This window comes from Physcomitrium patens, chromosome 11, assembly GCF_059467195.1.
Source record: "Physcomitrium patens ecotype Gransden chromosome 11, ASM5946719v1, whole genome shotgun sequence".
Lineage (NCBI taxonomy): Eukaryota > Viridiplantae > Streptophyta > Bryopsida > Funariales > Funariaceae > Physcomitrium > Physcomitrium patens.
In genome coordinates, this window is record NC_143420.1 from 17,150,677 (window position 1) to 17,211,624 (window position 60,948).

Here is a 60,948-nt window from a genome sequence, read left to right on the forward strand (position 1 = left end):
TTCCATGTCTTAGAAAAACCAAAACAAAAAGTCAAATAGAAAGAAAAGCAATACAAACATGAACCATTCCTACCTTGAAATTCCCAATGGGAAAAGGGTTTTCTGAACCATGGCTTTTACTTTTAGCTTTTTTTAAATAAGAAAAGAATCCAAGTTTTTTAATTGTTTTACAAATAAAAAGTTTTAAGAAAGGTAACCAACTTCTCTATCCTAGACATCCATCCCTCATGGCTTATCGTCCTAAAGAAGACAAAGCGCCATTCATCCAAAAAAGTAAGTTGATATTTTCATCGAAAAGGATGCTGATCCTTTTTCATCCAAAAGTATGCAAGTGTACGTTCGTTTCCTTACCCGAACGAACGTGTTCATCCACAAGCGGGGTTGTATTCACACGGTGCCCGGAGTAGAGGGTTCCAGGAAGAGAAGGGATTCGGCAACACGGCGGATGTGGGGTCGTGTTCACACTCAAATGAAAGAGGAGAGACCTGTTCGCCCCGAGAATGTGAAGGAAGGGTCTTCTCCCTATCCTTTGACAGCACATACTACGAAGCCCACAATCCTCTAATAATCAAACCCTACAAAACCCAACTAAAACCCAGAAACTCCCTAAAAACTCTTTGTTTTTTAAGAAAAATAGAGGGGGAGGGGTCTAATTTTTGCAAAATTGTGGGCTCCTTGGAAGGGGCTCCTTGGCGGGGGGTGGGGGGCGCCTCGGAAGCAGCTCCCTTCCCCTGCAAGCGCTCGATGGTCTCCATCTCCATTCGCTTGCTTCCTTCGCTTTTTCTTGGCTCGCTCACTCGCTGGCTCACTCTTTGCTTGCTGGCATTTTCACTGCGAGCACTCTGATCAAGGCCCCACCCTTGACAATATTCTACCCATTCGCGACCTGTGCGGAGCCCGAAAACATGCCGTGGCATGTTTATCCTTAAACGCAATGTCTAGTGGGGACAAAGTATACCCTGCAACAAACCAGTTTCCGACGTTGTTGTACGAGCCCTCTTTTTCTTCAGTCCTTCGTGTTAGTTTTTTTTTTATTATTTTTAATCGTTATTTCTTTGTTTGCTGGGTTTTATCTTTTCGCTTGCCGTGGATAGTGGCGGGGGTGTCTTAGCCACCAACGCTTCCAGTGCAGGGGCAGAAAGAAAGGTGATGCGCAAGCACACACAGTACAGGGGACGTGAATGAGTGAGACGAAAGGGTCCAGGCATCCAAGGCAGCAGAGTAGGCGGTAAAAAAGAGAGAAACAGGGAGAGAGAGAATAAGGAAAGGACCCCATGCCTGGCTGCGCTCAAGTTCTAGATCTGGACCTATCCCCCCCTCCCTCCCTTGCCAATAATTCTCGCAACCCCTGCCGTCTCAATCATGCCCCCACCCAACCATCTTGCGGCTCTGCTCGGCCCTTCTCGCTGTATCAATTCCACACTCGAATTCCAGACCCCCATTACGTGTCTTGTATTCACTATCCAACGCCAAATCATTATAAAAAATATATTTTTTGTTTTGGGTTTTTTTTAAGACGAAGTCATCGGGTCAGGGGTTAGACATTCTGACCGCTTTCGTACCACATCCCCCTGAATGCATTATTCTAATGCATATCTTAAACTTGCACTGTTTTGAAGACAGCTTTGTTCCTGCTTTGCCTCGAAACTCCTTCCCTACATGATTTTGCGTTAGGGAATATTGGGATGGTGGTCATGATTCTTGTGAAAGCGTCTAACCGCACATGCTGGCAACGGCATCGTTCGCGTTTGAGAGCATAGTCCTCGGCCTGAGCTGAACTCGCATATGCTCGGCCCTGCCTCTGCGAGAGATCCTTCCTCGCTAAATTCGATTACGGATGACGGTGCAGTAACTAGCACTGCGAAACTATGCGCTTCTCCCCGAGCCCCACCTGGTTCCTACCATTGTTGCTTGGCAAAGACCGTTGGGTTGTCGGGTTCGACGCGCTCTTTGTGCTGCTCCGCCTTCTCCACCCACTCGAGTTTTCACACCCGTTGTCGATGCTACACAACCGCCGTCAATTTTGATTGTTTCGCCCTCTCCAGACAAGAATGAGTTTTTAATGGACTGTGGCTCGGCGCATTTGTGTGAGAAGATCCGTAGCGTGCCCCAGTTTGAGGAGGAGCTTTGCGGGTTAGACTCTGGACTTGAGATTCACCGAAGACTGAGATAGCCTCTGGAGTGTAAATAGTGAAGATGTGTAATCATTCTTGTTAACAAATCCCTGGCGAAGTACTTCATGGTTTTCATTTTTGCCTTTCTGCATCAGTCTTTACTTTCAAGCACGAACGATTGATGGCAGTTCGGAAACGGGCCCCTTAATGCGATTTTGTTTCTTTCCAACACGGGGATTATTTTCTGAGCTTAAATTAAACCAGTGGTTACTTTGGGGTGGGTGTTTGCTTCATGTTCTTGACGGAATGATAATGTTGGTAGAATCTGTGATTTCCAAGTATATTTATCGGATGTGTTGATCCTGACTTTGAACATTTCAACACAGACCTTATTATGAGACGGTTGTTGAGCGTGTACGACACTTCTAGGAAGTGTGGAACCTCAACTTCCAACTCCTCCATTTAACGTGTAAGGTTCGTATTTCACCTCTTAAATCCAGACTTGAAGCCAGTTCTGCTGCAACTGGCATCGAAAACGGAGAAACCATGAAATGCAGATCCCTAATTATATACAAAAATTCGGGACACAAGATCAAAAGAGCCGAGCATATAGGTCGAGGTCGGATAAATGGAGGTGCGGGGAACGAGGAGATAACACTCTGGTGAAGGAGCCTACAACAGATCAGTTTCAGGTACTAAACGCTGGAGTCCAGGCATTCCTTAAGCAACATCACGCAGTTTCATGGAATAAGTTACAGCGTGAGCTGCGAAGTGAACGGCTTTCTTGGGGAGCAAGAAAAGATCCCGAGAGGCGGGACCCAGCAAGGGAATAACATCTGCCCTGTGCTCTATGTTCGAGGACTGTTTGCACATCTCGAAAAGTGAAAAATATTGCACAGGCCGTGGAACAGTGAACAATAATAATGATTAACCCGAAGTGGGGTAAGAGGAAATGCTTAATTCACAGATCTAGTATAGTCTTCCAAAACTACTTAACGCAATCTGGAGTTTGATTCTATAGTCAGTAACGTTCAACACATCCGCCGCTGTTCACATGTGTGACGAGGGAAACCAAAAGTCATCGAGTCAAGAAGCATAGGTGCTGCTGGAAGGCAAGACTCAGAACGACGAAGAGACTTTAGAACGATTTGATGATGACGACATCAAGGCCGGCGAAAAAAGTGGAGAAAGTTCGTATTTGCGAGAAACAAGGAGCATCATGCCTTACAAACAAATTCATCATCAAGAAGAATTAAGTGATTCTCTTGATCACACGATGGCTCTAAGCATAGTTTCACTCGAAAACACCTACCAAACTTCGTCACATACACCATCCCCACAACCACCACATTACCAGCAAAGACAACATACCAACAAGCGAGACACAAAGAGAGCATGACGCACACTAGCTTTGTGGTGAACATCCTATATAGAAAGAGGATTATCAATTGGTTTTCATATGGCCCTATCCTACCCTACATCTGTACACATGAAACGAGATGGCGCCAAAGTACGAAGCGAAATAAACTCTCCTTGCCAGCGCGCAGATTTCCCCTCCATCTCCTTGTAAACCTCACCTCTCAATAAAGAAAGTTAAGAACTATTCCATGCCTGAAGCCTACGTCGACATCAAAAAGGTCGAGCAGTCCCTCTTCAGAACTTAACAACCTTCTCGGCCACAACTAAAGGATTAGCCTTTGCAATAGCCTCCTGTCCAGCAGCCTTGTAATCATAAGTGCAACTATGTTTGTCAGAATACCGATGTAAAGCACAAAAAAGGTGCCCACAACGACACTGAAATCCTGTCAATCCCACGCGCTTCCTGCAAGATCCGCACCGGTTTGGTGCCGGTCTGGAGGGTGTGGCAACGGGGGCAACTACAACCTGGGGGGCTACTGTAACCGGAGCAACCTCAACTGGATGGTGGCTGGAAGATTGAGGCGGTTGTATCAACATGCTGTCGGCCTCAAATGAGCTCTTGTCCTCTTCCATAAGAACTGGAGGCTGAGCACTGGATGCAGCGGATGGCAGCACCTGAGCGGCTTGAGTGGCCTGCTCGGCCACGGCGGTCATCTTCGCTTGCATGACGGTCTCCCTGTAACACTTCGAGCAGAGACCCATAGTGGCTTGGCTGCCAAAGAAACCGCACACGTTCTTACACATCACAGGCCCCTCGGGGGTCTGGGAGGTTGTCTCCTGTGTGACACGCTCGGTGGCCATCTTCACGAGTTTTTCAGATATGTATCTTTCCTAACGAGGAGCACGAAGGCTCCACAGGATTAGACAGAAGAAAAACTCTGTGGGCTTTAACCCAACTTTTTTGGCAACCTGCAACGAAACACCAAAAAAAACACACACGCAAGGCCCGATCCGACCAAGAAGAGAGAATTGCTAGTCTACTTGAAGGCTCCGCTACAACTTATAGATACATACGCAAGCACGCACAGATGCAGACTCTTAAAAGAGTGGTCACGTAACAGCCCAACCCACCACGCAACAGGGGGCAGAGAAGCTGTGATCCGGAGAGAAGCGACAACGGGGCTCTGAAGAGGAATGATAGAGAGCAGGGGGGAGGCACCTTAAAACCAGAGAAGGACACGACTCAGCCGGCGCGACGCGGTGTAGGGGCTGCGAGATGAGGGTGACTGACTGAGGTGGTGGGGGGGGGGGGGGGGGAGGGAAAGGGGGGCCTGGTTAGGAAAGAAGCTTGACACTGCTCCCACTTGCTATGGTCGGCGCATGAGCCGAGGAGGAGGGGGATGATGCAGCAGTAGCGTAGTGGAAGTATATGATCGACATCTGCAGAAGAAGCTTCTGCCTGCTGCCTTTCTAATTAAAATGCTGCAGACTCAGCGGAGCTTTCCCTTCTACTTACCATTCAGTCAGCCAGGCTCTCTCTCGTATCTTCACGAGCGAGCGACCGAGCCAGCGAACTGGGCTCTCGCAATGGTGCGTGTGGGGCTCAAGAGTGGCCAACTGGGTCGTCGCTGCGTCGATCACTCTAACCGCTTTCCAGCCAATTTTCGTTCTTTCTGGCGTAATCTTCTGAATCAGTGCGCGCACATGGTGCCACGGCTCCGTAGAATCTCTGCCACCACCGCGTCTTCAAGCCCTCGCACAGTTAAACCAACCCCCCTCCCCAATACCAACCTCGTCCCGCACCCGCACCCCCTCGGCCCGGCCCGTCTGGTGGCTAGCTGCCGCGAGCCCCCTTCTACGCGATTCTGTCCACTTGCAAGGCTGCAATAGATGAATGCTCTACGAGTCAAATTGACGAAAACGTCGCAAGTGTTGGATGATATATGTAAATAATAGTACTCCGTCGGATGATATCTGTCCTTGCGAAGCTTGGTGCAACCTCGACTTGGCTTCCCGTCCCCGCTGGAGTTGCTCCTTTTCATCCCGGCCCCTGTATATTGGGCTTTCTCTCTCCCCGCCACCTTCTTCGTCAAGATTCTTCTCCCGTTTTTTCTCTCTCTCTTTCTCTCTTGCCATGTGCCTTCTTGGTATATGGTTCCATCAAGTACAAAATTGGGTTCTGGGTAACATGGTTGCCGATTCTAGTTCCAACCTAAAACAATGGATTAATGTCTTGTAACGTGAACACTAAGTGCAGATCAATTATATGTTGTGAAACGAACAATGTTGAATGGGATTTGAGAAAATTTCATGTGTGAAATTCAAAGTCAACCAGTCCAATTTTTCGTTAGGTTTTTGAATATTTAATAGCCATATCTTGTCATTCTCTTCAATGAGCATGTCAGCTTCATAATGAATTTATCAGTTTTGAAATTAAGTTCATTATAATTTCAAACATCGCTCCATCCATAGAATTCCAAACCAGTAATTCATCCAAATTCATATCCATCCATCCATCCAGTTTTGTACTTGTTCCTTTCGGGGCTGGCCTAATTCATCCCCACTGCCCTTGGCACTATCATCCTCAAATATGAATGAATGGATGTTGCTGACCTAGGAGGGAGTGACTAGTAGAGGAATCCTCCATTTGCCACCATGAATATAGCGTGTCATGAAGAAGAATAAGACCAAGCTTGGTGTATTTTAAGATATACATATGTATATATATATATATATATATATAATAATTAACATTATGGAGGTTCAAACTTTTTAACAAAAATTCCATGTGTTTTCTGGAGTGTCTGTTTTAGTATATGAAGAAAAATCATTGCTTAATGTGGAGAGTTTTTCACTGAGTTACTTGGAAGCTGTTCAAAGTAGTTGTATGAATTAAAACTTGATGTTACTAAGCAAATTATTTTGCTTTCTATCAAAACGACACAAGAGAAATCCAAGATAATTTCAGTAATCAAAGTAACACAAGTCACATGTGCTTTAATATTTTTTTGATGACCAAGGGGTGGACAATCAGTTATTATCCTTGTGTATACCTCAAAATTTAACAAGGTCGATTTTATTTTAGTTATATTTTAAATTAATAATATAATTTTCTATTACTTGTTCATGTTGTATAATGAGAATTGATTTTTATTATAAAGTATATAGTTTGATTTTTTATTAGTTACTCTCATGTAAAAATCAATGCTTTGAGATTTATAGATATAAAGTTACTTCTTTTTTTTCTTTTTAATTTATCATTTATACATAAAATAAAATCTTGAAAGTAATCTAGTTAGTAACAATGAAGTAGAAGACCTATCAAATGTGGTTAGGTCACATGATGAAATAATATCATTATAGAAACTTTTGGTTTAGACTATTGATCACACTTGTTTGTAGACATTGTAAGTATTGAGATTCTTTTGTTTAGGTGTAGTGGAATCTTCTGACTTTGAATATTGATCACTCTTAGTTGAAAATATTTTAATTGTTAAATTTATTCTCACTTTGTTATAATATTTGTTAGAGCTTACAAACTCATATAGTATAGACTTGTATTCATTTATCATGCTCCTTTTACAATTGTTTTATTTCATACATTCTAAAGTACACAAATACAACAATAATTTTTTATTTTATTTTATTTTTGGTTGTGAAGTTGAAGAAGGATTTGCAACTTGTTGCTACCCATCATATTAATTTGATGTGACATGTACTTTATTTCAACCTTTTATCAAATTGAATCAACACACATGATTATTTGCAAAGAATTGGATCCCAATGATATGAAAGTAAGCAATTGCTTTCAAAAAGTATCAAGTACTTGTGGGATAAGATTTTTTTAACTTATTAAGTAAGAAGGCAGGCGTTATATGTCCAAACAAGACCCTCGCATCACTGTAGTTATTTATTTAATTATTCATTTCTTCCCGTTTTGGATTTTAAAATCATGGAAAGTACAACTTGAGAACTTAAGAGGATGGACCAGGATGATAAATATAGTTACATTATAAGCCAACAACTGGTCTATGTACACACTCAATGCTTTATGCTCATAATTTATCACAACAGTCTATACTAATGAACAGTGTCAACAATTTGAAGCAATTGATAAAAACACCTTCATAAAGTTCAATAAAAAGAATCTACTGATGAATTTGAATTGGAAGTTTGGAAGCGAAGTACGTACTTGTGAAAGAAATTGAGGCCCTAAAGTCTTCATTTAAACTTAAGCAATCAAAAAACTACAATAATGTTGAATAGAACAAGAACAAAAATAAATAAAAAATAAACATTTTGTTTGGATTAATTGAAGTAAAAACAATCACAATAATTATCAACTTTACAAGTACCCAGAAAAAATTATATATATATGTGTGTGTGTGTATAACCACACACTAGTGTAATAATAGACAACACAAAAATTGACAGGAAACGTAAAAGTGCATTAAAAAACGACACTAAACAATCCGGGACGCTTCAGGGCGGGTGTCAGAATTACGTCAAAGGCGCTCGACAATCAAAAGTCTCACTAACAAACAAACAAACAAACGAATGAAGCTACTGTCTCGAGCAACAACATGAGCAGAAAAAAGGATTTTCATAGAAAGAAGCTGGAATTTACCTGAAGCAAAAATTAAAAAACAGGGGTGGGAAGGAATGAAGGAAGGAAGGGCCGAGTGGGTGGGTGTCTTGGAAAGGGGGTTGGCTGGCAGGCAGGCTGGCTTGTTTGAATCTCAAGGTTTAGAACGGAGAGAGAGTTTGAGGGGGTTCAGAGCGTTCGTGCGTGTGCCGAGGTGCGAGTCTCCGAGATTTAACCTCGTTTTCTATCCATGCGTTGTTTTTTGCGAGTTGCTAAATTGTGAGTTTTGAAGGGGGGGAGCTTCCAGGACCCCTTTGCAACGCTGACCTCGTTTGTAGCTCCAGTAGTGCCCACCGACAACTGGGTCTATCTGTTGTTGTATTGGCCAGTGGATCTGCGTGTCGATGTTGAATTCTCTCTCTCTCTCTCTCTCTCTCTCTCTATATATATATATATATATATCTGTCTATCACTCTCTCTCCCTCCCTCTCGTTGCTGGTCCTTTCTTCAGCTGCACAATCGACTGCCGCACGTCTTTGGGCGTGATAGCGGGACGGAAACGCTGGATGAGATTTTGACATGCCAAGTCGCACCGAAAAGGAGACAAGGATCACAGTTTTGTTCAGTTCTTTGCAGAGGTACTTTGCGTCTGGTTGCCTGTGGGAGTGTGGCGTTCAAATTAGAGCGAGGGACATACCTTGGGAGAGAGAGAGAGAAGTGCTTTGTTTGCCTGGTGGGGAATTACAAACCATCCACACTATCAAGCTAGGTAGCTTTTCCGTCTACTGTTTCGCTACTCTTGATAGTGGTCTACTTCATGCGCATCAATTTGTTCTGCTGTAATCCAATCTCGGTATGGTACGGGCACTAAAGATAGATCTTAGTCATGTTAACCCTGTAGGCGAGTCTAGGTCGAAGATGGAGACCTCGTGATCAAGAGCGAGCACAACGCACAGGCACAGGAGGATGGTAGCTACAACACGCACGTTACTCTGCCAGATAACGCTAAATATAAGGTAATTGAGGAAGAGCTCGAGATTGGTGTTGTGTGTGTGTGCTGTTTGTACCCAACTTCAAAGAAGACTTTGAGGATAATGTCATTGACATCACTGCCGAATGTTATCTTTTTCTCTTTTTTGTCTTCCTGTCCGCAGATGATGACCCAGTGATTACTTCTCTTCATCACAGGTATTTGTGAAACGCTTTTGTCAACTTCTGAAGCGATATACGCGTACTCTGTGAGCATTTTCAAAATTTGACCCATACAGACATAAAGGTTAAGTTAGAAGATGAAAAAAATGTAGTGCACTCAAATGAACTTCAGCGTAAATATTTTCAGCAGCAGTTGACTTGCTTCTTGCAAATGGTAAGTTTTCTGAAGACTGATGAAATACTGGAGAGAATTGATACGACCCAGTGAGGTCACGATAGAGTCTAAGTAATGCGGAACTCCAACTTTTTTCTCCTACGAATTGCCGGTATCGTGACTTCAAACACTTCTGGGGCCAGTATTATCCAACTTCTCAGGATCTAGACATTTCCATGTAGCAATTGACCAAACACCCTGCAAATCTCCATTCGGCCTGCACAACTGCCTCGAACCATATGGCTGAACTCTGGCAACGGGATATTGAAGTATGTCAACGCTGGCACGGGCTGGGACGTTGCCGGAGCTTCGTTCATGTCCGACAGTTGCTCCACCCATTTTCGAAGTTGCGTTCAATGCAACTTCGACAACTTAACGCGACTCTACACGGGTTTCTCTGATAAGATTGATTCGTTGAAGCATCTCACCCGAAGAGTTTTGAACACCGCCCTTCTCTCCATTAAGATACTGCGTCTCACTTATCCAACCATAACCTCTACTTATCTAGAGCTTAGGTGAAGCAATCGCCGCAGTCCACGAAGAATTCATCACATTTTTTTGTATTCTTTTTGGGAACCCACTGCTGCATGTTACTTGAACGGCGAAGTTTACAAACACCTGGATCCCATAACAACTATCAACGCACGGATTTTCTGTAGCTGAAAAGTGGTTCATGCCCTCGAAGTAAGACGTGACCGCCTCTCGAGACCAATCCCCTTGGTCATTGTTGCCAAGGACTGTAGCTCTCGAAATCACAGCCTCCGTCGCCTCGCCAAATGTCATGTCCACAGACGCAACTGGGTGCTTACAATCCTTCTACGTTCTCTCGTACTCACCGAAACCAACACCGAATTCACAATCCTCGCTGTTTCCAACCCGAGATCATGAGTTGAGAGGGTTTCCCTACTCGCTAGAATCACCACAACCAAGTTCAGAACCAGGTTCAGTAGCACCGACAAGCTACTTGTAGTTCCCCCATCTTGGGCTACAAATCGCAGGCAGGTTGTAACTTTGATGAATCAATCACGAAGACAGTCCGTGTTTCTAATCGTAGATTTCAAAGCGGCCGATCTCTCGAGGACCTAGCGCAGAATTTGCATGGATTTTCTAGTCCATGCAACTGGTGTGTCGGTGTAGCAGCAGCAGCTTGCGAGTCTTCACGGTGAACGCAATTAGCAGCAGTTGAGACTTCGGTGAGAGGGATTAATGAAGCTTCAACGTGACGAGGAACTTCAACTCTCACTCCGAAGCTTTTCTTACCTCGGCCAACAACTCTCGTTGCTTCGGCCGACATCGGATGATACCAATGTCATCGTTTAATGTACGGTTCGGAAGAAGGTTTTAGTAAAAGTTTGCTAAAGTTAAAGCACTGATGCATGTGGAAGATGTACTGGTCAATGAAAGAAAGTAACTTCAGAAAGAAGGAAAGGAGAAAATGCATTTACTAATGTCAAAATTTTAAGATGCACAAGAAAGAATGATTTATATGATGTGTATTCATGTTGATGAAATAACGATTTTGGAGAAACATGGAAACATATGTTTGTTTATAACATTGACTTATTTTGTAATGTAGGAGAGTAATTTCTTAAAATGGAATTATGTATTTCAAATAACAAAAGAAAGAAAGAAAGAAAAAAATAAAAATAAAATAAAAACTTTCAATTCTAGAATGATAACTTTGTAAATTTTAAAGCTTTATAATAATTAATTTACAAAGAATGTAATGGGTAGATTTTCGAATACTTAAAATAAGAACACAATGAAATTAACTCTTATAAAACATTGTTGCTGAGTTGAATGATTTTTTTAGTTATTAAAAAAATGATTACTGTCATGACTAACACTATAATGTCAAATTATTTTTTCTTATCAATAACTAATTACAAATTTTATTTTCCTTGTCCTTAAACACTAATATTTAAAAACGTTAATGAACATGATTCATTCGTTAGTGTTGGAATATTGGAATTAATTTTCTTATCACAAAGAATCACAAGAAAAGAACTCGACACTTCATTACTTAATAACAGTTTAAACATATCAAGGAATGATATTAACTTCAAAAAACCTTACCATCAAAACTGAAAGTTTTCGAACTTTGTAGCCATAAAGCCAATATGATTTGAATCCATCTATTGATGAAGACCCACGTCAACACTTATGTGTCTTAACTAATTTAATTTTTTAAAAGTTTTTTGCTCAATTCATCGAAATATCAATGTACCCACTGAATTGAAATGACTACACGACTTCAATGTTATTTTTGGGGTTGGGGTTTCTAGGATCAAATTCTCCCCTGTCTCACTCCTCGTCTTCTTCTTCTTCGGTGGATGGAAGTTTGGTTGCCTATTTTCATCGTTGAAATCTTGTGTGTAAGAGGTCTGGGTTTGCGAATCGAGGTCACAGATTGTGATTACACTTCCGTATAGGTTGCCTTTCAATCTCGCTTCAGAAAGCGTCAATTTCGAAGAACAGACGAGAATTGTGTGTCAGTCCTTGTTGAAGATTGAGTTGGAGAGAGTGAGCTGAGGCGATCTGACCCGTGTGGTGGCTTCGATAACTTCGAGAAACAAGCCTTAGGGGTGTGCTTGGGGTTTTGAATTTGTTGAATAAATTTCTCCTACACCGCAAATTCTTCGTTGAAGAAGTCGTTCACGTTGCGAGCATGGGAAACAGGCGCCAGCGTTGGCGATGCTACGGCGCAAGGCTCTTTCCCGGTTTTGAGGTACATGGGCGCTGCATTAGCTTCAGAAACTGTAGTGAATTGATGAAAAGAGAGAAAAAGGTTTTGTGGGTACAATTAAATTTGTTGGGTCGCGTGCCACCCACCATTGGTTTTGAAGACTGGACGGAGCAACTGAAGACGTGCTCTGGCAGAACGCGATGGACCGCCGTCGAAGGAGACTCTGCGGCAACCAGCGGCAACTTGCGGCGTCTATGGCCGCGGTCAAGACGGTACACCGCGGTAATAGGCAACAAGTTTGTTGTTTACAATGTTCATAGTTTCTCTTGTCTGCAAATAATAAAAGAAAGAGAAGCACGTATTGAAACCTTATAATGTTGATTCTAAAATTCACGGTTCCTTTAAACTTCGATTAATGTACTTAAATTTTTTATCATATTTTTCATAAAATAATAAGATAATGTGATAATATTTTTTAAAAGTAATTTTTTTGGCAAAAAACATATTTTTATAATGAAAATGTTGTTTAACTTAATAATGCTAGTATCGTCTTTATTTTTACATTTTAAAAAAGAAATAAATTTTACACAGTATTAACTTAACAAAAAAAGAGAGTCATGTGTTGGTATTTCAAACATCTTCTCTGAAGAATGGAATATATTTCTTTATTTTCTAATTTTCTTGACCACTTCATGTAACAAAATCCACATTTTCTAGCCCGGTTCTGAGTCATGATCTTGATTTTTTTTTACAAAACATATTAAAAATGGTATTACATAAATATATTTGAAATCTTTATTGCAATCTAAAATCTTATATTTGTGTATGTATATTTCATGAACAACACCATCCATTTCATCAATTTGGTTATCATGTAGTGCAATTTACAGTAATAAAAAAACTGTCAGTTATTTTATTATTTTATTCATCACCTTAAGGAGGTGAAAGTAACAAGAGATCATTGTTTCCACTTCGTTGCTTCCAATTTGGTGTCCAAATTCCATCACAAAGTTGCCAATGTTTCATTTGTTGGCCTTCCTCTTGAAGTGGGTAGTTTGTAGTAAACCAACAATCCCAAGACACATCATAAATAACTAGTTTTGGGTTATGTCCCATTTTGAAAACAATGAGACCTTTTCCAGAAGCATGTTCCATATATTGTGGGGTGAAAATGGTGGCACTTGCAAGGAATTCATAAAAATGGTTTTGAGGCATTTGAGAAAGCAAATCAAAGTACCCAGTTGGCACCATTTCATCATCTAGATTTATGTTCACAATGTAGATTGTTTCAGCAATCTCAGGGAAGCCAGCCTTTTTCCTCGTCACTGCTTGTGCTGAATACTGATTCGACTCTCGAAAGGGTTGCACTGCTATAGGGGGCCACATTTCATAGTTGAACAACTGATGACAATTTGTGGGATCAATCTTCCGTCCATGAAACACAAATTGTTTGCTTGGCCATTTATGTGAGTACCTATTATTCATTCCAAAAATCAAAATCAAAATCAAATAGGAATTTGATATGTACAATTCTTAGAAAATTTAAACTGAAATAAATATATATATATATATATATATATTTTGGTGTGAATGCAATTTTGTTGACACAAATAGCAAAACAAGTTTAGAAAAAGTAATAGGAGAATTACAAGGGACAATAAAAGATTGTTGGTTCAAAACATTCATCTTTTTCTTCTCTTCCGGGTTTGCAATTAATGGCCAATCCTCCAAAAATGATGGCCATGTCATGACGATATTCACCCAAAAGAACAACACCCATTTTACCTTGACTATTTGGCATGAGTTTACATTGGTTTTTGGTTAATCTTTTAAATGTCCATTGTTTTACAAAAGACTCGTAAACCCCGACAACAAGATTTTCTTCAAGATTCATATTCACCTTTTTCAAACAATGATATCCCATTACAACCACAATATATCTCTTTGATGTTCCATATCAACATTTTTGATGACACATGTTGTTGATTGGATGTCTAAGTCGCCGTTCCGGATGTTTTATTGGATCATGCATTTCTCTTAGCATTTGAGCTATAGGAGGAGATCCAAATGATGGATCATCTCGACCTTCAAAATGGTCTATACGTATTTGACATTTCATAGCTATGTTTGTTTCAAATGGCCTCAACAAAAGGCTTGACGGCCATCGTATGGGTAGACTACACATCATGTTATTTTTTCCTGCATCCTTACTTCCAATTATTTTCTTCTTCTTCATTCTCTGCCCAAAGTACCCTGCTTGCTCCCACTCCAAATCCACATCTATTATACTTCGAGTAATAACTACAGCTGTTTCGTGGCTCTTGAGCGTCTTCCAATCCATCATGTCACCAGGTTTGCGTTTCCAAACATGGCCAAATCCAATTTCATGGCCATTTAAATCCATTAAGATCACGGTCTCGTCATCTTTAAAATCTTGGTTGCCTATAGCTAACAAAAAAAAAGTTTTAGAAAATAAGAGATGAAATATTTGGGATGTATGTGAGAAGTGAAGTGGTGTGGACGATTTATTGAAATTCCATCCACTATAAGGATGAAATACATTCATCCATACTAACACATTGCAATTTTTTTTTTATTTGTTATTTTTTTTTCTCAACCAACACTAGGCACGTACTTAAACGAGGCACATGTTTGGGAGACCCAGGGGCAGCGTAGTCCGGATGGATGAGAACTGGCATTGCGTTCCTCATCACACTCCATTTATCCTTTCGTTGTCCACGTTGCAGTTGGGTGAGAGGGGGTTCCGAGGTGGCAGGGGCGTGACCCGTGGTGCACCCAGCGGAGCAGGGCCACGTGGCTGCGGGCGAAAACGAACCCGAGAATTCCCGCGGGTGCTTGAACCTCGTGGCACACAGCTCAGTGTGACAACGGATGCATGGGGATGAATGATTTGAATCCCTCGGGTTCCACGTCCACACCGGGCTCACATTTGGCCCCCCGGTACAATTCGGGCTCCTGGGCAGTCGCCCCCAGGAGCAGAGGCTCCGGGCCCGGCCCGTCCTCGCGGACCCTGGTTTCTTTCCAATTCCGTCGTTTTCTTTCCGCTCCGCGAACGGGTTGTGAGCCTCCCGGTCGCCGGAAGGAGACCCGGAAGGAGTCGGTGTTGATGGAATTAGGGTTTCGGAGCTCTGTTCCGGAGATGTCGGTGCCCTTCGTGTGCCCCTCGGCATCCGTTCTCTACCACGTGGGCGAGGAATGGTGTCATCCCAGTCCACCATTCGGAGAAAGGCGGATATTTGCTCGAGGCGGTAGGCAAAAGGGGGCAGATAACAGTACTCTTTCGTCAAAGGGTTCGTGACGCACATTAGGGTTTGGTCCTTTTCAAACATGCCGGGCTCCCACGCATCTGCATAGGGCACGTCTTGGCTGTGTTCGATGGCTGCTCGGGGTTGATTTCCGCCCTCGCACAGCCAGAGCCCTCCAGCGCCCGCGATCAGATTCGTCACCTGCGGCGGGAGGTAGTTCATCGCCGGCGCTGCGTACCAATCCTTCAGGTGGTGTGCGAGTTGTGGGAGTTGGTGGGTAGGACATTCGCCTCCTTCCACTTCGCTCATAACACATCTGGTAGTTCACCGGTACGCGGGAAAACGATCACAGGACACTCGAGCAAAATGCACTAGATTTTTTACGAAGTGGTTTCATAATGAAAAACTGAGTAGAAGACCTAGAATGAGAAGTAGAAACCAGGAAACGGAATTACCTGCAGGCAACGCAGCGAAATTCAGTGGAATTCATTTCCATGAGCATAGGGAAATAATCGTGGTATTCTCTTTGGTCGACATCGTCGAACATGGACGGCTTCCACTGCGGAAATTTGGCTGTCCGATCGTTGGGTGCTGTTTTGGTAAGCTTCGACCACGCTGCATCGACGTCGCTCAGATCGGCATTCAAAAACAGTTTTGCTTTCTGCGGAGGCAGAAGATGATCCAATCTTGTGGAGGGATCCATCAGCATTTGCTTCGTCTCGCTTAACGGGTTAATTAGGGTTTTACTCGTGCTGGCTGTTGTTTCCATTTCTCTAGGATTTGGGTGATTTTGAATCCTTTTCTTAGAAACGTGTATCAGTTGTTCATGGTTGTCTCTTTGAAGAGTCAGTTCTTTTGCAGCTTGATCATCGAAATAAGTGATACAATAGGAAGGGAATTATCTCTAAATTCAAATGATCTTCATGTTAATTAGAATATTTTGTCGGATTGAGAAGTATGATGTTAGATCCACAAACTCTAGGTTTATGATGCTTGGAAAGTCTTGATAAAATTTAGGAGAAAGGAAAAAACGAGGACTTTGTTTTTGTCATTCAAATTGAATTTTACGAATCATGTGCAAAAGCAGGAAATGTGAGTAAATAGCGCATATATTAACACATCGAAAAGTGACAGATCTATCCATAACCTGACCTTCTGTTCTGGAAATGCTCATATTTCACGTTTACAACTGTAGGGAGAGTCTTGGATATAAACAATTGAACTATGACTATTCTCTTCATCTTCAGAAAAAGAATTTCTATGCTGGCAATCTCAATCTAATGGATGTGATAATACTTGCTTCGTTTGATACCATAGAGAAGAAATATTGAATGCGCTAACAAAATGCCTAATCCAAAGGTCGAGTTAATTGGTTTTTGTACTAATGATCTTTTGTGTACAAGAATGTGCATATTTTAGGTTTCAGTCAACAGATTGAAGGATAATCGGAGTGAAATGAATCAAGAGCAGAGAACTGGAAAGACGTAGAACGTTTTACATTATTGAGGAGTCACATCCCTCTTTGCACCACACTATTAAATAGTCATTAAAATCCATCTTAATTTAATTTAATTTAATTTATTATTATTATTATTTTTTTACGAACATTGTACTGAAGAAATAACTTCAACACAACAGACTTCCCAAGCTCCAGCCAATAACAACGTAAATGATTAAAGAACTAAATAAATAGTCCACTTCAGCTGATCTGAACTTTACAAGCTTCCCCAGTTGTTTGATTTACTTAGACCTCGTTATTGCGTTACACTTTGACTTCACATTATGCACAGTTCATGAAACCATGCACTGTGAATGCCATGAATTGTCTACCACCTGAAACAAGAAAAATAACAGATATATATATATATATATATATATAACATTAAGTTCATACACACAGATTTTAAAATCGTGGTTGAATGCCGTCCTTCAATGCACACCACAGCAAAGTTTCCAATCTGCAAACCTTCCCCATATTTTCAAAGAAAACACGACAAAAAGAGAAAAAAAAGAAGTTCCAGTTCCACTTGAAGTGATGGAGATCATTGATCTCTCGCCGAATGCAGTCAACGCTGTCGGCGATGAGGATGTTATGAATCTAGGACAGTTCCAGCGAGGAATCTGAATTTCTGGCTGGTGCCCCGAAAAACCTGAGATGGAAAGGGAAAACAACGAGGCATGCACGCATGCATTAGTAGTGGTGGTAGGTGCACAACAACTTGATGATAGCTAGAATCAGGGATTTGGCTGCAGGTGGTGCGCACCATGGGCATGCCTGATTGCTGCAACGTAGTCATTGAGTTGGTCAAGGCGACTCTAGTCAAATCACCACCATCGTCAACATCATCGCCATCTCGCGCAGCTCCCGACTTGACATATATTCATGTATATAATCAAGTTACATGTTCCTGGATTATGAACAACGCCGTGGCTGCAGTTGGAGGTGAAGGAGAGGCGATTGAATATATATCTATATTTACCCATGTCACTCAAGCCCCCCACTTCAATCCACGTGCGAAGCCTCCTCTCAGATGTGCTGTTCCACTTCTAACCTGCTTCCTGAGGGTCGTTGCTGAAGTTGTTCGCAGCACTGAATTGTGATGAAGCGGCCTGGGTTGGAAATGGAGGATGTGAAAATCATGGGTCGACGCAGCAAAGCATCGGCGAGGTTCAGTGGGAGTGATCCAATGAGAGGTGAAGCGAGTCGCCACGTCGAAAACCTGGACACTGGTGGTGTTGGAGACGAGGTGCAGATCCAATCGGACGCCGGGAGAGATGCTGATCATCAGGTCTTCGGGTATCTTTCCAACAGCCGAACGAGCGTCCACATCCCCGAGTCCGGCATGATCCCCCAACTTCGATTCAATCCAGGTAAAACGATGATAATTATGAGCAGGACACATCTTGTCAACAACGCAATTGGGGCATCAACGGTCTTGAACAATCATATATGAACCCCTCAAACTCTGATTCAAAGTTCTGGATCGCAAGAGAAGAGATAGAATCCTATGAAATAGCAGTTCAGCTATGACTCAATCAGTTCTCTTGTGTCAATGTTTGCTTGTTAGAGATCGAGGACATGAACGAACATCATCATCATCATCATCAGCAGCAGCAATACTATGGCGACAGCCCAAATACAAGCAACTCTGATCTCACGGATAATGAGCAGTTCCGAATAAATCCGGTGGAGGGCGGTTTCATCGGCCGTTCTGGTGCAGGACCCCCTCTTCCTATAATTCTAAAGGTGAGTTCACCCACACATTCAGTAATGTATAACGGCTCCTCCATTGCAGTGCAGTAAAGCATTTATCTACTCTGATCGTCCCACTTAATCATGATGCGTACAGTTTGAAGATGTGAGTTACAAAGTGGAACTGAAACCAGTGAAACAAGCATGGGCCACGCGCCTGAAATCTTTTGCCAAAGTGCGCCACAGCCCATCAACGGAGAAGAAGATATTAAACGACATCACCGCCTCGGTTGCTCCAGGGGAAATGCTTGCTTTGATGGGCGCCAGTGGGAGCGGAAAGACGACTCTTCTCAACATTCTGGGCGGACGACTGGCGCATCAAAAGAATGTGACTGGCCAGGTGACTTACAATGGTCGCCCTTACTCAACCGCACTCAAGAGAAGGTATGCAGGATTTTATCCAGTAAGACCCAACTGCTCTTGATCAACCGTGACCTGGATCACAAGTACAATGAAATTGACATCGGGTTTGTGTGAAGGATGGGGTTTGTAACACAAGATGATGTGCTTTTTCCGACGCTCACAGTAAGGGAGACTTTGGTGTTTGCTGCGCTCTTGAGACTGCCGAGCTGCATGAGCCAGCTTCAAAAGATTCAACGAGCCGATACCGTTCTCATCGATCTCGGTCTCGAGAGGTACTCCGACTGCAATCACGCACAATGCATTACTTTACCAAGCGATGCGAACTTGTAACTGATCTTCACACGTATTCACTAGTTGTTCACTTCAGGTGCAAAAACACGAGTATTGGAGGGCCGTTCATACGAGGAGTGTCAGGGGGTGAGCGAAAACGCACTAGCATTGGCTATGAAATTCTCGTGGAACCCTCACTGCTTTTCTTGGACGAGCCAACTTCCGGACTCGACTCTGCGACTGCTCTCAAAATTCTCAACGTCCTGCAAAAAAATGCTCTGGTATGGTGAACTTCCAAATCTGCTACGGGATCCTTGAGTCGACGATGAATCAAAGCTTCATTAAAAGGTTTCAAATTGTGATAGTTCAATCGTGACAGTTCAATATTTCGATACAGGCAGGCAGGGTAATTGTGACGACAATACACCAGCCATCGAGTCGCATGTTTCACATGTTCGATAAACTCGTACTCCTTTCGGAAGGCTATCCTCTATATTCTGGATATGCAAGTGAAGCAATGCAGTACTTTGGCTCTCTCAGTATTGCACCGCAAATCGCGATGAACCCAGCAGAATTTCTTCTTGATTTGGCCACGGGCGTTACTAACGACATTACAGTGCCTGAAGATCTTGAAAGTGGGATTAATCTTAGAATCACTCGGCACATGTCACAACTTCGAAACGACGATGCAGATTCTCAGCGGGAGTTTGTTCTTGATGTATGCAAATCTGCCCAATCGCCATTTGAATTTTCGATTCATGAAGCAGATGGCGATCAATCCAACAAGTCACAGTTTTTGATTGTTCATGTCTTAATCCTTGTGGTTTGAAACAGTACCTGAGAAAAAGTTACAAGTCCTTGGTAGAGCCACTAGAGAAACAATCTCTGCACCAGATGGCGACAATCTCGAAGGATCTCGGGCGGGCTACAAGAGCGAAGAAAAGGTGGACATCCTCCTGGGGAAGTCAGTTCCTCATACTATTCAAACGAACATGGACGGAGCGTCGCAAAGATTACTTCAGTGCCCTGAAGTTTGTGCAGGTCAGAAATCCACACCTCATCTCACGAATCTTCGACTGCCAATGTGCTAACAGAACGAACCTCAATGTATTTCACCCTTGATTGAGCAGGCTATAGGAGTGTCCGCGCTTCTTGGCCTTCTCTGGTGGCAGGGGAAGCTCGAAACAAATGCCAACATTCAAGACCAGCAAGGTTTACTATTCTATATAAACATCTTTTGGACAACGTTTTCAATGTGGACAACACTGATGACATTCCCCATGGAGCGGCAGTACCTAGCCAAGGAGAGAGCTGCCGACATGTACCGATTGAGCGCGTATTATTTAAGCAGCACAATCTGTGATGGCCTGGCCGAACTCATCTACCCGACTCTCTTCATAGGAATCCTGTACTTCATGGCAGGTCTACGAAAGAGTCTGGAGGCGTTTCTCTATACCCTGCTTGCGACGTTCCTGATCGGCATCACGGCTCAGGCATGTCCACCGGCTTAGTATTTGAAGCCCCAATACTTTGAAGGTTAAGATTCTGGCTTCAAAGCCTCAACAAACATTCTGAATCGTGCCAGTTGTGTTGGACTCATACCTTGACAGGGGTTTGGAGAGATGTTTGGGGCAGCGACGTTGAGCCTGAAATCCGCCGGAGTGATAGCATCGATCTTCCTTCTCATATTCCTCCTTGCTGGAGGATACTACGTTCGGGTACTCCTTCTAACCAATACAACTCTCAGCTTTTAGAAATTGTTTATCGACAAAAATAAAATGACAACAATCAATAGGTCTGAAGAGAACGCCCTGCTCACAAGCCATGGTCGCCAACGCTTGCAGAAAATGCCACCATTCATGAGATGGATAAAGTACCTGTCCTTTGTATACTATGGTTATCGACTCCTCCAGAAGGTTCAATACACTCCAGACCAGACTTATAGCTGCGCCACAGGATGTGAACCAATTTCAACCTCTCCAGCTCTACATGAGTTGAAGCTCAACTCAGGAGTGCAGGAAGCCTGGGTGCTTGTGCTCATGGCAATCGTATACCGTCTCGTATCCTACTTCAGCCTCCACAGAGTATAATGCTGCAGGCTGTGCACAGTAAGACGCACATTGTTTACCGTTGCTTGAAGCGTTGGTCACATCCACGAAGATAGAGAAATTGCAAGTCGATGAATATCCACTTGCATAGATAAAAAAAACTCTTGCTCCTACATTTCTGAAGCAAGTGCTGAACTGAATGCTTTCACAGATGTACCACCATAAAAGCAGGGCCACCAAGTAACAACAGTAATTGAGATTACCATTGCTTGAGGCTGACACTCCACACTCGATCAAAACACGAGAGCAAGGTCTCATTGTATAGTCATAGGTACCCTTGTTCGATTTACAAGTCAGAATGCGATCGCTAGCGAGCAATATGTAAAACATAAGGAACTGGAAAAAGTTCGAACCATGAAAAAATTTAAATAATTAAACAGCACTTTTTCTTTTTTTTCTTTTTTTCTTTTTTTTCGGGAAAGAAGTTGAAATTTTTAACAATTGAAAATGTTGCTGTAATGTGATCAACTACAAGCTTGGACTATGCTGGTCAATCCTAAGAATAAGAACATGATTGTTCTCGATGCAAACACAGATGGTAACCGATTCAAGTTATTAAATCTATCAAATCCAGAGCTATCTACGAAACGTTGTAATTGGAATAATATGCTCTAATTCAGATGTTCACCGGATTGCTCCGACAGCAGCAGAAGTGAGAAATGTTATACACACATTTCCGGTCACCTAAGTAGGCTATGAACCGACCAAGACTGAGTAACTTGATATATACGTAGAGCCAGCCACCAAAGCCACCCAGGGTGGGAAACTTCTGGAAAGATGTGCCGTCGTGTCATCCACAACCTGGTCGAGCACTGCAAGGTCTATACTGAGCTTCTCGAAAGCTTCAGTTTCTACCCAAAGCTGCCAGACTCCTCCCGCAGGTTTCCCAGACAAGCGTAAAAAGTACGAGGGCACACCATTCTGATCTACGCTCTCTGGACTTGGGAGCTCCTGATCCGCCAAGGACCAGCTTGCAAGCCGGCCCGTAATGTTCATTACTGTAGACCATACCTGCTCCAATGCTCCCATGTGTACCTCTAGGTGCACGCGACGCCTTGCTGGGTTATTCGTTTGTGCGTCTCCTTCTTCGAGGTTTTGTTGCACAACTCGCAAATAGGGCAATGGTGTAGCCACACGGACAGTGGTGTGTAGTGTTGGTATCTCTGGAGACAGAGTCAAGAGGGTGCAAATTGGATACAAGGCGAGAAAAACATTGGGGTTGGGTTTCGACAAGCTCGCATCTTGAGGATGGATGTGAAGCATTCGAATAGCTTCTGGTGAGTGCTTCCACACAAAATCCATAGGGTTTGGGTCGATTGTTGCGAATGTGTAGCCTGATGCAAGCACTTCAGTTGAACCGTTTGTCTGGTAAGCATGCGTCAAAATAACCCGTTTCGGAGCGTGGAAAGAGTAAGGGAATAACAGAGAGGAAAGGGCTGCTGAGCATATGCTCACATAGAAAAGGAAACGGAGAACTGGAGGCCTGCCAATCCACCTTGCTAGAACTGGCAGCAATGGACCCACGGTGGCGCCAGCAAAAATCCCAAAGACCACCGCTAGAATCACATCAGAGACGTAAAACGAGATCGCTGGGGGGAAGGTGCCACTCATCCCCATTTTCTCTGTCATCAACTGGATAGTAATTCCTGAGTAGTAGCACATGTACCCGGCGGGCAACAATCCAGGCAAGATGTATCCAGCTGCGGCCAAAAGTGAGTCCTTCCCAAACCATCTCTGACAAAACCGCATGGTCGACAGCGCTGGTATCATAAAGAAGGCCCAGAAGAAGTTCATGTACCCAATACTGATACCAAGCGATCTGTAAAAGATAGCTAACGCCGCATTTAAAGCTATCCCTCCCCAATGAGCGCTCCAATCCAATTCCTTTTCTTTTTGCTCGGTCAGTGGCTTATGATTATCTCCGTAAAGACCCACTCTCGGAATCAAAAAGCCAGCAATACAGACGGGAACGAACATGAGATATGATATCCAAGGATGTGCAAACCATGTCATCGCTGACTTTGAGACAGTGAGACGTAGGATGGCAAGCACTACGGGCAGGATGAAGCTGAGCAAGCTTCCAACAAATTGGAGACTGACCCCCCGCAAAATGGCTTTCATGCGAGTAGCAACAGTAGCAGGTGCTCCTTCAGAGGTTGAACGCATTCCTTGGAAGAAAAGCACATAGAACAATGGCAAGGCATGCAACGCCAGAGCCACCGTCTGCGAGTAGCTGATCATAAACATTCCATAAAAATCAAAGAATATGGGACGTTTCTCCACAAGGTCGGGATGTGCGGCTCTTACTGAAGCATTCTTCAGCTCCGGTGCGGTAGTAAACCCTTGCAGCAACGCAATAAGATTCTCCCCTCGCGCTTGTAAACTCTCGCGTGAAATTCTGTCAGCCGTATCATAACCAGTGTGATATACATATCCCTCCAGAACGAAAATGATGTCCAGGCCGGGAATGTCACCGAAATCCTTTGTAAATACTCGGTAGTCAGTATCTCCAGGTATAAGCGGCATGACATCCTGAGCGACAGTATTTGCCATGGGATGGACAGCATTCTCACCATAAACTCTGGCAGGCCATGTCCCAGGGCCGGATTGAACCACTAGATCTGGACCACTTGCGCCAGACGCTTCAATGTTTATGACTGCTCCGATAGAGTCTTTCCACCGATGAGCAGTAATGAAACCGTGTGCACCTAAGAGGAACACCTCTTCTGCTCCATTGAAAAGGAAAACCAGAGGGGCTGGCGGAATCCAGTTCGTGTCCACAATATACCTCATCACTTCCATCATGCTTGCCACACACGAAGCACAATCTGCTGCTCCAGGAGACCCCAAAGGACCGTCGAGATGCCCATTTACAAGCACTGTTGCATCTCCTTCCTGAGCATCTTTGCTTGAAATCCTCACTGCCAAATTGCGATGATTCTTGTAAAAGTTGGAGACAGAGTGCCCCAAGAAATTGAGGTTGAATGAGCCATCTACGAGTGCGTCGTCTATTTCGATGATGAGATCAGAGTTAGCTCTGTCTTTCATGTCGTTTAAAAATGAGATGACATATGAGAAAGATTTCGCAAGACCAGAAGTTGCCTCCTGCCGGCCAACAATGTCAACCGCAAGTGCTCGGATGTGATTCATTGCCCTTTCTTGCGAAAACTTGTTCAGAGGTGCCGATTCTGGTAGTGGAACTACATGTTTTTGGTACATAAATTGCCTAGCTTGCCATATCAAAGGGGTGAAAAATATGAAAAGGACGAAGAGTCCTCCCAGACTGAGAGCAACAGCGTTTCTGGACGTCTTCGCAACCGCATACTTTTTCTTCTCATCCTCTTCGTCAGTCCGTAGTAAGTCCTGATTGAGAGTTTCTCTATTGCTTTCTGAAACCAGCTTGGAGTTCTTCCTTCTCAACATGTTGGCGGCAATATATATGGCCTGGAAAATGTCACAGTTCGCCAAAGGGGGTCATACCAAGGAGCTGCAGCAGCGATACTACGACCACTGTGTTGTGCTCGCAAACGTCAATGAGCCCGGCGACATGCACGCGGTTGATCTTGCATTACTCGCGAATTAGATACATCACTTGGATTACATACCCACCTTCTTGACATTCTTCAAACCCCTTCCTGACGCAAAAAACTCTTGATTAGAACCGACAAGAATATCGCAAATGATGAGCTAGATAAACCCACACAAAAATGCATTCAAGTCTAATTCAAGCAAGAAACACAACAAAGACTGTCGATAAAGTCTCGACATATCCAACGCAGCCGAAATAGATACCTCGAAAGTTCGAATTTCGCGAGACCTCTAAATAAGGTGACGTATAAATGCATCCAAGTGACGGTAGGAAATGAATGCAATAATAAGTAGCACTGCAGCGCGACGACCGTACGATCAATCAAAATTGACTAAACCAGACAGAAATCATCGGAGCAATTGGTGCAACGTCCGCGAACAAATTCTAACCAGACATTGACGAACAACACGACCTAAAATCAAACACACCTGCTACAATCCCAACATCCAGACGCCAATTGACGTTATTCCAATGCGGTACATGCAACAGAGAGTCGGAAACTTTTCCGCCTTCGATGATTACCAGTCCTGCACTCACTAAGAGTAGAGACGCCACGAACCCCAGGCTACTTCACAACGATCACACACACACAAGATTCCTACACGAGGTAGGATATAGTACAGCAAGCTCCACCACCGACTTGTGAGACATCCTAGCATCAAAGGAAATGGATGGTAACTACCTTATATAATTTGAAACACCAAAGCAAGAACAACCGGTCCGTTTGAGACTACGAACAAGCCTGCACCGCTTAAGAAACCGAAGAAACTCACTCAATCTGCAGCAGACGAAGCGAAGTTTTTCCTGACACACAGAAATTCTCGGATAGAGAAAAAGAGCACGGGATGCGGAGCGCCAATTTCCCTTCGTCTTAAAATCACGGGAAGCTTGATAACATGCGAGGATCGCCAAAAGAGAAAAAGGGAAACACTCGATCATATAAGTTCACTGTGTATGCAAAGCGACGACGACGGTGAGGAAGAGGAAAGGCGCTCACGAAGTCAGCGAAGTGCGGTTGCCTCCGTGGCACTCCACGTAGGTCCATTTCGGTTCATAAGCATTGAGCTGGCAGATCGATTGTCGTGATGGACCACGGGTTTCAGGTTCACGGGAAGAAGGTGGTTGGTCATATGAGACAGCAGCGGAAGTTGCCCCCCCCTGTGACCGTGGGTTTAGGGTTTAGTCAGCTGCTTCATTTCTGGGCATGGCGTCGTCATTGCTCTCTTTCGGCCCTTGTGGTCTGCCGTTGTGAGGGTCGTGCTTATTTTGGACCTCCTCCGATATTTCCTGGTTCTCTGGTCCTGCACCGGTTTTGCTTCTGCATATTTGTGGTTTTTGAGCTGCGGATTTCAAGGGTTTAGACAATTTTCGTGTAATTTTTGGCTGAGTTTGGAGTCATGGCGAGCACGATAGATTTTCGGCACTTGGACGAGGGGCTCGGGGGTGCGAAGAGGAAGCGTAAGAGAGCGGAGGAAGAGGAGGCGGTTGAATTGGCCGCGGCGGAGGCGATGGATGTAGGCGAGGAGACGAAGCATGCCAGTAAGCGAGCTGCCGTAGCCGGAGATGGCCAGAATAAGCCGGTGTATGGACGGCCGACATATGACGGTGTGTTGGCGGGTAAGGTTTCAGGACGGAAATGGAAAGCGCACAAGACCACGCGTACCTCGGCGATGAAGGTGGTTGGGCGGAAGTCCACTTTGGAGGAGAAGAACCGAGAGAAGGAGGTGAAGCGGGCTTACAAAGAGCGTATGATGGAGCTCAAGGAGCAGATTAGGGCAAGTAAAGTTGAGAAGCGAAAGAAGAATGAGGAGCGTTTGAGGATTAAGAAGGAGAATGAGCTTCGAGGGCAGGCTGTGCAGAAAGTCACTAACCCCAAGACTATTAAGAAAATGTCGAAGAAGCAAAGAAAGCTCCTCAGGCCTGCTCCTAATTAGGTCAACTGATCTCAATTTCTCAAGTCATCCTTTGGGCTCCGCAACTCTTGGTAATTTTGTCATACATCAATTGGAAAAATTACTGTTATGTACATCGCACTTTTCGTAGCTGCGTGATCAATGCTGGTGTTTGTTGCCGGTGGGTTGGCTCTTCTTGGTCCTCCCATGAGCTGAGCGCTAGATATTGTCTATGAAGCTTGCGAGCTTGTTTGATTTGCATGCTCCCTATATCCTGGAGAACATTGAGCTTTGAAAATGTAACAATATTTAGTAATCTTCTACCAATTTTAAAGAATCTCAAATTTCGATTTTCTATGGGGCAATCGAGCTCGACGCCCTCTTTTAGGGTCTGTTACTGCCTGGACTATGAAGCAATGAAACGTAGCGGTAGTCAGGATGGATCCTTTTGAGTTCTTACTGTTTGTGTGCGTATCTGAGTAGCAGTGGACGCTCCTGAAACTTGTACCCTTTGTTAGCTAAGGGGAATGTCAATGGCACTCTCCGGCAGTGCCTCCGAGGCAGTGGCCTGAATTAACAGTGTTACAGTGCTGCTTCCTTCATGTCCACCTCACGTATTGTGCAATAGAAGCCATGCACCGCGTCCTTACTCTCACTGTAAGCCTCGTTTTGTATTGTATTATCGAATTGCGATTGCCAATCTTACATTGTTCCCGGTGTCACCGACCTCACTGATGAGCTCCAGACTTTTTTTTATGACTGTATACAATGGGGCGTAAAGGATCATCCAGATTCCGACGATTATGAAGTAGAAACTTGACTCGAAAGTGAACCAGATCAGACATATTGAGGCTATCTAAGCAACATTTATAAGCTATGAATCATACTCCGCCCCGTCTCATTGCAGCATGGTCTCCCTCACTGTGCTTGAAGCTAGTAGCGACGAAACTGGTGAAAAAGGCTGCAGAGTTGCTAAAATCTCAATAAACTGCATACTATTTTGTAGGTAGATCTAGTTTGTGATTTTTTTTATCTCTATAATTTTGCATGGAGTAGGTTTTTAAGGGAACTCAGAAAACGATAACATATATTTGCAGCGTTAACACAGAAAAAAATGACGCTGTTTTAGTATTTCTCTCAAAAACATGCTATCAATTTTTTGTTTGATTCTTTTTTAAAGTAATTTTTTTATCTCATTTTCACTTATTTATTTATTTATATTCTTAAGAGCAGTTCTCAGCGAGACTTCTTTTTGTGAGAAATCACTTACCTCTCTAAAAGAACTCTACCTACTGCGAGATCTCAATCGAATATTCAATTGATAAATTGTATATGCCTAATATTCATAAATTAAAATTATTTATTATATTTCCATTTTAATAAGGAATATTAAGGTTTTATGAAATTAAGAGTTAAGATATTTTGATTGGTTGAATTGAGAAGTCATTTTAAGTTGGCTTCATACTTAGAAAAAATAAAATTCAAATACCATAAAAGAAAAAGATGAGATGGGATGTAAGTTTTTTTACATGGCATGAATGGTGTTATTTCTTGGAATATATAGCAAGCCAATCTCAAAAATATGATTCTTTAAAATAAATAAAAAGTTGTGTCAGAAAATGCTTAAAATAATAACAAAATTAAAGTTTCTTTTTAATGCTTCTTGTGAATATTTAAATTATAATTTAACTAATTACATATGCCAGATGTTGTGGAATAATTATCAATAAATAAAAGAAAACTTAGAGAGACAATGATTTTTAATACAAAAATTAATAACATGTACATTTAATTTTTGATACATATACACACATACATGTATGTATGTTAAGTGACATTATTGTAAAATAGCCAGACAATTTTACCCCTTAAATTAGCTTTCGCAGACTTAAAAATCAGATAACAATGTCTTAGCATTACAAATTGCATGTCAAGACAAGAAAATGTTTTACAACTAATGGAGCTTTTCAAGTGGGGTATGTGTACAAATGTATGTGTACTAATGTATGTGTATAGATAATTTTCAAAAACATTTCAGATTTTAAAAAAGGTTAAAGTAGAAACTTGGCATGTAAATCCTTTTATTATTATGTATTTTGTATCAATATATTAGGTTTTTCTCTTTAAAATTCCTATTAATATTAAAATTTTGATATTCATAATTTATGGACACAAATCATGCTTCTGACTTATGTTGGTGTTTGGTCTTAAAAGTTTTGGACAATAGACATTACATTGCAAATTCATGCACAAGACCAAACAATAGCTTTTCAATGTAAATTTATTAGGTAACCATAAAGTTGTAGATTCATAAAGTTCACTCACTTTATTTTTTGTTTTTTATTTTATTTTATTTTGTATCGAAATCATTATTTACAATGCATTTTTTTTCATGTGATAATATTCTTGGACTATGTCACGTAGGTACATGTCCATTTCATTTAATTATGAGGTGAGGACAAACTCTTTGCAAGGATACTCTTGTGGGGGCCCAATGCCTATGGAGGCCAGGAAAAGCAATAAAATGTTTCAATATCTTTAAGATTATTTAACTTTATGAAGCTTGGGGGGGAAGCATTTTTGAGAAGGAAAATACAAATGGTACAAAATGGGTGGGGATTTCACAAAATGAGGTTAGATTCTTTCATGTAACCATTGTTTGCTTTAAACTAATATTGTGGTGATAATGGGAATAATAATAATTTTGAAACAAAACAAAAAATAAATAAAAGAAAAATAGAGAGAGAGAGAGAGAGAGAGAGAAAAGAGAGAAAAGAAGATAAAGTATTTGATTTTCTAGTTCTTTTTAGATATGCAAATCTGATCAGTTCTTTTCCTTTGATATGTAGAAATTGGCCAAATTATTTGTAGATTGATGATTGTAAGTTATATCACAAGTAAATGTTTATACAAATTTTAACAAACTGTGCAAATATGTATAATATCCAAACAGTTTTTTTTTTTTTTTTTTTTTTTTTTTATAACTTAAAAACAGTATTGTTTTCTATATAAATTCAGTTATGTATACATATGCATATACATTTTGATATGAAACATGTTGTCAATCATACACTCTAATGTGAGGCATGTTTTCAGTCATGCATTTCGATGTGAAACATGTTGTCAATCATTTTGTTATCATTTTGAATGGTTCAGAGTAAATCAACCCTTGCATAATTCTGATCCAACACAATTTTCTTATTTATGAGAAACAAGGTAAGACATAGTTCAAATTTATAAATCCCTACACAAAACAATAAAATTAACAAAAATCAGATATGTATTACAATCCTCAAATAAATACACTATAATTGTATTTATTTTCTCTTATAAATGATCAAAAACTATGAACGTTAAATCTTTTCAACATCTGATTGAAATTCATGCTTATATTCTACAGAAAGCGAGTTTTGGTCTTCAAGTGTTAAGTTGGTTTTGCACAGCTTTATTTGTTGGATACTCCTGATTATATGGTCTTTGATCAAGTTCAAGTATCACAACAAAATATTCCTTTCAAAATTATATTTAATGAATTTGATTTTTGAAGTTTTATAATATGCTTGTTGAAAACAGTTATTGCATGTTACTGCAAGTAGATGTGAAAAGAAACATTTGATCACACTAAATTTAAATAGGTGAATAGCTCGGTATTTGCATTGCCTCAAGGATTTTTTACTCGAAATTTCTTTATTGATTTTGATTTTTAGATTTTTTTTAAAGATAAGTACCCATGTCAATACTTTTATTTTTATTTAAAGCACCTTTTACAATTATTTTTATGTCAATGTAAACTTGGTATGTATCTATTCATTGTTGTCTGTTAAGAGAATATTCCCACTCTGTTAATTTCAACAAAACCAGCATAAATATATATATATATATATATATATATTTTTAAACTGCATGTTATATATAACAATAAGTGAAAGCTCTAAAAAGAAACATGGTGTTTTATTTAAACTAACTCATAAATTTAACAAGATGTTTTGTGATGTATTATAAGTTTTGAAAATTGTATGCATCATATTTTTTCGAGAGAAAAAAGAAAGAGTCTTAAACAACATATAAAAATGATTTAAATTCTTGTTCAAATATTCTATTGACAACCACGTCATGCTTTAAAATATCACCTTATCTTTAATCCTATCACCTCCTTTGTTTAATTTAATTTCAATTATGTCTTGGAAGTCATGTGCAAGATTCTCAATTCTTCACTTCCAAGTATTATTTCCGAGTCCAACTTGAATTCATTTAGAATCTTATTACTTCAAAATTTAAACGGTTTAGTGAATCTGGCATTTGATTAGGATTAAACTACACTATTTTAGGGGGTGCAGCACTACCCCCATCTGCGCTGTGTAGATGAATACTACTTTGCACACTAAAATTTATGGTGTATGATAAAACATGACGGTAACCCAGTTTGTTCATTTAATTTGTGTCACTTAGTGCCTTACTGGAATTCATATTAAGATAAACTTAAGGTACTTAGCTGCAGCCTCAGCAAGCTGGTTCAAAACTTCCCCCTTTGCACGCTTTCCTCATGAAAACGTCTACTACCCACTAGAAGATATCAGCGTGAAAAATTAGCAAACAACGATCAAATTCATTGAAACTTCTCAAGGGAGACAGTGTTCACGATGAGGTGAGGTTGAGTGAAAAAATGAAGGCGTGATGTGTATCATTCAGCTAGTAAACTATGGCGATGGTGATCATTACGATGAGCAACATCAATGGATGGAGTGGGTGGAGAACATCATGTGTTATATTAGAAACTGCAGTGACTTGTGACGATGGGGACAACGAAGGAATGAGGAGTCAACAACGAGCCATGAAAGTACAGGACAAACTGCAAAGGAGGAAGCTGTTTTTTCTTACTGTTCGACACGACACCAGTAGCATGAACACTTAAAATGTGAGATGATGGCCTTTGAATTTCTTTTCTACACACATGAAGATGGCCTTATGCACCTGGAGGGTCTCGTGTGGAGCGAACTAAGTTGCCGGGTCCGGAGAGGCAACCAGGAAAAATTCGCGTCTCGGACGGATATATCTGGTCAAATCATGGACATGTACACACCTACACTGTTCGACTAGCCTTCTCGTTTTTCAAGTTCAGCCAGAGCTTATTGGTAATGAACTCTGACGGAGATCGTTCAGTGCAAAATGTCAATCCCATGGGCAGCGCCATCTTTGTTGCAGCCAGAAGATTGATTTCCACAGATAGCTACTACTATATGAATACCTGATCAACTGTTCCTACACTGTGACAAGAGCCAGCGACAACGCTACCACAAACATCATCAGACTCCGAAAGAGGGTCCTCTTCACCACTCGCGTCGCACCACTGCCAATCCACCACACACAAGGTCACAAACCGTTCGACATGTTCAAACAATGCAGGAATCGACGAGAACATGACATAACCCAAAGATGATGTGAAGGCTCACCTCGGTACGTAGTAGCAGCTTCCATAGCCTGCAAAAGTCACCACAGATTTCTTAGCAAATAGTGCTCTAATTCTGCGACTGGACATATAACTGGCAGAGACTGCTTCTCAGAAGTTTGACACATTGGGTGGCTCAATGTACGTACTGGGATCGACATAAGTCAGCTCTGCGTCTCCGCCGAATATACACGACCGGGGATCCGTTTGGAACCAGTGGTAGTGGATGTTAAACGCATAGGAGGCGTGCGAGTAGGGTGTGTCGGGCAAGTAACAGTCACCGCCACGTTGAATGGGGTCGCACTTGGCCTTCCCCGCTCCACAAGCCCAGTCAATTCCCTACACAGACCATCAACGCAGCTCCACACAATCAATCCCACTCACCATCCATCAGTCACACCCCTAGTCGAAGCTCAGACTGTGGAGGATTCTCCATTCCACATACCTGTATCAAGCTGGTATTAGAAGCGCTTGACTTTGCAATGCACCACACTTTCTGGCCCGGGATTGCGCCACCACTGCTACCTCCTCCACCGCCACCACCGCTTCCAGGAGGTGATCCAGGAGTGGAACCATTACCGCCGCCTCCGCCACCACCGCCGCCAGGCACATCACTCCCATTCAAATAGTTAAACCCGTACTTGTGCGTCCCGTTCACGTAGAATAGCCCCCAATGCTGCGCCGATGCGGGCGGTGTCGGGCGCAAATTCTCGTCGTACAGGCTCACAATGTAGGCGTCGAACTCCACGCCAGGCCGCATCGGCGTCCCGGAGTTGTTCATTGACCGCTTCACGAGGTTCTGGTTGTACATTCTGGCATTCCAGTAATTCGCCGCTGGTTCATAAGACGGGTCTCCGTCGGAAGGCCAGCCTGTTTCGGTAACAGTTACCCCCACCGTCTTGTTGAGCTTAAGACAAGCCGCGATCACTGCATCGATTTGCGCGTCGTACAGGGAATTGTAAACCAGGCCATTGCCGGCATCAACAACAGGGGACGCGGGCTGGAAGAGAGCGTAGTCCAGCGGGACAGAGCCGGAGACAATGCTGTTCTGGTAGGAGTAGAAGGGGTATATATTGAGCATGAAAGGAGCCTTGGTTTCCTGGAGAAAAGCCAGCATGGGGTGTACTACTGCCGTGAGCGAGTCGAAGAAATGGCCCGCGGATGGGGGGTAGGAGACGTCCAACAGGCCGATTCCATGCGGCGAGGATACCTTGATGGAAGCGTCGTAGCCAAGCCTGACAAGGGAATTGTGGATGTTCTGCATCGCCGGGACGAGCGACGAAGAAAGATCGGGCCTGCTCGTGATGACTTCATTACCCACGGCGATGGCGTTGATATTGGTTAGACGGATGTAAGGGGCGACGTACTTGTTCACCCAGTCATCCGCAGAGCCTTGAGAGGCCGCGATGGCGGGTATCTCTTCGTTAGTCACCGCAATCATCACACGAATTTGAGTGCTTGCGAAAGCTTGGATAATACTGGGGTCGTGATCGAAGATTCGAACCCTGGATATATCGTACTGCTGCATAAGCGCGGCGGCGGTAGTGGCATCCGGGATGTTGTTGCCATTGCGTCCGTAGACTGCTCCGATAGCCGTCGCGTCTATGTATACGCACACAAGCATATTTCCGGTTACATGATAGACCGAAGACAACCGCAGATACCTTATCCTCGGTTCTGCTTGAAACGTTGACGGAGGCTTGTGTGAGAACTGAAAGTTGAGCTAACTCACCTGCCAGTGACCAGAAGAGGGAGAAGACGACCCAAGTGGCGAGCAGCGTGCTCCTCGCCGTAGACACCATTGTCGTGCTGGACCTTCGCTTGAAGGTCATCAACCCAGTGCCGAATACTGATTTCCTCACAGCACCATAGCCAGTGCGAAAATCACAAATAACCTACCCCCTAGCATGCATGTATTGAATGTGAGAGGATCCAGATCTATACTGCTACCGAGCTAGAAACCAATCCTGTAAGCCTCATCGATTCCTGTGGGCGCGTCACCCATGGCCAGTCCGAATTCCGCCACTAGCAGCGGTAAAATCTGCAAACGTTATCAGGAAGACTCAAACCTCTACTCCAATCCGCCACTGGCAGCAAGGAGAACCCAGACACTGGGTAACCGAAATGCTCACGCACCGGAAGCTGGGTAATCTCTCTCTTCCTCTCAGATTATCAGACGCAATCCCTGCCCAGTCGTCGTCGTTTACATGCCCCGAGTCTAAAGAATATAACCGACACTAGAACCGGACATTCAAACAGCAGCAAGACTCGTTCAACTACAGTGAGCAAGTAAATGGGGCGGCGCAAACCATACCTGAAGGCTGATATGATAGTATGAGCTACTTCAAATGGCGGACAAGACTCTATCAGCACGATCACTCCCCACTACTCGTCCACCGTAAATGTCTAGCGAGGCAGACTAGCTTGGACTGGTTCCGATACACAAGGATGGTGATCCGTGGACGCCAGCTCGCAACACCGAACCAAGCTCAGCTCGAAAGTTCGCTGCAACAGACCTCACAACCATCCAAAATTACCCGAACCCTAATGTTGCACTCTGCAGCACTGGCGATTTAGATGAGGTTGATTCAGCCCGGCTCATATGAATTCTTTCGCGCAAGCCCGGCGCCAGATCGGCTGATTAGCACTGGCGAGGAATCTAAAATGACACCTTTCGGGGATTCGGAGGCACACAGGGACCCCTCAATCAGTGCAGTATCGATCTACGAGTGCACACACGATCCCCCCCCCCCTCCCCCCCTTTCTGTACATAACGGGCTCTTGGGTCTCGTAGTAGATTTGTGGCAGTTCGTTGCAGTAGAGCAGGAGCCGGGGAGGGGGTTACTCTTTTCTTTTTTGCATTTTCTTTTGACTTTGTCGCTGCCACCTGTGCTGCGTCCTGTCATTTCGCTTTTGCAGACTGATTAGTGTGCTTTTTGATGTGCCATCCCCGCCACTCGTGCCTTGGTGGCCACAGGGTATTAGTCCAGACATGGATGCGGTTTCATGTGTTTGTGTTGGGGAGTGCAGTACGTTGAATCCAACATCGTTTCACATACTGTAGGAGGACGCAATAAGTTCAATCTCGGCCCACCACGGTAAATGAAAAATTCCATTTCAAGTGGCCTTTCGTGACAAACCAGTCCGGACGCTCATACAGAAGAAAAATATATACCTACCCATGGATGTAATAGATCATGATACCCAACATATTCATCGCAAGGTAAGAAACTAAGTTGGGCTACATTTTCGACGAAAAGCTGAATCAGAAGTGGCAATGGGAGATAACAAAAACTGCACATTTCTCCACACTGAATGCAAATCGTACTTCACTTTCACCACCCAGGATCAAGGAATCAGATTGTTACTATATGTGTGTTTTAATTTTATTTCTGACAGAAATGGACATCAACGGCAGCACAAGTCGAACTGCTTTAGCGCGGGTTTTAACTACAGCTCTTGCGCGCGCTCTCTCTCTCTCTCCCTGTGTCCACGTGGTAGCAGTGCAAATTTACCTCAGAAAGCAGTGTCATAGAGGTTTGCGCCAGCCGCGTCCTCATGCAGATTCTAGACATCCTCAACGCTTGCGAGGAATTTGAGGTCTAAGGTGGTCTGTGGAGGAAGAAGTCCGACCCACAACGAGAGCCGTGTCGTGGTCCAAACCCCATTGACCGTCCTAATAATGGAGGATCTGCCAGGGTGCAAGCTGGATGGAGCAGCGCTCGCCACCTGGGTTGCGGCTCCGTCGTCTCCACACAGCGGCGTTCATCGCTATCGAGGAAACTCTTTTCCTCCTACAGTGATTTCCGCCTATTGTTTCTGCTGTTAGCGGAAAATGCATCGCCTCATGTCTCCGTGCCTTCCCCACGCTTCATTCGTCGCTGCCGCAGCCCGAACGGTCACACACGACCTGCGTCTCCCCGCATCGGAAGCTGCCTTTCCTCGGAACCTTAAATCGGGGTTCGTCTTTTCCAATTTCAAACATACCAATTCTATTATTGTGGATTTGAATGAATCACGTTGACCTGGCCACGTTTCCATCGTCGGATCGCATGCCAGCTTAGGGCGGCGAAAGGAGCCTCCTACATTGTTGCGGAGCCGTTCGCAGGAAAGGGTTTCTTGCAACGGGTCCAACCTAAGCTTCATTCAAAGTTTCGAAGGTCGTTGGGGGTGTGGACCAGGCTTGGGATATGGTGCGAATGGTGAGCAGTGCATGGAGAGCCTCATCCGTGATCCTGGGATGATGTTAGGGTCCGTGTAGCGGCATCCAGCAGGGAGCGATGCCGATTTGTCAGACCACTGATCCTTAGTTCCGGTTTGCAGCAGACGAAGTCTTGGTTCTCACAGTTGGTGAAGGACAAACACGTGTTGCATATGAAGACATGACGGAGAGTCGTTTTCATCCTGCACTGACTTCCGGAAACTTGCTCACATTTCCAGGTCCTTGAAGCGGAGAACTTCGTCGTAACAGTTGCAGCGCTTCTGATCAACCTGTGGCGAGATTTTGCAAGAGAACTACTGAAACCACATGAAACTTAACCAAGAACCCGTTCTACAGTGTTACGTAGGTTTTGTCACGGCATTGCGCAATGGGTCCCCATCGGCGCAAGATGCGCGTTGCTCCGTAGCATAGAATCAAGCAATGAGCAGCTGAGGACCGTAGCCAACCTGTCGTTCAAATCTGCACCAGAAGAATCGAAGTATGAGATTTTGGGAGTGAAGACAGACGAGACCGAATCCTGGGTGTATGTGAGAATTGCTCACCGATGTTTGAAATGTTGTGCAAATTTTAGAATTCTAGGTCAAATGCCGGGAGTTTCGCAAAAGCTGTTTCCTCTTTAACCTACCCTATGTGATGTTAGCTATTCAAGACATATTAGACCTCAGTGTTGAATACCATGCTGCAGAAATCCCCCCAATTGCCGAGATTAAAATTTCATGATTCGTGATCCGTGCAGCAGGTTCACATACAAAACATGGCTATCAAATTCAGCATTTAAGGCAGCTACTTGCAATCGGCATGCTCCTTGAGAGGTTGTGGCACCACCATGGTACAATGTCGTCAGCTCATCCTCGGAACATTTCTTTCGAGTTCTCGATTGCTGAAGTCGTGCACTGTAACAGGTTTAGGAAATTCTGACATGAAATCTCTTTTTTAACTCATGGCAATCCTTAACTTCGTCTCTGACCCTTGTCAGGAGCATCCCAATGCAATATCATGCACGGTATTCCTTCGCATGCACTTTCGCTGTACACGACACCCACTACATTCCCTAAGTTGATATTTTAGCACCTGAAACGTAATCCGCAGACGGCAGGTCGTTTCGTGATGACAACCCAGCATAGAATCCTGGCACGGATCGGTAACTACGACTGGCACGGAGACTCAAATTTGTTCCTGTTTCATTGTACTATGAGTCGTCGTGATGGGACGAGTAAGACTGCGAAACAATGGCAAGCAAATTAGCAAATCAGTTCTGATAAACCGCTCAGTTTCCTTTCAGTTAACTTGGTTCAACGATCGACACTACGATGTGAAGACGAATCGCATTCCTGCGTAACCAGCCCTCTTGATGCTAAAGCACTCTGTTACTACAAAAATTGATTTTACTCATGATTGCGTTTATGAGCGAGGACCAACATCAAGGTCATTACCCGTTGTTGAATGTGGTCTGGGATTCTGAACTTGCCTACAAGTACTGTAGTTCAGAATTGCATAGAGGAAGCGCAGCAGCTCATTCTTCTTTACTTGCACAAACCCTAGAACTCCAAACTATGGAGCTGCCTCAATTTCTGTAAAATCTGGGGGGTGGGGGGTGGAAACTGGAATGTGCGCACGTCTTCTTGCACAGCTTCTAGAAGCTTGCCCAGGGAGCCAAATTTCGTGCACGCCGCGCTTTGTGCATGTACGAGGGAGCTGGTTAAACACACTCTATCGATCCTGCCCCGCCGCGTGTCGCGATCGTTGTTTATGCATCGTGATTGAGGATGCAGGGTCCCCTCGCGATCCAATTCTCCTGCAAGTGCCTCGAAGCGAAATCCTACATGCACAGTTTCTAAGAGGCTGTTCTGTTCGCAATCCAGAGACTCCTTCCTGGTTACATCCAAAGTACAAATATTGACTTCGAGACGACCTTCAAACTGACTTTCAGCGGAATGCAGAATTGCGAACAAAGTGTACATTTTTATATGGAAAAAATTACTCCACATCCACAAATCTATGAAATCTTCTACGCGTGATGTTTGGTCTTCGTCAGAATGGGCTGAAATCTAGCTACAGAGCATTCAAAGTCATGTCCAAGTACGACCTCCAGACGACATTGTGGATCGCTTTGGGGCCTTTTTCCTATTCTTTAATCTATATTTAGGCTTGAATATTACGCCTTTCTCTCCTTCCTATCGTCCGCCTGCGACTCGCGGAACGCACTTCCGGGTATTAGCGTTGATTATGGTCACTGAATGTACCCGTATTGGGTTTAAGGGCCCCACACCAATCCTACCGAACCACACACGCTTGACGTTTTTGACCCACCCTGCCACACGGAGTCTTTCCTGTCACGAAGGGCGGACGATGACGACGACTTTCGTTTCTGGGAGCCACTATGAAGGACGATCTCCACTTTTCTTGGCGAGCTTGTCCCTAAGTTGATGCACAAAGCGGCACCACCAATCGCCGAAGTAATTTCGTGTGGGATTGCTTGATCGTCGAGGAATCCGAGCATGTGACAGGCAGCTTGCGGCGCAGAATTGTAATCGTGGCCTGCACTGGGAGGTGTGGGTGCGTTTGATTGTTAGCGAAGCCATCGTCTCCGAATCGCCGACGCCCGGTGTTGCAGCGACTAGTGTACAGTTTGTTCACTACCCTCGATCCCGTTGCAAAAATACTGGCCGGAAGGAGTTGAGTCTCCTTCGAAACGCAGAATTTGCTAGGTCCCGGCACTGCCCTCCTCTCCCCATGTTGACAGAAGCATAATTGATCGCTGACTAATAACGCAAAAGCGTCAATTCACTCGATCGCCTCGAAAATACTGTTGTAATAGCCGTGGGCCTGAATTTGTTCGCTTGTTGTTGATTATTGATCGAGAGCAGAAGAATTCAAAAATTAAACAAATTTGAGGTTACATCGAAGATGTGCTGATTTCATCTTATCGCGTCGCTTGGACTTTTCACTGTAGTTGGTGACCCGCCATAGCCAGATGCTCGCTGCAATTCCTCTGACGTGCGAATTCCTGGGTGCAGATTTTCAAGGATGGCTAGCGTTGGAGGTTTGTGCGAGCGAGACCTACTACCCCCGCAGAGTGAGTCTTCGGGGCTAGGACTTTTTTGGTCACGAACACCACGAAGCTGTGGAATGTCTTCGGCAAACAATGGCTGCTGCTCCATGGACGACAGAGAGCCTGAGGGAGGATGCAATCCGCGCCCATTCGACACTCACAGGTTCGCTTCTGCCATGGCTCTAGTCAAATTCGTGCGTGTATGTTGTGGATATTCACACCATAAAACGTAAGCCTTGAGGACGATTTGTAGGTTTGAGACGTGCCGAATTGTTTGGTGATTCCTGTACAGTGAAGAAAGAGCGGAGAAATTGGCATTGCTACGCAATCACGTTGGTGGAAAGACATCCACGCCGGAATTATCACGCATTCGGGCTCCAAGAAAAGGTGGAAAACGGCACCACAATGTGGTGAATGGCGAACGAGGCCTTTTGATGTCGTCGCAAGAAAATGGCGACTCCGAAAATGCGAACACGGATGGGATGAAGCGCTTCCGACCCAAGGTGAATGTCCACTGAAGTTGTTTTGGAAGCATACCCCATGCGTAGTTTCTGGGAATGTCATTATATACCTTGCAGCATTCATGGACCAACATGCACTAGAGCTGTGTTCTGCATTTTGTTCATTATTAACGTGATGATTTGTATTCTTGCAGCTACTGAGAGGATTGCCCAGTTATGTGAAGATTGTGGAAGTGGGGCCGCGAGACGGCTTGCAGAATGAGAAGACGACTGTCCCTACCCACGTGAAAGTGATGCTCATCCGCCGGCTTGCTGCAGCAGGCTTACCAGTTGTGGAAGCCACCAGCTTCGTGTCCCCGAAATGGGTGCCTCAGGTATTTATTACATGACAATCACCAAGTCATCACACGAGGACCAATGTATTTGCCCACATTTCTTGAAGCTGTAGATTGGATATTCCCGTTATTGAAATCGATTCGTCGTCGCTGACGAATTTGTTGTATTGGCAGCTTGCGGATGCGAAAGACGTCATGGCTGACGTCCGGCATTGTACGAGTAGGTGCCGATTTCCAGTGCTGACTCCAAACCTTCGAGGTTTTGAGGCAGCGATAGAAGCTGGAGCGAAAGAGGTGGCCTTCTTTACAGCAGCCTCTGAGTCATTTGTCAAGGCGAACATCAATTGTAGCCTGGAAGAGAGCTTGGTTCGTTACCGTCAGGTCTGCAAGGCAGCCAAAGAGCGCAACATCCCTGTTAGAGGATACGTGTCCTGCGCTGTCGCATGTCCTATCGAAGGGCCAATGTCGGCAGCCAAAGTTGCTTATGTGGCTAAAGAGCTCTACGACATGGGCTGCTACGAGATCTCTCTTGGTGACACCATTGGCGTCGGTACCCCAGGCACGGTCGTGCCGATGCTTGAAGCTGTGATGGCTGTGGTGCCAGTCGAGAGCCTGGCGGTGCATTTCCACGACACTTACGGGCAGGCTCTGGTAAACATCCTCGTCGCACTTCAGGTATGAAGCGTGCCTACTGCACCAAATTATTTCGTACCAGAAAATGAGTTTTGGTGATCGTTTTACAGTTCAAAAAACTGTTGGTAATAGTACTGAAGCTAATCCTACATGGCGATCAACTGAATGCAGATGGGCATCAGTGTGGTGGACTCATCGGTGGCGGGCCTGGGCGGATGCCCATATGCCAAAGGAGCTACCGGAAATGTGGCCACCGAGGATGTGATCTACTTGTTGAATGGCCTCGGCATCCAACACAATGTCAGCCTCGACAAAGTGATTGCAGTCGGTGAATTCATCTGCGACCAACTGGGCCGAACATCTTGCTCCAAGACTGCCACCGCTTCCATGGCGAAGCTCAAGTTGGAGAAGGCGAATATGTGATTTACAATAGCCACGTTCTCCAAACGGTTTTAATCTAACTCGTTTTTCACGTTTGAACTCTAAGACTACCAATTGACCCATTTTTCCATGAAAACCTGCCACTGGCAGGAGATTTCTGTACCTTGTCAATATGACAGTGATGAAATCACTTTCCATGCAATATAAAAGATTCCTTCAACGCCTCTTGATTTATTTAAATAAGGGGCACAAATTGTTCAAAAACAGATTACAGGATGTCTTTTTGTGAAGCACGCTCACACGAATGTGGCTGAAGTTCACAAACCACTACAGGCAAGCCCGACCCTAATAGTCCCAAGCATTGCTGGTTCCATACAAGTATGGTATCTGATGGGTATCCTGCCTCGCCAGCGTAGCCGTGTTCGGCGTCGGAACGATTTGTTTGTCTTTTAGCTCTTAGTGTTCCGCTTCACTCTCGATGCGGTCTCTAAGGGCGTCTTTGCCTTCGGGTGTGGAAGTTTCCATGACGGATTCATTCTCCATTGACACCCTCTGCTCTCACCACACATCCCTGTGACTCTTCCTCACGCCCTGTGTGCACGCCATCGCAGTCTCACCAATTCGTCTCTCATCCCAGCAGATCAACCTCTTTTGCTCTCGCCCCTCTTTCTCTCGCTTGCTTAACTCGGTCTCTGAAGATAGCATGCCAAATAAATTGGGAAAGCCCTCAAAAAGTGTTTGAAGAGAATTAGACTTGAACTAAGACTGATAATGCAACAGTTAGATAACCCTTGCTCGCCACCATGCCACACCACACCGCACCAGATCCCAACTGTTCCCCTGGCCTGACAGGAATCAGCCCTGGGCCCATCTCTTTTCACCAAGCCAAAAGAGAAAATTCAACATCACCTTTACAGCCCCGAAAACAAGCATTTGGTTGATGGCGTGGGAGGTCAGGAGGTGGTTGGCAATCACTATCCACTGGAACCTAGAACACCAATATCGTGAATTTTCTTTCCGTACATTTCTATCTGCAAGAGCTTATGACTAGACTCCAATGCAGTGTCATTTGAGGACTTGAGGGTGAGCGTTAGCTGCACGAACTAAGTTATGCATGGGATGTAGCAGTTGCCAGAATGTCGTGACTGATAAGTGATGCATTTGGCCAGGATTAAAGATGCTCATTACACACAAGATCTTAAGATGTTGCATCGTGAACCGATATCGTAATCAACAAAATAGTGAGCCAAGCGACAAAAACTTTTTCATGATAACCGTGATTATGATTGTTTAACTTCTCGTACAATATAACATAATGCAGCAGATCTGAACATATGCAAATTCATTACAATGACGGAGTCAATCACTTTAGTAGTACTAACATTCTCCTCCTGCATAGTTTACATTGTTTCAGTGATTGAGCATCTGTTCAGAGTCTTGATGCATGTTGCGATGATGAAGCATTAGGATCAAGTTGCACGACGACCTGGTAGAAAACCAAACCAACCCACGGCGATCTTTAGGTCAAGGAATCGAACCAATCCATTTGATGCAAATAGCAAGAAATTAAACAACTTGAGGACGCTGCGAAAGAGGCGCAATTACCTTGCCAACACTTTTTCCTGATTGAAGATGCTCAACAGCATCAGCCACAGAATGGACCCCAACAAACTTCTTTGAGTCGATCGAAATCTTGAGTTTACCCGAACTGTACAAATCGTAAAGCTTGTCGATGTGCTGCTGATACATCCGCACGTAGTGCACGAGGAAGAAACCAGACTGCGTATCCCAAATCATTCCAACCACCACACGAGTTAAAACCATGAATCTGTCTACGCTTTAATTCAATTTTCAGGTACATCATTGCTACTGAATAAGTACTTACCACTGTTTGCGACTTCCACAGCAGCTTCTCGCAGAGTCGAGGATAATTTGCTGGCTTCCAGTTCCCTCCCTCGCCCTCCGTGTACTGCGACATCATGCCGATGACCACCATACGGCCGAACATCGCTAGAGCGTTCATGCAGGTGTCAAACATCTCGCCTCCCACTGATTCATAGATGATGTTTACTCCCTTGGGATACTCCTTCTTCAAGACTTCTTTTACGTTCTCTTTCTTGTAGTCGATGACGCGGTCGACGCCCAAGTCCTTAAGCAGCGCTGCCTTATCTGCTCCACCACATGTGGCCACCACCTTGTTGCCCGCTAACTTGGCCAACTGCACTGCAAACTGGCCGGTTCCTCCAGCGGCTGCTGTCACTAATACCGTCTCTCCCTTCGTCATTCTTCCTGCCTGATGTTGACAAGAATTCAATGATACCGAACTGTCCCTGGTCGCTTATCTCCACCATAAATGAGAATTCATTGGAAAAATAGATAAGAAAAGCAATGAATTAAAAGGTATTTCAGAACGACAGCTAATTACCTGCTCAAGACTAATAGATGCAGTAAGCCCTGATGTTAGCATCGCCACAACTTCAGGAGTCGCCACTGGTACTGAAAACACGTGTTTTACAGGCATCTGCAAGGATCAACCAAGTTGTACATCATGTCCTTGAAGTTATATGAAATCTTAGTTGCATGCAGAAGATTTACTTATGAATAAGATCTGCCGATCTGCAGGAAGTGCCACAGATAAACTAGAATAAGTGAGGAGGAGGATGATTCAGGGATCATTAAACAGTACCTCCTTATATTCTGAAAACCCGCCATATGCAACGGTGGCAACCGCCGACCCAGGTTTCAAATTCGCATCCAACACGCCGTCGCCTACACCGGCAATGAGTCCCACAGCCTGCTCCACACACAATTTCAGTTGAAAAAGTTCACAAAAATTCAAAAAACACAAATAGAACATGTTACATGAAAAGATTCAGCAGGGTAAAACAGGGGGAACGTTAATCTGCGCATGAGTTGACTTTAGAAAAATACCTCAAAGCCACAATCAAGAGGCAATCCCGCAGCTGCCTCTTGTACACTAGCGTGGTATCTCCCTGCGCTGAAGTTTACCTACGGACATTTCAACAGACATTTCAATCAGAACAATCAAAATATCAAATGGTGCCTCGAGTGGAGCATGACTGATTGAAAACCTGAAGATGGAACTGATGCAAAATGAAGTAGAGAGGAATACTCACATCACTAGCGTTGATACCAACATACAGATACTTAATAAGAACGTGGCCAGGCTTAACAGGAGGTTTGTAAGTCACAGTCACAACTTTAGTCGCTGCTCGGAAATTAGAACTCAAAGTGTGCACTACACTGCAGAAACCGAACAAAAACAATGTTAAAACCAAGACAGCAGTCCGTTAAGAACACTGATCACAAATCAAAAGATTTTTGATAGCAATCCTTAAAAAAATAAGAAACGCAACATAGGGTTTAGAAAAAGGTTCTGACTACTTACACTTTTTGGAATTGTGAGGGTATGGGAGGTGCCAGGGCCAAAGGAGCATTGCTCGGTTTGCTCTGTAGCCCAGTCACTCTGTATTTCTTCTTCTCTTCTTCAGATGGCCAGAACTGAGTGGGATTTCTCGCTGGAATCCAAACACAGGCTCCAGCCTGACGCTCATCGTCGAGTACCATGAATGCACCTACCCATAGTATACAACATAATACATAATCATTCAGCATACACTTCAGGATATGCTGTAATAAGCAAATTCCTAAGTGGGGCTTTCGTAAAGACTAATCTCAGATAGTGACGAAGTTCACCTTCCAGTATTCGATCCATGGTTACGTAACCAAGATTGTTTATGAACTTCTTCCCGGCTGACGATACGCTTTCCAAAAACTGTGTCTGCACAAACTGCTCGACCACAAAAATAAATCAACTTCAGTTAGAATGAATATGCACAGGTGAGTGCGTCAATAACAGTTACAGAGGTTATTGACCAAAACAGGGGAAGTAATTAAACCTCAGGACATAACGCATTAGCACGAATTTCCAACTTCTTCAAACCCAGGAGGGCCCTTGTGAACATCACAACGCCACCTGTATCATGCAGTAACAGTAGACTGAGCCAAAAACTAAAACTCAAAAAAGAAGCCAAAGATTTTAATTTTTTAAAATAACACAAACGAAGATGTTACTGAAGATTATGGAATCCCACGGAAGTTAACTAAAAACCTCAAACAGAAGATGCAAATGAGCTAGATTGACTTAGTTCAATAAACCTTTGCTGGCTGAATATATAGGTCCAAACTGCATGGGGTATAAACCAGCAGCAGAGGCAATATTGAGGATAAGACCTCCTCGACCTTTCATTGCTTGAACCTGCGAAGAAATAAAAACGCCTACAAGTGATTCAATACATAATCAACCCGTGCACACGTGTAAAAGTAAATTATCGAGAACACATCATCCACTCGTGTATAAATGTGAAGCGTTCATGTACCGCTAGCCGTGTGCCGTCAATGACAGCGGTCAAGTTAATGTCCACCACTTTGCGCCATTCAGGCTTCCTTTCATCATTTTTGTCTTCATAGAAATTACTCTCCTCTCCAAGACCAGCATTATTGATACAAATATCCAGCCGTCCGAATACACGTTGATGTTGGGCAAATGCGGCAGCCAGTTCAGCTGAACACAGACAAGAATCTCAAGGATGTAAAATGACCACTTTCTAATCCAGACAGTAAACTGATTTGGAATTGGAATAACAAGCTGAAAAAAATGTAAAAAGGAAGTACATGTTTATTGGATCTTTGAGCAAGCTAACGCAGAATTTCCTTAAAATTCAACATACCAGTTTTACTGACATCGCATTTTATGAAAATGGCTGATGGAGAATTAGGCTTGTAAGAAATCTGGGCATGCGCTTCACCCACTAAACGCACCGTCTCTTGGCCTTGTTCAGACGCCAAGTCAAGCACCGAGAGTTGAACCCCACGTTTGGCAAGAGCCACTGCCAAGGCTCGTCCTAAAAACACCCAAAACCAATGTGTGTGCGATAGATTAATTATTCACGACTCGGCAAGTTCCTGACGAAAAAATAATTCGCAAATGAGGCTCACATTGAACTCATTCAATTCATGAAAGCTGAACATTTGCATGTGGACCGGTGGAGGAAGACAACCTATTCCGCCTCCAGCTCCTGTGATCAGAGCAGCTTGACCTGCCTCCACCTTCATTTTCCCGACTTTTGAACACTCCTGTTCGCAAACATTCAAGCAAGATATGCAAATAAATGATGAAATAAACCAGATAAATATGATAGTGAGAAACACATTGACCTCGCTAAAATCCAAATTCGTCTGAAATTGATTTTGAAATATGTACGATGAGATTCTGATTGCTTGGAAACACACAAGCCACCTTAGAAATACCCTACTCAAGAAACACACTACTGATGTATAAAATCGTTGATGATTCGACTCACACTGAAACCTCCACTTTACAAATCCCAATCGCATCAAAAACACCTGAGCTTCGCCACAAGGAATCACAAACGGACCTACAAATGCTATCACAATTCAACACTTAACCCAAATCGTGAAAACCTCGAGAGAGTGCTACACCGCACAGTATCACCACTTTCTCTAGCAATTACAACCCCAAACGGATCCAGCAATCCCGTGGACAAAACCATCGTCCCACAACATTCCAAATCAATGAATCTCAAAATCTAGCTACGGCTCTAGCAAACTCAGACGCGAATTCAGAAACCGCAATCAGGGATTGATCACCTCTTCTCAGAAATAGAATTTGGGTGACATGAGGAATTCAAGAGCTTGTTGAGTGAGGAACACAGAATTCGAGGAGATGACCAGCTTCAATTCTCAGACGCAAATTCGTCAGGAAAACGACGATGCTGCAGGAAAACACAGAGAAGAAAGAGGTATCCTTCACATGCTTCAAACAAGTGGCAATTTTGAACCAAAACCTCAACTAGCAAACAAATCGTTCTCTGCGAAATCGGGAAGTATATGTAGCAAATCTGGCGAATAACCCCCAACAATTTACACACAAATTATCCATTGCACCGTGAAATCCACCGCAGAAACGTACACACACAGACGTTCCCCATGATGTTCCCGCACTGGGCACATGTGTTCACGGTGTTCCCACTGGTTGAAGTAACATGGCAAACTTCGTCCCAAAAAAGGTCACCACAGTCCACATTATTGAATAGATACTCTGACAAGCTACTCGTAAGGTAAGACCCAAGTACCCAAGTACCCAATTCCTCTATTCTTCTCAGTGTCACGAAATTTGTTTCAATGAGTCTCAATCGGTGCACATCTGTGAGGTCGTTGGTCCAACCGTATGTTTGTGTATTTGATACGTAGCCAGTTCAGTGATACAGCATTTGTGATACACTTGATTCGTACACATATCCAGGACGGTTGAGTTCTTGAGTCCATGATAAGGAACGATTTCCTAAGTTAGTTTTGTATAGTTCGCTGGGCTGTGCCTGCTAGAGGTAGGGTAGAATAGGCTGAATGATATCGAAGTGGGAGAACTACTTACTTCCAATGTTGACTCATGGCAATGTCATGGATCATGCCAGACTTCCAGTCATACACCATGTTTTGACAAGTAGGTGTCACAGCAGCGGAACATCACATGTATGATGTGTGTACCAAATAAGTGGGTGATTTCAAATTGAATGTGACAGCTACCACAACAAATCATCATCCCCGTGCGATATTCAATACTGGAAAGACTAAGATACAAGGTGTGCGCTATATAGAGCACATTTCGAATTGAGATTAACAGGCACTGGAGAACCGACACCTAATCAAATGCTGGAACCGTTACACACTAAATCTCAAAAGAGTTTTTCTTAACTGCGTTCCACATGCTCCTCTGACTGCACATCTGCCAGAAGCAACGAAGTAGTTTATCAGTCATAAACCAAAGAGTACTGACTCGTTGACAGATTAAAAAAGGCTAATGTGTTTCAACGTGGGTTGAATAATCCACGTCAGAATTTACGTCAAAGGTTGATCAGGTAAGCGGTCGATGTACTGACCTCATTGCCGAGCTGTGAGGGTTATGTCCGTCGTTTTCGCTAATCATTAATCAATACTGCTTTCTCAGGCAGAAAAAATAGTTTCCTCAATTTTGGGAAGGTTGAGAAACTAAGAGGGGGTGATGCCAGTCTTGGCCAATGCCTTTTGCAACTGTTCTTTCATTGTCTTAATCTCTTCAGCTCGTTTTGCCCTGTCAGCTGTCCATTCCTGCATCCTCTCACGTTCCTCCCAAGCTGAACTGGCTTTTTCCCAATCCCATACATCCCTCCATAGGACTTTCTTGTCATGCCGCCTGTAATGTTTTCTGATTTCCTGCGTCACATATGCGGAAGAATAATGTCAGACCTGCCCATATAGCTGTCCAAGTCCATCAGACAATTCGATTTCATTACCAGGGTCACCATTTTATTCCATAAAAGCAATGCGGAGCTTACTGGTAGACCAACGATGCGAGGTCGGCGGGACTTTTTCCTTATTCGTCGAGGAGCTCTACCCCCAAACTCATCTCGTCCAACATCATGAAATTTCTCAAAGGGCACTCCCTGAAAAATAGACAACCCGTTAGGATTATGTGCGTATGAGGAATATGGTGCAGCCTTGCAATAGAAAGATGCCTACCAGTAAGCTCCGCATCGTTGGCCTAAGCCCTATGAGGGAGACAGGGGGGGGGGGGGGGGGGGGGGGGGTTGCCAACGTTGGGAACTGGTTATCGCGCACTAACCAGAAGCAGAAAAACCACCAGGTTGAGGCCCAACAGCCCCTCATTTTCAAGTTGTTAAATATCATACCTCGTGAACACGTTTCATGAAATCCCTCCACAGCGGTGCTGCGTGCGAAGACCCCGTGGCTGCAATATTCAGAGGTCCGTAGAATTAGCAAAGACTATTTGAAATCGGATGATTCCCCATGCTCACACCGCAGCCAGAGCTTAATTTCTAAGCATGCCAAACAGTCTTATGTTACCTGGCCAAATGCCTCCAAGCGGAGTGTTGTCATCGTAGCCAAGCCAAACCTAAGAAAAAGACACCAACTTTTCAGTACATACACCAAGAAACAACTTAAGACAAATAGAAACTACTTCATGGATAATTGCATCAGATGGCTCATCGTAATGCTCTAACGAGTACTTCACACTGAACCATGATAAATGAGGAGACGTCCCGAGAATGTTCCAAGCCACCAAAATGAACAAATAAACCACCACCACTACTTGGGTGTTCTAAAGTCAACTTAGCGGCCCAGTCTAAAGAATTGTTTAAGCTAAGCATCAACAAGTAACACTAGCTCTTACCACGCACGAGAGCATGGGAGTAAAGCCAGCAAACCAAGCATCTCGATGACCGTCCGAAGTGCCGGTCTTCCCAGCACATGGCCGTCCAATTCGCGCAGCCCGTCCAGTACCTCGATCTACGACTGCCTGTAATTTGGTGTGGGAAATAGTTAATTTCGTTAAAACAAGCCATAAAAAATTGGCATTGCACAGCAGAATTGCCATACATTTGGTGGTCAAGAGGCTAGCATCAAAAAGCAACAACTAACCATTTAAAACCAGAAGTCAGAAAAAAAGGACAGACGTTGGTAACTGACTTGCAAGAGTGATCTCAGTTCTGATACAGCATACTCATCCACTACTGTCTCACGGTGCTCAGTAGAGATTGGCTGCAAAACCACACAAAAGGGCCACCTTCAGCTTGTCCACTAGGGAAGCACATATAAACAAGTCTTAGATCTTGGCTTATCGGTCTGGACATATCCTAAGTAAACATTAAATTTATGAATGCCATCGATTAGGGCAGTACCCGTAGATCTATCATCAATATGAGTAACCACTAAGATGCAACAGCTAGTAATTTGATGAGATATAAAAGAAGTACTGGCAATGTACTACAACCTTGCCATGAAGAAAAAATGTTGATTTCTATATACATATGATAAAAGATGTGAATATAAGAGACAACCTTCACTTCCTCTATGACTCGCCCTTGATAGTTCTCTACTCGTGAGATTAAGTAAGGTTTGTGAAGCACACCCCCTGATGCAATAGTTGAATAAGCAGTAGCCAACTGCAACGGAGTCATCTGCACAAGGTCAAATGGAACATATTTAACGAAACTTTTGTATTTTCAACGAAACTTTTGTAATGAATTACTGCAACTAGACAAATCCTAATTAATTGAAACACCCCATAATTTAGGAACGTATCTGTAGTTAATGTGAAAATGCAAGAACTGTGAATAAAATAATCTTCTAATACAAATGCAAATGTCTGTCCTAATTCAACTCACAAGCATGTTTAGAAGGTAGTAATAGGTACCTCACAACCTCCAAGTGACAGAGACAACTCATGGGGAAGGTAAGAATCAATGCCCAAAGCTTTCCCCATTCTACATACCTGAAAAATTTTAAAATCAATAACATTATACTTCAAGATTCTTAAAACTTGTTCGTCCTGAGTAAGCATAGCTCCCTCTCAGTTTAACCATAGGGTAGAGTTGAAAGACCACTAATGTTCCAAGGGTTCTGGATGCATAATGACCTTGTCTACACCAATAGCTGCACAGAGTTTTACAGTCGGCACATTCAAAGATCTCAATAGAGACTCCTCGAGCGTAACCTGCAAGCGGAAGATGAAGCATACTAACTTGTGAGAACTTATTGCTGTCTCATAAATAAGTCCTTCAATGTATAAATCAGTGAAAATAAGCAAGAGAAAGCAAGAACAAGTCAATCAGTGAACAGTACCAGATCAAAATATCAGAATCATGTACACGTTATCAGAAATACCAAACTCTGACCTGTCCTCTAAATTTTTTGTCGTAGTTTTCTGGAGAAAAATCACCAACTGAATATGGTTCATCTACGATCACATGATTCCGTTCACTGCACATCCCAAGAAGGGTTTACGATTAGCTTTCGATGTCAATAAACGGAGCTGCTGAAACACAAACTACTAAACTGCAAAAGAAGAAAGGGGCGTAGCATTCTCGAGACATTAACACTCATTAACACTCATTAATTAACTCTCATTAATAACTATGCGATTGCTCTTAAAAAATGCAAAAATCCTTACATTCCTTCAGCCAGCGCTGCTAAGTAAACAATCGGCTTAAATGTGGACCCTGGAGGACGGTAGGCCTGCACCAGAAAAAAAATATATATATATATAAAAAAAAAATTATAGTACACCTTGGTGCAATGTGCCACAAAGACCAAGAACCAGCCTCAAAACACAGACCAGAAGGACGCAATTATGGATTATATCAGCAATACACGGAACAACTACGAACCCTCACAATGTTCTCTTTCCTTTTCACACTTGTCCAAACGACCCAAACCCCTGCACTCATTGTCTGTACATTAGCCAGCCCAGGATGTCCCTCCAAATAGGACGTGATGAATAGAAAATTACACAGCTATTGCCTATATAACCACTTAAGGACCAACTGCACTATATGCACACCCGTTATAGTAAATATCTATGAAAAAGTAAAGTGCTTGCACAAAATCAAGATAAAACTAAATTCACCTGAGTAGCACGATTGAAGTTGCTTTCATAGTAATCTCTGCCTCCAACTAAAACTCGAACTGCTCCTCTCACAGGATCGATTGCTACCACCGCACCCTCTACTCTGCAACATCAACAACTACCACTGAACGCTCAGCATGGATCTCATTTTGCAGGTCAAAAATAATACACCACTTTGTGTTGATTCGTGACAAATGCGCATGCCTGGAAATAGAATGACCAAGATGAATCACGAGACCTAGCTTTAGAAGCCTTCTTAACTTCCTCTTGATGTTCTGCTAGTGACGCACTTAAAGCTTCCTCCCTGCAATGACCAGCATTAAGCACCGAAACCCAAAGTCAATCTTCAGTCTTTCAATCAACAACTTGCAAGGTCACAGCAAGCATCAAATCACTTGATGAAGTGTTGCGTTAGATTACTTACGTTAGATCAAATCTCCTTTTAACGGCCTCAGATGCTTTGTTAGCTGCTTCAGAAACCGCAAGTTCCTCTGCCTTTGACCTGGAAGGAAAGCTCAAAGCTTAATAATGTGCTTCGTGAAAGACGGGTATCTCCAAACATGAAATCGAACAGCGGCGTAAGTATATCGATGAAACGATTAACATAGTCAAAACAGAACATCGACACATCAGAAACATCCGAGTTTATGAGCGTTCCTAAAAAAAATCCATGATCTTCTCTTGCATTCTTCAATGCCAAAACTTTTCGACTAAAGAAAGTTGAGTTGTGAAATCGTACTCACGAAACCTTGCTCTAAACCATTATTGTATAAACCTTGCAGGCAACGACAAAACTACTATACTGGTCCTGAAAACCTAAAGCATTCAAGAGAAAGAGTGGCCACAAAGAACTACCTCTCTTCTTCGGATGTTTCTTTACCCTTGCTGGATTCTATCTTGGAGAGCTTTTGAAACTGCTCACGAGCCCTACATCAAATTAAAGCTTTAGTATGATCCAATGATTACTGAAAATTTACAAGACGAAGCGAACAGAATAGATTAAGCTCGTGAGTCTGCTTTAAAACTAGCAGATCAATTAAGCAATAAATACCATGTCAATCTCTCGAAGAATACTAACAAGACATATGCTTAAAACCTTACTTAAAATAAATAAATAAAAATAACATTGAAAAAAGTAGATACAAGCTTAATTCTCACAATATACAAAAGGACAAAATGTGCAACTGTTCCTTAACCTGAGGCAACAACCATCAAGAAGTAAACAAATATTGCAACCTACTTTGTGGCAGCTACAAGAGCAGCTTGTTCCATCTTCTGCTCTCGGGCTTGCCCCAGGATGCCCAAGGCTTCAACGCATCTTTCTACAGCCTTTTGAGCCAAAACTATTCGCTCATCGTCATACTCAATTCCAGCATCATTGACCGCCTTTTCTGCCACTTCCTGCATTGCTAAATCTACTGTAGTGTGCACCTGTTTGACGTAAAATACATCAGAAACCCTGCTGCGTTTGCATTAAGAGGAAAGCGTCTTTTCAGCATGTGCTACCCTTGAATGGTAACCGTAAACTAAAAAGATCATTGAGATCCGTGATACGGGTTTGAAAACAATATGCAGTGATCAAACACCCGACTCCCGAAATCTCATTTTTTTCTACCGAAAACAAAAGGTCGTCGCCACGATTCTCGATGAAAAGCAAAACTTTTGTTCCCAAGTAGAACAAAACTGAAGTAAACCTAATAAGTAGTACCTGGAATCCACCTTGCAAAACCTCATCTCTCCCATACTTTTGGTACAACTCATAAAGCACCTGCGACATGTAGCATTCGTTCAGGACATTCTGCAGGCTGACCTTGGATTAAAGGTGGAAGAGGAAAAAGTTACGAGTCCACCAAGAACCTTGCACAATTTCGGATAACTCCCATGAATACATGGGTTTTACGTCAAACATACCTCACTCACGAAGTATGGAGCTCTCCAAGGCCCAGATGAACCATCGTCTCCTTCTAAACCCAAGCGAAGAGGCTCATTGACTGCAGCAGCCGCAGTGGCAGCATCGAGAAAGCCGGCCTCAACCATCCGACGAAGAGTTCTTGCTTGTGGTTTCTTCCCTCGGCTGGGATCCCGATACGGAGAGAGATATTCAGGTGCTGGGATGATCCCCGCAAGCATTGCACATTCGCCCAGGGTTAGCACTGATGGGTGCTTACCAAAATAAAGGGCTGCAGCTCCCTCTATTCCATATACACCATGCCCCCAATAGATCTGAAATTGAAGCCATTGTCCAGATTTGGAATCCAGTGGAAATACTGCAGGGGGTCAGCAAACAAAACTCACAAACTCAACTTCACAACACACCACCACTCTGTTTGTAGATGGAGAGATGACAGTCATAGTCTCAAGTTCAAGCATTCACCTTATTCAGATAGTGATGCAGTATATCCCACTTCGACATCTGCCTCTCCAATAAGATCGCCAAGATCATTTCCATAAACTTTCGGCTCCACTTCCGGTCGTTTGTGAGGAACACATTCTTCACCAGCTGCATTGTTAAACAGAAAAAGTGCACACGGTTAACCATTTCAGAATTCAGCAAACACGTCGTATCAAAACACAGAAGCCACGACTTGGAGAACGCTTCTGGAAACCTACCTGTTGAGTGATGGTACTCCCTCCTCCACTTGAAGCCAGCGACAGAATGGCTCGAGTAAGACCCCTGGGATCAATTCCCTGGTGCTCAAAAAATCTTCGATCCTCGGACGCCACCACAGCCTGCCACAGCATTGACGGAATGTCACCAGGATGAAGTGGGGCGCCATCTCCAATTCCTTTGCTTTTCCCCATATTATCCGTTTTCCTCCCACTGCTGTAACCTCCTCGCACAATTTTCGCTAATAGTACACCATGGCAATCATAAATCACGGTTCCAGGCTGCGGTTCCTGTTCCACTGGTTTGGGCTCTTGCAGGGGATGATCGTGTATTAGCTTATTCCACCGGTCAAAAAAGTCAGGAGGCAGACAGCTCAATAACGCTCGAGAAAATCCTGCTAATCCTCCGAAGAACAATGCAACTGCCAAAGTACGAACCGAAAGGAGCTTTACAGTAAAACCCCTGTTTTCCTTACTAGAGGGCTCGTCTTCACCTCCAGCTGCCCCTGTTATTCGATAACGCTCCAACTTAGCTCCACTCCTGCGTTCAAACTCATGTAACACTGCATTCTGCAACACAGATGACACCAGCGACGCCTCCAGCCGTAATCCTACCTTCAACACTGCCTCATTCATCAGAACCGCCCTCCAACAGCCAAATCCACAGGGTTTCCTTCTCGGCGCATTTTGTTTCCTCTGCCGAATCCGGTGCTGATGAGGTCCAGGCAACGAACGCCCGGACGCGAGCACAATGCACTCCATGGCCAATCAATCACGACATCTATTGTCCGCAGCTGCAAAACCTTCCCTGTAAGACTTCTCCAACCTGAGGGAATCCATAACCACAGTGCAAATCCTTTCTATGCCACTAAATTATCACGCATTACAGATGATTCGCAAGGATGGATTTGGTATTGCAAGCCCCGAGGAAGGCTCCGCTCGATCGAGGAAGACGACGCATTCCGCCTGGAATTCTGGCCCTAAATTCTTAACCCCGTGTTCCACTTGGAATCTGCCTCAGAGTCACTTCATCCAAAGTGATCGGACTCCGAATGAACGTCACCGAGTTACAGCCTCTTTTCTTCCGCTTATGGACAACGACATTCATTCTAAATATATATTTTAGTGAAAAATTGATGTGGTACTGGTTCAATTTCAAATATGCATATGTTATAAACTCATCTTAATTAAATGATTGTTATTCTATGTACTAAACATGTATTTATATATATATATATATATATATATATATATTGCCTTAATTTGGTCATTTTTAAGATATCACAAGATATTTTAAATTTTGTTTTTACACGTAATTGTAAATAATTATATTATATATTTTAATTAGTACTCAACCTAAAAATAAAATTATACCACTACGTCTTTCCACGTATTTAATACAATGGAACATAATCGTATCACAAGCCAAATTGCAAGTATTAAAAATGACACATAATCAACACAACAAATCCAAAAAACATATAGGACTAATCATCTACAAGACACACTACACAAACACCAAAAGGAAGAGATTAAAAAAATAAAAAATAAAAAAATAAAAATGTAACACATAAAAGAATACCGTAATGGTGGATGATTTTAACCGGTTGATAATCTTCATGTTCTTAACACAAAAAAGAATTCCCTAAGATCTATTCACTAACCCACTACTTCAAAAGAAAACAGCCACAAAAACAGACGCTAACGCTGACGCCACCGCCACTTGAATGAAAGACGGGGAGGCTTTCGCGTCAGCGGGAGCGGCGGTAGGTTCCTGGTCCAACGACGGCCCGGGGAGGGGAGGCGCCGGGGGTGACTCAACCCGGGACACTGCGGGCGGGAGACGGTCGCCAGACTGCCCCTCGCTACCGCCTGCCAGCCGCGGAACTGGTTATCGGAGTTAATGGTCATCGTTCCCTTGAACCGAGGTGCTGCCGCACCGCCTGTAGCAGGTAATATATTCACGCTCTTTGCATTTGATTTCCACCTTGTTAAGAATGTTTTAGAGAGAGACACAAGAGTAGTTAGAAGTAATGTGCACACACAAGAGAGTATATAGAAGGAGAGAGAGCCTCTAAACAAAACTATGTATTAGTTTGGTTGTCTCACTTAAAAGAAGGAGGAGAAGATAAGCAATTTTTCCTCCCATTGTAGAGAGTGTCGGCTACATTAAATGCTCTCAATATTCCTCCTTACTTGTCATAATATTTATATAATATAAAATTTGCATAGAATTATGATCTATAATTTTCTATAATCTTAGATGATCAACAATTGTTGCCTCATTAAAACATTATCTAGGAAAACCTTATGGCATTGAAGGAAAAAGAGTACAATATCATTTTTCTTAATTATTTAAAGAGTTCATTAACTTTCTTGCTCAAAAAAAAATAAGTTGCCTCATACCAATGCCATAAGTAAGTCGATGGTGGTTGCACAAAGGAAGAGCTTTGGTGAAGAAATCAGCAAGGTTATTTGTAGATTCAATTTTCTTTATTTTAAGTGCTTGATTAATAACCAAGTCATTAATATAACTAAAATATTTTGGATTAATATGTTTTGTCTTATCGCCTTTGATGAAATTGACTTGCATCTGTGCAATACAAGTTTTATTGTCCTGATACAAAATAGTTGGAGAATCATCATATGAAAGTCCAAAGATTATTTGAATGAATTTATCAATTGATCATAACCAAATACATTCTTGAGACGCTTCATGTAAGCTAATAATTTTTGCATAGTTAAATGAAGTTGCAATTATAGTTTTTTTTACTAATTTCCATGATATTATAGCTTCATGTCTTAAAAATACATAGCTTGTTTGAGATTTAGATGTTGCAATATCAGATTTATATCTTACATTACAATATCTAATCAATTTTGGATTTCCAAATCATGTGTAATATATTCCCAAATCTTTAGTGTATTTTAAATAATATAATAAATATTTGATGCTATTTTAATATCATAGTATTGGATGTGCATTATGTCTTGTAAGAATACTAATTACAAATGTAATATCTACTCTTGTAAATGTGGCTAAATATAAAAGTGCTCCAACCAATGCAAGGTATGAATATTGATCTTCGAATATTTTCTCTTTGTTTTGGTAATATTTCCTCCTCGTTTTGGCACAAACAATATGGATCATCACCATCACAACCACATCCAACCATTGGTATTGACAATGGATAAGAATTAATCATATTGAATCTTCACAAGATTTGTCTAATACATGTTAGTTGATAGAAAAAAACTGCTACTATTTGTAAGATGTTTAACTTGAAGACCAATACAAAAAATTATTTTTCTTAGCATTTTCATTTCAAACTAACAAATAAGTAAATTAGTAGCTATAATGCATGCAGATCTAGTACTTATTAGGTTAAGATCATCAACATCTATAATGATGATCACAAAATCAATTTTATTTCATTTGATGAAGAAATAAGGAATTAGTGGATCACTTATAAACTTATTTGTAACTAAATAATCTTAGAGATGTTGATACCACATATGTTTAGATTGTTTTAGATCATATAGGGCCTTGTGTAATTTAATACCATGATATTAACTTGGAGTGGGTGCATATGGAGTTTTTATTTCCAAACTAGGTGGAACTTTGATATAAATATCTACATCAAGAGAATCATATAAATATATACTTATCACATCTATGAGACACATCTCAATAGTAGCATGAATTGCCATTCCAAAAATATATTAAAATGTAATTGAATCCATGACTAGAAAATATGTGAATTCATAATCAATGCCAAATTGTTAGATAAATCTTTGGGTAATAAGATGGGCTTCATAGGAGATTATTTGATCTTTAGCATCTTGCTCGCATATTAATACCATCTTATATCATATAGGGCAATGTATAAGAGTATCCACAATTGGACCAAAGACTTTTCTTTTAAGCAAAGAAGTATACTCCTCTTCAATGGTCTTTTTCTGTTTTAATGAGTCAGAGCGACACATTGCTTCCTCAATAGTTTGAGGATCAAGATCTTCTTCTTCATAAGAAAGAGCTTTTGTAATTATGGATGCAAATGATTCATTTATTATAATAGATAGTCTATTCGAAATATTGTTTGTAATACAGTATAGAATAGATAATTTTATATTCAATTTGATTTTATTCCTTCCAATATCAAGATTTTTTATTATTTAAAGTAAAGATATAATTTTTATTAACATATCATCATTAATTGATGATCTCATAGGTTTAGTAGAAATTTCCATGGAAACAATATGAGAATAAATACATATTATAGCCTTTTTTTTTTACGTGGTTGCTTATCTTGTTTACAAGTCTTCTTAGTTTTTGATATTGTAAACTTAGGTATATTAATTAATGGTATTGTAATTTGAGCAAGCGTATTTTAAGCCTCATTAATGGAAACACTTCTAATTTGAGGCACATCATTAAAACCATCAAGTGTTTCATTTGTAATTTATTTTAGATGTAAAATCTTAGCAACTTCAATTTCAGTCAAAGATGTTATAGGATCGAGATTCATTATAAACATTTTTGATGCTCTAAATACAAGTGTTGTATTTCTTTGTTGATTAGATATTCCTCTTCAAAGAAATAGAAAGATATTCTCTTCAAAACAACAATTTTAAAAACATGCATGTAATAATATACTAGTTGATGGATCAATAATATGAATAATGCTTAGTAAATCAAAACCAACATATTTTCAAGAGCAAGAACTCGATGAAAAAGCAATTCAGTCAAGTGAGCCTTCATTCAAAGAAAGGTAATAAAATATAAATAAATAAGTATGTATATTAAAAGAAAACTGGAATGGCTATTGCCAAAAGACAAGAAAATTAAAGACCCTTGAAACTAGACTGGAAGCAAGAAAGGAGTTGACAAGAGTGAAGAAGGCTTCACTCTTGTCTCTATATATACTATCTAACTAGGAGCTACATGGCGACGTCTATAGGACCTCCAATATGTGTTGACTTTATAGGACACATGCCTTGACTTACAAGGCAAGTTTTTTTACATGTAGGCCACATAGTTAGCTTGGTCTTCAAGCTAACAACATGTGTGGCACATGGCTAACTTGTTGATCACATTTCTAATACAAAAAGTCAATTAAAGACACCTATGAAGTCAAAGCAGCGTCTATAAAGCTTCTATGAAGCTTCCATATCAAATACTATAGAATTAACTTACTTTTACCTACTTTTACTTACTTCTACCTATTTCTATATGTAATTATGAGTATGTCCGTGACATTATTTCTACTTCTAGGGATGAGTTCCACGAGCAAAGATGATTGATAGGGCCTCTCAACCATCGGTAGTGTCCCATATCAAGGTGGGAAGACCACCAAGTTATTTGATCATTGTTGAGGCCTTCATAACTTCCTTCGAATAGAACATTTGGAACGCCATCAGGAGTTGTTCCTACCTCTAGTAAAATCACCAAACATCGAGAGTCCCTTCCCAAGTCGTGATACCAAACGTGTTGTATCTCGCCATCTATTTGAAGAAGAACATGTCATTCTTGAAGATCTTCATCTCGATTGCGTCATCTTGAACGTTGTGACAATCATAATGTCTCGTCCGATAGGTCAGCAAATGAAGGCTCTTGAATCAAATCCACTGGTTGTTGGTTCTCCATCTCTTGAGCGTCACAACTACAAAGAAGCTACAAACAAGAATTGAAAGTAAAATATTATTTTGCCTAGATGTTGTTTCTTTTATAAAGAATATTTTCATCTTGATTTTGATGGATGTCATCGATGAAAAGCCTCCACCGCCTTTGCTATATTTACAAGATTCTTTACTGGCTCCCATGTGCCTTCATTAATATCATATCTGTGCCAATGGACAAGATATTCCAATTTATTTCGATACCTCCTTGAATCTAAGACTTCTTCTACTTCAAACTCTTCATTATTATCCACTTCTATAGAAGGAAGTAGAGCTTGTCATCTTCTTAGTATGTCCACTATCTTGTATGGTTTAAGAAGAGACACGTGGAATACTAGATGGATTTTCATTGACTCCGATAGATGTAAACGATATTCAACTAGATTGATTTGTATAGAAATAGAAAATGGTCTAAGCCTTCGATAGTCCAATTTGTCACAAGGACGAGTGGTCTTCATATTGTGACAAAGTAGCCATACCTTATCACCTAAGTGGAGTGGTGGTTTTTTCTTTCGATAGACATCCGCGTTGACCTTTTGTTGTTCTTGAGCCTCTTTTAACTGCGCCTTCATTGTTGAATGTAGCTTTGACAAATGAATCGCTAAATCTTTCGCAGCAAGATTATCAACTTTTGAAAAGTCAAAAGTATCAAGTCGTGGATGATAACCATAATTAGCAAAGAAAGGTGTTTGTTTTGTAGAAGAATGTTCTGTATTATTGTAAGCAAAATCTGCCAATGGCAAAAAAGTTGTCCAATCATCTTGTTGGTAGTTG

At 42.6% G+C, this 60,948-nt stretch overlaps 9 protein-coding genes and 3 long non-coding RNA genes across 29 annotated transcripts; 5 read left to right on the forward strand and 7 right to left on the reverse strand.

Moving 5' to 3' along the window:
• Positions 1 to 3,524: 3,524 nt before the first annotated feature.
• LOC112288791 (zinc finger A20 and AN1 domain-containing stress-associated protein 8) lies at positions 3,525 to 5,278 on the reverse strand. The gene has a single exon (XM_024533358.3). It carries the CDS (start codon positions 4,332 to 4,334, stop codon positions 3,768 to 3,770), a length of 567 nt encoding a protein of 188 aa, XP_024389126.1. The 5' UTR covers positions 4,335 to 5,278; the 3' UTR covers positions 3,525 to 3,767.
• A 2,838-nt stretch (positions 5,279 to 8,116) lies between these two features.
• On the forward strand, positions 8,117 to 10,793 carry LOC112288409 (uncharacterized). Its single transcript, XR_002971549.3, has 2 exons — positions 8,117 to 9,074; positions 9,247 to 10,793. It is a non-coding gene; the product is annotated as an uncharacterized LOC112288409 (long non-coding RNA).
• Positions 10,794 to 11,273: 480 nt separating this feature from the next.
• On the reverse strand, positions 11,274 to 16,827 carry LOC141045924 (uncharacterized). 8 transcript variants are annotated; one of them, XM_073537204.1, is made up of 5 exons: positions 15,832 to 16,827; positions 14,746 to 15,692; positions 13,760 to 14,558; positions 13,043 to 13,584; positions 11,274 to 12,834 (listed from the first exon to the last, which is right to left on the reverse strand). In XM_073537204.1, the coding sequence occupies exons 1-3, from the start codon at positions 16,143 to 16,145 to the stop codon at positions 14,068 to 14,070; spliced, it is 1,752 nt and encodes a 583-aa protein (XP_073393305.1). In that variant the 5' UTR covers positions 16,146 to 16,827; the 3' UTR covers positions 11,274 to 12,834; positions 13,043 to 13,584; positions 13,760 to 14,067. The 8 variants fall into 8 exon arrangements, with proteins under 8 accessions (XP_073393305.1, XP_073393304.1, XP_073393300.1 ...); XM_073537203.1 differs by having other exon boundaries at positions 11,274 to 12,846; XM_073537199.1 differs by having other exon boundaries at positions 11,274 to 12,440; positions 12,709 to 13,584.
• Positions 16,828 to 17,711: 884 nt separating this feature from the next.
• LOC112288435 (ABC transporter G family member 26) lies at positions 17,712 to 21,752 on the forward strand. Its single transcript, XM_024532594.3, has 10 exons — positions 17,712 to 18,247; positions 18,445 to 18,623; positions 18,727 to 19,013; positions 19,109 to 19,264; positions 19,360 to 19,543; positions 19,660 to 19,980; positions 20,097 to 20,303; positions 20,393 to 20,755; positions 20,873 to 20,980; positions 21,107 to 21,752. Exons 1-10 carry the CDS (start codon positions 17,977 to 17,979, stop codon positions 21,350 to 21,352), a joined length of 2,322 nt encoding a protein of 773 aa, XP_024388362.1. The 5' UTR covers positions 17,712 to 17,976; the 3' UTR covers positions 21,353 to 21,752.
• On the reverse strand, positions 21,734 to 25,936 carry LOC112288434 (uncharacterized). 4 transcript variants are annotated; one of them, XM_024532592.3, is made up of 2 exons: positions 25,733 to 25,936; positions 21,734 to 25,005 (listed from the first exon to the last, which is right to left on the reverse strand). In XM_024532592.3, exon 2 carries the CDS (start codon positions 24,791 to 24,793, stop codon positions 22,064 to 22,066), a length of 2,730 nt encoding a protein of 909 aa, XP_024388360.1. In that variant the 5' UTR covers positions 24,794 to 25,005; positions 25,733 to 25,936; the 3' UTR covers positions 21,734 to 22,063. The 4 variants fall into 4 exon arrangements, with proteins under 4 accessions (XP_024388360.1, XP_024388358.1, XP_024388357.1 ...); XM_024532590.3 differs by having other exon boundaries at positions 21,734 to 25,001; positions 25,642 to 25,936; XM_024532589.3 differs by having other exon boundaries at positions 25,642 to 25,936.
• Positions 25,937 to 26,160: 224 nt separating this feature from the next.
• On the forward strand, positions 26,161 to 27,453 carry LOC112288436 (uncharacterized). Its single transcript, XM_024532595.3, has one exon. The coding sequence runs from the start codon at positions 26,357 to 26,359 to the stop codon at positions 26,891 to 26,893; it is 537 nt and encodes a 178-aa protein (XP_024388363.1). The 5' UTR covers positions 26,161 to 26,356; the 3' UTR covers positions 26,894 to 27,453.
• A 4,301-nt stretch (positions 27,454 to 31,754) lies between these two features.
• Positions 31,755 to 35,069, reverse strand: LOC112288480 (glucan endo-1,3-beta-glucosidase 12). The gene is made up of 6 exons (XM_024532678.2): positions 34,612 to 35,069; positions 34,030 to 34,338; positions 32,743 to 33,899; positions 32,447 to 32,636; positions 32,302 to 32,329; positions 31,755 to 32,198 (listed from the first exon to the last, which is right to left on the reverse strand). The coding sequence occupies exons 2-6, from the start codon at positions 34,127 to 34,129 to the stop codon at positions 32,111 to 32,113; spliced, it is 1,563 nt and encodes a 520-aa protein (XP_024388446.1). The 5' UTR covers positions 34,130 to 34,338; positions 34,612 to 35,069; the 3' UTR covers positions 31,755 to 32,110.
• A 589-nt stretch (positions 35,070 to 35,658) lies between these two features.
• Positions 35,659 to 38,372, reverse strand: LOC149988175 (uncharacterized). The gene is made up of 3 exons (XR_016505644.1): positions 37,953 to 38,372; positions 37,345 to 37,738; positions 35,659 to 36,978 (listed from the first exon to the last, which is right to left on the reverse strand). It is a non-coding gene; the product is annotated as an uncharacterized LOC149988175 (long non-coding RNA).
• Positions 36,906 to 37,634, forward strand: LOC112288482 (uncharacterized). 2 transcript variants are annotated; one of them, XR_002971585.2, is made up of 3 exons: positions 36,906 to 37,046; positions 37,256 to 37,348; positions 37,496 to 37,634. It is a non-coding gene; the product is annotated as an uncharacterized LOC112288482 (long non-coding RNA). The 2 variants fall into 2 exon arrangements; XR_016505643.1 differs by lacking the exon at positions 37,496 to 37,634 and having other exon boundaries at positions 37,256 to 37,482.
• A 567-nt stretch (positions 38,373 to 38,939) lies between the features above and the next one.
• On the forward strand, positions 38,940 to 41,645 carry LOC112288481 (uncharacterized). 2 transcript variants are annotated; one of them, XM_024532680.3, is made up of 6 exons: positions 38,940 to 39,330; positions 39,537 to 39,734; positions 39,864 to 40,074; positions 40,227 to 40,406; positions 40,542 to 41,042; positions 41,172 to 41,645. In XM_024532680.3, the coding sequence occupies exons 2-6, from the start codon at positions 39,547 to 39,549 to the stop codon at positions 41,421 to 41,423; spliced, it is 1,332 nt and encodes a 443-aa protein (XP_024388448.1). In that variant the 5' UTR covers positions 38,940 to 39,330; positions 39,537 to 39,546; the 3' UTR covers positions 41,424 to 41,645. The 2 variants fall into 2 exon arrangements, with proteins under 2 accessions (XP_024388448.1, XP_024388447.1); XM_024532679.3 differs by having other exon boundaries at positions 38,940 to 39,227.
• Positions 41,646 to 42,642: 997 nt separating this feature from the next.
• On the reverse strand, positions 42,643 to 47,353 carry LOC112288479 (uncharacterized). 4 transcript variants are annotated; one of them, XM_024532675.3, is made up of 16 exons: positions 47,073 to 47,272; positions 46,766 to 46,808; positions 46,463 to 46,538; positions 46,133 to 46,306; positions 45,782 to 45,966; positions 45,561 to 45,660; positions 45,302 to 45,378; positions 45,099 to 45,192; positions 44,791 to 44,977; positions 44,519 to 44,645; positions 44,313 to 44,390; positions 44,068 to 44,175; positions 43,807 to 43,902; positions 43,267 to 43,674; positions 42,987 to 43,160; positions 42,643 to 42,867 (listed from the first exon to the last, which is right to left on the reverse strand). In XM_024532675.3, the coding sequence occupies exons 3-16, from the start codon at positions 46,515 to 46,517 to the stop codon at positions 42,811 to 42,813; spliced, it is 1,920 nt and encodes a 639-aa protein (XP_024388443.1). In that variant the 5' UTR covers positions 46,518 to 46,538; positions 46,766 to 46,808; positions 47,073 to 47,272; the 3' UTR covers positions 42,643 to 42,810. The 4 variants fall into 4 exon arrangements, with proteins under 4 accessions (XP_024388443.1, XP_024388441.1, XP_024388442.1 ...); XM_024532673.3 differs by having other exon boundaries at positions 46,766 to 46,840; XM_024532674.3 differs by having other exon boundaries at positions 46,766 to 46,849; positions 47,073 to 47,214.
• A 579-nt stretch (positions 47,354 to 47,932) lies between these two features.
• Positions 47,933 to 55,407, reverse strand: LOC112288477 (uncharacterized). 3 transcript variants are annotated; one of them, XM_024532672.3, is made up of 21 exons: positions 54,499 to 55,407; positions 54,263 to 54,388; positions 53,800 to 54,111; positions 53,597 to 53,656; positions 53,129 to 53,319; positions 52,744 to 52,815; positions 52,313 to 52,390; positions 52,127 to 52,192; positions 51,889 to 51,991; positions 51,433 to 51,497; positions 51,158 to 51,242; positions 50,899 to 50,976; positions 50,677 to 50,754; positions 50,321 to 50,440; positions 49,937 to 50,021; positions 49,654 to 49,779; positions 49,326 to 49,374; positions 49,151 to 49,209; positions 48,797 to 48,904; positions 48,362 to 48,674; positions 47,933 to 48,207 (listed from the first exon to the last, which is right to left on the reverse strand). In XM_024532672.3, exons 1-17 carry the CDS (start codon positions 55,255 to 55,257, stop codon positions 49,355 to 49,357), a joined length of 2,424 nt encoding a protein of 807 aa, XP_024388440.1. In that variant the 5' UTR covers positions 55,258 to 55,407; the 3' UTR covers positions 47,933 to 48,207; positions 48,362 to 48,674; positions 48,797 to 48,904; positions 49,151 to 49,209; positions 49,326 to 49,354. The 3 variants fall into 3 exon arrangements, with proteins under 3 accessions (XP_024388440.1, XP_024388439.1, XP_073393343.1); XM_024532671.3 differs by having other exon boundaries at positions 49,950 to 50,021; positions 54,499 to 55,404; XM_073537242.2 differs by lacking the exon at positions 53,597 to 53,656 and having other exon boundaries at positions 49,950 to 50,021; positions 54,499 to 55,405.
• Positions 55,408 to 60,948: the final 5,541 nt, after the last annotated feature.

What these genes read in the sequence shown, in the direction of transcription:
- LOC112288791 (XM_024533358.3), bottom strand. Translation starts at nt 4,334, where the DNA reads ATGGCCACCGAGCGTGTCACACAGGAGACAACCTCCCAGACCCCCGAG.
- LOC141045924 (XM_073537204.1), bottom strand. Translation starts at nt 16,145, where the DNA reads ATGGAAACAACAGCCAGCACGAGTAAAACCCTAATTAACCCGTTAAGC. An exon ending in TTTCGCTGCGTTGCCTGCAG is followed by an intron (nt 15,693 to 15,831) that starts GTAATTCCGTTT and finishes GTGAACTACCAG; the next exon opens with ATGTGTTATGAGCGAAGTGG. An exon ending in CAAACATGTGCCTCGTTTAA is followed by an intron (nt 14,559 to 14,745) that starts GTACGTGCCTAG and finishes TTTTTTTGTTAG; the next exon opens with CTATAGGCAACCAAGATTTT.
- LOC112288435 (XM_024532594.3), top strand. Translation starts at nt 17,977, where the DNA reads ATGAAGCGGCCTGGGTTGGAAATGGAGGATGTGAAAATCATGGGTCGA. An exon ending in TCAACCGCACTCAAGAGAAG is followed by an intron (nt 19,014 to 19,108) that starts GTATGCAGGATT and finishes GTTTGTGTGAAG; the next exon opens with GATGGGGTTTGTAACACAAG. An exon ending in TGATCGGCATCACGGCTCAG is followed by an intron (nt 20,756 to 20,872) that starts GCATGTCCACCG and finishes ATACCTTGACAG; the next exon opens with GGGTTTGGAGAGATGTTTGG.
- LOC112288434 (XM_024532592.3), bottom strand. Translation starts at nt 24,793, where the DNA reads ATGTTGAGAAGGAAGAACTCCAAGCTGGTTTCAGAAAGCAATAGAGAA.
- LOC112288436 (XM_024532595.3), top strand. Translation starts at nt 26,357, where the DNA reads ATGGCGAGCACGATAGATTTTCGGCACTTGGACGAGGGGCTCGGGGGT.
- LOC112288480 (XM_024532678.2), bottom strand. Translation starts at nt 34,129, where the DNA reads ATGACCTTCAAGCGAAGGTCCAGCACGACAATGGTGTCTACGGCGAGG. An exon ending in CCTCTTCTGGTCACTGGCAG is followed by an intron (nt 33,900 to 34,029) that starts GTGAGTTAGCTC and finishes GCGTATACATAG; the next exon opens with ACGCGACGGCTATCGGAGCA. An exon ending in GCTGACTTATGTCGATCCCA is followed by an intron (nt 32,330 to 32,446) that starts GTACGTACATTG and finishes TGACTTTTGCAG; the next exon opens with GCTATGGAAGCTGCTACTAC.
- LOC112288481 (XM_024532680.3), top strand. Translation starts at nt 39,547, where the DNA reads ATGGCTAGCGTTGGAGGTTTGTGCGAGCGAGACCTACTACCCCCGCAG. An exon ending in TGAAGCGCTTCCGACCCAAG is followed by an intron (nt 40,075 to 40,226) that starts GTGAATGTCCAC and finishes GTATTCTTGCAG; the next exon opens with CTACTGAGAGGATTGCCCAG. An exon ending in ACATCCTCGTCGCACTTCAG is followed by an intron (nt 41,043 to 41,171) that starts GTATGAAGCGTG and finishes AACTGAATGCAG; the next exon opens with ATGGGCATCAGTGTGGTGGA.
- LOC112288479 (XM_024532676.3), bottom strand. Translation starts at nt 46,517, where the DNA reads ATGAAGGTGGAGGCAGGTCAAGCTGCTCTGATCACAGGAGCTGGAGGC. An exon ending in TATATATTCAGCCAGCAAAG is followed by an intron (nt 45,379 to 45,560) that starts GTTTATTGAACT and finishes TGCATGATACAG; the next exon opens with GTGGCGTTGTGATGTTCACA. An exon ending in CCCTCACAATTCCAAAAAGT is followed by an intron (nt 44,646 to 44,790) that starts GTAAGTAGTCAG and finishes CGGTTTCTGCAG; the next exon opens with TGTAGTGCACACTTTGAGTT.
- LOC112288477 (XM_024532671.3), bottom strand. Translation starts at nt 55,257, where the DNA reads ATGGAGTGCATTGTGCTCGCGTCCGGGCGTTCGTTGCCTGGACCTCAT. An exon ending in AAAAGGAGATTTGATCTAAC is followed by an intron (nt 52,193 to 52,312) that starts GTAAGTAATCTA and finishes TGGTCATTGCAG; the next exon opens with GGAGGAAGCTTTAAGTGCGT. An exon ending in TGTCACTTGGAGGTTGTGAG is followed by an intron (nt 50,441 to 50,676) that starts GTACCTATTACT and finishes GACCTTGTGCAG; the next exon opens with ATGACTCCGTTGCAGTTGGC.